This window comes from Amphibalanus amphitrite, unplaced genomic scaffold, assembly GCF_019059575.1.
Source record: "Amphibalanus amphitrite isolate SeventyFive unplaced genomic scaffold, NRLGWU_Aamphi_draft 000834F_arrow, whole genome shotgun sequence".
Lineage (NCBI taxonomy): Eukaryota > Metazoa > Arthropoda > Thecostraca > Balanomorpha > Balanidae > Amphibalanus > Amphibalanus amphitrite.
The window spans coordinates 263,996-322,217 of record NW_024882328.1 but is presented as its reverse complement, the minus strand read 5'-3'; the positions used below and the strand labels follow the sequence as shown (position 1 = coordinate 322,217).

At 51.1% G+C, this 58,222-nt stretch overlaps 2 protein-coding genes across 2 annotated transcripts; one reads left to right on the top strand and one right to left on the bottom strand.

Annotated features, from left to right (window-relative positions):
* Positions 1–9,535: 9,535 nt before the first annotated feature.
* Positions 9,536–35,994, top strand: LOC122366849 (acetylcholine receptor subunit beta-like 1). The gene is made up of 6 exons (XM_043339477.1): positions 9,536–9,688; positions 11,736–11,780; positions 25,639–25,748; positions 27,157–27,247; positions 31,885–32,820; positions 33,328–35,994. The coding sequence occupies exons 1-6, from the start codon at positions 9,536–9,538 to the stop codon at positions 33,490–33,492; spliced, it is 1,500 nt and encodes a 499-aa protein (XP_043195412.1). The 3' UTR covers positions 33,493–35,994.
* A 352-nt stretch (positions 35,995–36,346) lies between these two features.
* Positions 36,347–56,848, bottom strand: LOC122366843 (tight junction protein ZO-1-like). The gene is made up of 18 exons (XM_043339470.1): positions 56,514–56,848; positions 50,950–51,122; positions 49,063–49,250; positions 46,359–46,589; positions 45,868–45,997; positions 45,285–45,421; positions 44,991–45,059; positions 44,700–44,763; positions 43,527–43,677; positions 43,025–43,176; positions 42,649–42,770; positions 42,004–42,345; positions 41,512–41,734; positions 41,139–41,313; positions 39,314–39,535; positions 38,021–38,587; positions 37,637–37,848; positions 36,347–37,204 (listed from the first exon to the last, which is right to left on the bottom strand). Exons 1-18 carry the CDS (start codon positions 56,544–56,546, stop codon positions 36,745–36,747), a joined length of 3,651 nt encoding a protein of 1,216 aa, XP_043195405.1. The 5' UTR covers positions 56,547–56,848; the 3' UTR covers positions 36,347–36,744.
* Between the last annotated feature and the right edge of the window lie 1,374 nt (positions 56,849–58,222).

The window sequence follows — 58,222 nt, the reverse complement described above, 5'->3', positions numbered from 1 at the left end:
GTGCGGCACCTGGGCGCGCCACCGAGCGGTGCGCCTAATGGCAATCGAGCGGCTGTCGAGCCCACCATCAGCGGCTGTCGGTCCCACCATCAGCGAGATGGCGCCGCTGAAACCGCACGTCACCGACTCTCCGCAGCTGGTCGGCTATCGACGGCGCGGCGGCCGTCCACCCGCGCCGCGCGCGGACACCGGCCCGCCGCGCCGCCGGGCAGCCGTGTCCGACACGGACATCGTGTCCGCTACAGGACATCGTACCCTGGCACCGGACAGCCGACAAGACGGTGTCCGCTACAAGACAACTGTGTCCGATACAGGATGGTCCGTCCGACGCGGACATCGGCCCGCCGCCGGACAGCCGTGCTCGACACGGACAGTCCAAGTCCGTCACAGGACGCCGTGTTCGACACAGAAAAGTCCGGTCCGACACAGACACCGGCCTGCCGCCGGACAGCCGCTGCGCATTATGCAAAACCTATGTCCGCCACAGGACAGTCCGTGTCGCCGTTGACAGTCCGTATCCACCACAGGGATAGTTTGTGTCCTGGACAGTCTGTGCCCGCCACAGAACAGCCTGTGTCCTGGACAGTCTGTGTCCTCCAGAGGGACAGTCCATGTCATCCGGTTCGAGGACAGCCCGAGTCAATCATGGGTCAATGTGTGCTCGCCACAGGACAGTGCGTGTCCGCCACAGGACTGCCGTGTCCGCTGGGAGAAGCCCATTCCTCTATAGACGGGATTGTCCACCATGCATGGCGCGGCCAATCCTCTGTGTATTTGCGGGGATTCACTTACCACGACGTAGACAAGGTGAGTGTTGTGAGTCTATTTTAGGCTGCATGGTCTAATGAAAGGCAATTCCTAATCGTTATTTACAGACTTCCTCTATTTCAGCGACCTGAAGCTTGAAACTCCGACTGAATTTACATACGGCTTAACCGTTAAGGTTAGGCGAGCCTTGAGTTAAACGCTTAAACGCTAATTCTAACAAATTACCAATGATTCGTCGTTTAGCAACTGAAGCTCTTTGGTTCTAACTAGAAGCTATTTTATTCCCGCCTGCACCCTGAATGCAATACAAACCTTAGCCCATTGCTGTGACACTGACTGGTGTAACCACACTGCACATCTTAACACGCTGTGTTTTCTCCGAGAGCCCATCTGAAGACCACATTAGGCCTTCGAGCTACCTTGAGTCCTATCAAAATAGAATAGGTTACTCGCCGCACAAAGGAAAGGGCACCATATTCTTACGATATATGAGATGTCGTATTATTTAAACGTTAGGCTAAAGAGCGACCAAATCCAACATATGCTACGCTGCAATTAGGGCTCTAACCTGACTGCATTGAACATTTTAGGGAAGCTGTTCGCCATATTTATTTTAGATATGCGTTGACCTTAAAGATAGCCTAAAATAGCCCAGTCTTGCTGTATTTTGAATATCTTATCTTTTTTTATTTTGAGTTCTGTCTCTGAACGCCGAAGAGTTTTGACTCACACGGACGATGTTTTTAGCTCGGAGCGCTGTCGCTATCACCAGGACCTGACACCTGTGTCGGTGCCCGGGGGTGTGTGCCCCACTGATGTGGCCGCTCCTGCACTCCCAGCTCACTGGCACTGGGCGACGCTCCCGTCGCGGGGAGAAGTCGCTGGCTGGCCAGCGAGCTGATCACCAGCTGGACCGGGCTGCCGAGGACAGGCAATTTGTGTCAGTCAATTGGCCCACTGAAAACGGTCGCTACCCGCTCCGGGTCTAGCTGCAGTTGTTCAGTCCTAGTCCCAGTCTGCAGTCCCAGTACCAGTCCTAGTGCTCCAACCGTGTTCGACCCAAGCTCAGGCCCAGCTTCCAATCCAAAGCCTGCGGTCGGCGGCCGCACTATTTCGCTCGGCCGCAGGGTGTATGGTCTCAAGGCGAGTCTCCCATCGAGCCGGCGCTGAGGGCTCAATCAGAGAGGGGTGCAGCCCACTCCGTCAGCAATTTTAACTCGCCGCCGAGACGGACCGACTGGGAACGGGTGGCAGCGCAGCGCCGCGCCGCGTCACGTGTGAGGCTGCGAGTGACCCTTTTGAGGCCCTACGGCTACATACGAGAATATTATTAGCTTATAAAGTCATTCGCTGCGTCGAATTATATGACATGGAACATAAAGTTATGATGGTAGCTAGCCATATATGCATACGGCATCACAAAACTCATAAATCACGCATAGTTCCTATACGTTAGTTATTTAAATAATATGAAGATAAGCTAAAGACGGTACAGTTTCGCATTTACGAAACGTTTGAAATTAGCATCGCAATAAACAATGAGATCGAAGTCAGTCATTGAGACACCCATCCTATTCAGCCGTACCACGTATTTCGCCGCTCAGTCTTTAGTCTTCCCATTCAATCCAAAAAGCCACATTTTTTCTCTTGCCCTCCTCTACCCGGACTCTGCGTCTATACTCTGTACCGCTCCAATCCAACCACGCACGCTCTCCACACTCCTCGGATGCCCGCAAGTGGTTTTTCACTGGCACTTGGCAGTGCTACTCTACCGTGGGATGTTGATCAGGGTGGATAATCATCCGGAGCGACACGAAGGACGAGAACATGCGAATTGGGAATCGGTTTTATGTAATTGTGCTGTACTCTGTAGGAAGTTGTGACTGGTGCGCTTAGGTTAACTGAGGCGTAAGAAGTAAACAGGATTACCTATAATGCAGGGTTGTGCTTGACTCAGAGTCGAGTCAGAAATTTGACTCAACTCTGACTCAAATGAGTCAGATTTGAGTCGAGTCGGATAAAATGTTGAGCTGTTGAGTTGAGTCAGAGTTGAGTCGGACAAAAATATTAAGGCGTGTTGAATTGAGTCAGAGTTGAGTCAGTAAAATAACTTTTGACATTGAGTTGAGTCAAACATTTAGGAATATGAGTCAGCTGACTCAACTTTCTAGAAACAAGCTTTTCATCCCTCCCCCGCTTATTAACAACTTCGCCCTGGCTCTGCTGCCGGATTTTTTTTTTTCCACCCCCGCCCCCGCTCAACAACTTTTTTATCTGAGTCAATTTTGAGTCAACTCACTTGACTCAACAAAAATTTGAGTCAAGTTTGAGTCGACTCATATTTTCAATGAGCCGCTTGAGTCATGAGTCGAGTCAAGGGGAAAAATCAGCTCCTTGTTTGAGTCAGAGTCAGGGCTTTCTGAAGTTGAATGATGAGTCGAGTCGGCAAATTTTTTTGAGTCGAGCACAACCCTACTATAATGACAGTTGTTCGGTTAATTAACGGTTATATCATCCGCTTGATGAAGCCAGCCGCATATTAGCAAAATGCATTTCTGCTTCTTATTTTAGCTTAAAAGTCTATTACTGATCTTCTTATAGCTCTTTCATCAGCAACAGTCCCTTTACGTGTCCTCCATTGTCGCTTCCCTTGTCCCTCCTGTACATATATGTAATGTTCGACTATTGTATAGTGCGTCTGCAGCTACAGTCTACTCTCTGGTCCGTCTTCGGGTGCCGGGTCGTCTGGCCAGCGGGTCGGTCTGACAGGCGAAAACAGACCAACTTCAGACCGAATGTAGGCAGTAAATTCAGCCGGATGACTGCCCGGATTTCAGCCCGCTCCGAGTCTGGCAGCGCTGTGGCTAGACAAATGAGGGTTTGGGGTCAGAATATTCGAACAGCCGCCCAGCACGGAACCAGCTCCCCACTCGTATATACAGCCACACGATGATATTGCTATTTTATCATTCGAAATTTCTTATCAGGTGTTCTTGTGTTGCATTTGCTATATATTGTGCGCGTTGTGCACTGTGCAGTAATTGACTAGTCAATTATCGTTTTTTTTTTTCGCCATGAGGATCTGTCGGATAGTTACAAGGTAGGCTTTGCTTTTCAACTCTACCTAAATGGTGCCTCAGGTCAAGGATCAAGGCAGCTTGGGTATTTATGGCACATTCGCACGGCAGTGGTGGATTCAGGGGGGGGAGGCAAAATGGGCATTTGCCCCTCCCAAACGGCATAATTTTAACATTACGCCTATGGACGAGGCATGGAAAGAATCGATAAATTGTTATGGTTTGCTCCCCCCCCCCCCCCAAACTCTGAGCTGGATCCGCCACTGTTCGCACATACATTTTAGACCACTAACTATTAAGCTTTTGGTGAGGTATAATTGGCATTCTAAGCTTGTGTTGCATGAGTTCACATAAGTCAACCAAATTATTACGTTACTGTCTGTTAAATGATAACGATATTTTGTTCGCCCCCTGCAGCACGCACCGCACACGACCGCGTCTCCGGCTCGACTGTATTTGCCTGGTCAGCACACGGGGATTCCAACTGAAGGGAAACTTTCACGTTGAAGGGAAACCCTTACGACACACCTCCCCCAGTCCCCGTGTCATAAGTACACGTGCCCCACCGAACCCGCAGTCGGTTCGGCACACGGCGAGCTCATTCACTACGGCGCGGTCCTGGTGCCGGTCCGGCGCAGCTAGAAGGCGGCGCCGGCTCGTCCGTCTGCTCGGCAGGTCGCTGGTCGGCTGAGCGGCAGGCGGCACGCGTCGGCGGCGACGGATCTCGGTCACCGGCAGACGGCGCAGCGACGATCAGCGGATGGTGGCGCCTCAGGTAGCGCCGGTTGCGCCACCAGATTCTCCCGCTCGGGACTTTGATGAGGTAGTCGCGGCGTTTTCCAATTCCCACGACGATGCCGGTCCGGTCCCACTGTCCGGTCTGCGGGTCCCGAACGTCCACGTGGTCGCCCATTGCGAGCGGCGCTAGTGGCCTGGCGGAGATGTCGTAGTCCCGCTTCGCTTTCTTTCGAAGGTCGGCTGCTCGGGCGTCGCACACGTCTGCCGCCTCTTGCCACTCCTTGGCAAACGTCCTGTGGTGGACGGGCAGAGCCGTGCGGATTGGGTGCCCGAACAGAGTCTGCGCTGGTGAGCGGCCGTCAGCGCGGGGCGTGTTTCGCAGCTCCAGTAAGGCGCGTGCGAATTCATCCGAGTCCAGGTTTCCTTCGTCGGTCGCTTTCCGGACGAGATTCTTCAGCTTCTTTACTGCAGCTTCTGCGTGGCCGTTAGCCTGGTGATGATGAGGTGATGATATACGGTGGTCCACCCCCCACCGCGTCAGGAACCGGCGGAGGATGCCTGAGGTGAACTGCGGGCCTCCGTCAGACCGGAGGAGCGCCGGCACGCCGGTGGCTGCGAACAGCGCCCGCAGTTCGGTCACGAGGTGAGCGGCGGAAGCCGATCGGGGGCATGACGTCACGTATGGCCAGCCAGATAGACGGTCGACGTAGACGAGGAAAGTTCGTCCTCCGTAGTGAAAATAGTCGGCCGATACAGACTCGAACACCCGTGTGGGCGGCGAATCGTCCTGCCACAGGGGCTCCTTAGGCTGGGCAGACCGGTAGATGCTGCAGCGTGCGCATGATATTACGCACTGCTTGATATCGGAGTCGCATCTCGGCCAGTAGACCGTCTGGCGGGCTCTCCGGCAGGTGGCGTTGATGCCCTGATGTCCATCGTGAAGTCGTTGCAGTGTTTCTCTCCGGAGCTCTTGTGGGATCAGGAGCCGAGGTCCATATACGATGAGTCCGTCATCGATGGCCAGTTTGTCTCGAACGTTCCAGTACGGACGGACGGACGGGTCGAGACGGTGCTTCTCATCGGGGAACCCGTGAATGATGAGGTCTCGGAGCGCGGTGTACTCAGGATCTCGTGACGCTGCGGCTCGTACCATCTCCAGCGTCTTGTCTTGCAGGGGCGCAAGAAGTGTCCCTTCTGCATCGACGGCAGTAAGGGCCGTGACCACGGACAGATGCAGCGGGTCGGGTTCGGTGACTTCAGCCACCTCGTCCTCCATCGAGGGGTCGTTGACCGGTGCACGGGAGAGCGCATCAGGAATCTGATGGCATGATCCTTTCCGCCAGCTGGCGGTGAAGGTGTACGCCGTGAGCTTTTCTCTCATCCGCTGTAGGCGGCAGTTCTCAATCTCAGATAGCAGCTTGCTGTTGAGCACTGGAACGAGAGGGCGATGATCGACGATGACGTCAAAGTGAGGCATGCCGACCAGGTAGAGATGGCATTTCTTGATTGCCCACACGACACCGGCCATCTCCATCTCGATACAGGCGTACCGAGACTCTACATCGCTGAGGAACCGTGATCCGCACTGGATCAGTCTCCAGTCCTTGAGGCCGTGACACTGGAGGAGAGCGTAGCCCAGTCCTCCGGTCTTGGCTGCATCAGTGCATAGCACTGTGGGGAGGCTGGGGTCGAAGAAACCCAGAATCGGCGGAGAACTGAGCGCCGACTTGACCCTGCTGAAGGCGTTCTCGTGTACTGGGGTCCACAGCCACGTATTCCGAGGCTTCAGAAGATCTCGGAGGGGGGCCGCCTCCTGAGCCACCTCGGTAGAGAAGGAGCTGAGCTCAGAGCTGGTTAGCGAGTCCAAGGAAGGATCTCAGGTCCGTTATGTTCTGTGGTCGCGGGAACTCCGAGATGGCGGACGTCTTCCTGCGATCCACTGTGTAGCCGTCCCGAGAGATCTGGTAGCCACAAAATTCGACACTTGTGCGGCCGAATCGGAACTTCTGGGCGTTGAGCGTGATGCCCTGTGCTTCACATTTCTGCAGAATGCGGACGACATGAGCGAGATGCTCCGAATACGTCTCGTCGTGAGCCAGGATGTCGTCAACAACTTTGACGGTGCGTGGCACGTCGCCCAGGGCCTGATCGCCTCGCCGGTTGTACTCATCTCCGGCCGAGACGAGTCCCATCACTGCACGGTTGAAGCGGTACCTGCCCCATGGAGTAATGAAGCAGGTCAAGTCCTTAGAGGAGTCATCCAGGCTGATTTGATAGTAGCCCATTGCTGCGTCCATGGTGGTCAACCACTGCGCGTCTGGCGTGATCGACGAGACCGCCTCATGCGGTGGACGTACAGGGTACGTGGGGCGTTTCACGTACTTGTTCAATCTTGTTAGATCGATGCAGATGCGCACTCCTCCCTGCTTTTTCGGCACACATACCAATGGATGGCACCAGTCGGTGGCGTGATCGACCTTGTCGATGGTGCCCCTCGCGAGAAGGTCGTCCAGCTGTTGCTTCACGCCGTCGCGCCAGCAGAACGGAATGCTCCTGGCGGCGGTGATGGCGAACGGTCGCGCGCCGTCAGCCAGGTCGATGTGCATCGGTCCGCCGGCCATCTCTCTCAGAGTGCTTTTGTTGTCGAAGACGCTCGCGAATGCACTGATCAGTTGCTCTTCGTGACGAGCTCGCTGTTGTGGTGTCGGCGGCTGGGCACTGGTCCAGGTCGGAATCGACCGGCTGTCGGCCGCGGACGAAACTGAGGTTCCCACGTTCTCCGCTAGAGGCGCTGGTGGGCTCGTTGGATCCAGAGTATCCGGTATAGATGTCGCCAGCGAGCGATGATCGCGCTCATGGGAGCTAGCGGGCCGGGCAGGAGTTCCTGGTCGCTCCTGGACCGGTGGCGTCTGACTGGCAGTGCAGGTCGATGGCGGCCGGACGGCCGTGCCCGACACTGCTGGTTGTGCCGGCCGGCGAGTAGTCGTCGGCCGATCACTGGATGGGCTGGGGACGGTGGCGGCGTCACGTGCCTGAGCACGTGGTGGCTGGCCGCCGGCATCAGTGCGGCGCGTCGGTGTCGACCGCGCGGCCGCGGCGCGCCGCACGGGCGGAGCGGCCGCCGCACCTCGCGCTGGCCCACCTTCAGGTACGGCGCTCTGCGCCGGCGGAGCGGCCGCGGCGCCCCGCGCCGTCTCGCCGGCGGGCGCGGCGTTCCGCGCTGTTGTTGTTCTGCTGCAGTCTGGAAGACTCATCTGGTGTAACTGCAGCGGGTAGTCGGCCGGGAAAATCCCGAGCTGCACGGAGTCCCACCAGGAGAGCAGTGCTCCTCGCAGCTCGCCGATGACTGCGATCTCCGTGGTTATGCGCCGGGAGCCGAGCTGGATGGTGGCCTGAAATGAGCCGACAGACGTCAGCGGATAGCCTCCTGCAGCTGAGAAGGTCTGGGGTGGCACACCGTTGTCATAGTCCGACACACCCAGAGCGGCGGCCTCATTTGGGCCGACAACAGTGGCTTCGGCACCAGAGTCGGGGATGCAAAGCAGAGACCCGCTGCCAGAGTTGTGTGTGACGAGCACTTTCACACGGGGAGCCGGGTGGGTCACACGACTGGTAGTGTGCACATCAGCTATGAGGTGATGAACATGACGGTGTTGAACGTGCTGCTCCTGAGACTGGATTTTTCCCAAGCACATGTTTTCAAAGTGGTTCAGTTTGGCACATTTTGAACATTTGTGTCCACGAGCAGGACAGTCCTGCAACCTGCCATGCCACTTGTTGCCACAGAATTTACACATGTTTGAAGCTGAGCGCGACTTGGACTGTGACCTTGCACGGCTTGTGGACTTGTCCCTCTGATATTGTGATTTTCGTCCCACTCTCTGAACAGCATGGTGAGTCAAGGTGGCACAGTTTTTGGACGCAACTTCATGGCTCCTGGCCATGTCAAGAGCCTCCTGTAGTTTGAGGTCCTTGACATTTAGCAGGCTGCGCAACAAACTTTCATCCCTGACACCCATGACAATCTGGTCACGCAGGCGCTCATCAGAACATTCTGGGCAGAAGTCACAAAATTTGCTGATTTCCTTGAGAGAGATCAGAACTTCGTCGAAAGACTCTCCGACAGCTTGGCGTCTGGAGAAAAACTCCCTTCTGTCCAGCAGAACTGACCTCTGGTCTCGAAGATACTTTTGCATTGCATCAAGAAGCGCTGGGAGCTCTGTGACTGTGTTGGCAGCACAAATGGAATGCTGGATTATCCTGCACCAGTCATCATCAACCAACCCCTCTAGCACCATTTGCTGTTGTCTGAATGGCAGAGTGTCAATCCCGGTGAGTGAGCAATATCCTTCAAATTTACTCCTCAGATGGCAAATTCTCTGAGGTTCGCTTGACCAGCTAGATGTGGAGCGGGTGTTGCACTTACTGGAAGTTTCGGAGGGCTTACGTTCATGTTGAGGGCGGAGGCGGCTGGCAAAGCCTGCGGCTGCGTCTGACCTTGACCCTGACCGCGCAGCAGATCCTCCATCATGGAGACTAATCTCTGTTCGCGTTCTTGGGCGGCGGCGGCTTGCTCTCGTAGCATGGTGGTGAGGTCTTGCACTAGCTCAGCACCTGTCGGCTGCGCCATGTTACGTTACTGTCTGTTAAATGATAACGATAATTTGTTCGCCCCTGCAGCACGCACCGCACACGACCGCGTCTCCGGCTCGACTGTATTTGCCTGGTCAGCACACGGGGATTCCAACTGAAGGGAAACTTTCACGTTGAAGGGAAACCCTTACGACACAAAAAGAAAGGAGTTTTGGTGCGGATATTTTCATTATGGGAGAATGCAGACTACAATGCCACACGGTGTTTAATTTGCGCCTCAATGAAGCTTCACCTCAGCGACCATATAGGAGGTACTTATACCTATACGGCACAATAAGGGGGAGTCGCTGACACTGCCGATGTTGTCCGTTTCAGCTCTTGGCTCGGAGGACGAGGAAAGGCTGGTGGCCGACCTCTTCTTCGGCTACAACAAGCTGATTCGGCCAGTTGAGAACATGACCAAAACAGTCAACGTCGAGTTTGGCCTGGCCTTCATCCAGCTGATCAGCGTGGTGAGTAGTAGATACGGTTTAGCCCGTTGCAACGGCATGACGTGTGCAACGTAACGCGAATGGCTCCGTTCATGATGACTAGCATAGAGGAGATGGTATGCCTAAATTATGAAATAGGTACCGAGCTTTGTTGTAGTTGGCGACTGAGTGAGCAGGTAGCGGTTGCATTAGGTATACATAGGTGTTACGCAGACGAATGAAGCGGTAGCACCGTGGCAGAGGTCATGGAAATTCAGTCATTTTACTGTATGTCAAGCAGAGACGGCGTCACAAGGGGGGAGGACAGAGAGCCAGTTGCCCAAAAATATCAGACATGTCATTTTCCTGAATTATACTCCAATCAATGTTGTTATGATCATCTAAAACATATGTGAGTTGTACGGACGCTTAAATAAATAAACGTACCTTTCATATGTTACGTACGTGGTGAGGTAATGGCTTTTCTTTTCAGAATAACTTGAGCAAACATAGCTTTTTTTATTAATTTATAGCTGAACTTCACTGTAAATTTCAATAATGCGTGTCTTCCATAGTTGGAAATGTTTGTGATTGAATCAGCTTCACATCAAGAAGCGTCGTTTTCTTCCCTCGCCCCGGTGGAGGGGGGGGGGGGGGCAATGTGGCCCACTGTGTTTTTCCTGAATAGCAAGAAAACGGCGGCGCACAGCGCCGCCAAATTTTCAGTACCTTCCCGGGCATCAATTGGACACCTTCACACACAATTTCAAGTCATAGGTTACCGTAGGCTAGGAATTATTGAGGTCAAACTGAGGTCATGTTCGAGCAAAAATGAGCAAAAAACATGACATCTTGAAACGCTCACAAAATCTACAGTTCACAAGCAATTTCAAAGTTCTTTATGTGGTCGTGTAGAGAAAAGACGGCGCTACAAAACTGCTATCTCGGGTTGTCAAAATTTTGGGATTTTGTCCCTCAAAAAAAGATTTGAAAAATATAAAAAATCCCGATTTTTTTTCGAAGTTCGAAAAAATCGGAATATATATGATAGCTCCTCTATCTACATACCATATTTGAGATCGATATCTCCTTTTTTTGGCCAAGTTATAACGAGAAAACTGTTCAAAATTGATGACGTCAAATTTTTAACTCATTGTTTAGCTATTCTAGACCACGTAGCGCAAAACAATGACCACCATTAGACTCCCCGTGACGAGCTACATCGAATCGATACCCATTTTATACAAAAATATCAAATTTGAATTTTGACCTAAGTTTACCGGACTGACCTTCGGCTTCATCAGAACTTAAACTGGCCCCAAAGCAGCCTGACCCACATAATCGCATTTGCCATGTAAAATGGACCATAAAACATGCATCACATGATATTTTCATCTTGTGACCCTCAGTGACCTGACCTCTGTGACCTGACCTGGTATCAGTGACCTTAAATAGCAAAATATGTGTTTGATGAATAATACCCCATCGATGATTTTCAATGACATGCATTTTACTCGAATTTTTTTACAACATATTTCTTGAAATGCCTGTAAATGGTAAAAATTCGACATTTGGCCTGACCTGTGACGTCATCGGTTTGATGACTCCGGACTCGGCTGCTTCTCGCTATGTTGCGTGGTTACCGAGATCTTAGGGGGGGGGGGGTCAAAATACCCTCCCCCACCCCCACCCAGCGTTGCTTGGCAGACCCCAACGGGGCGCGGGTTAAGTTTGCTGGATAATTTGGTTTAAGTTGTGATATTTTTCGTTGGGTGTGCATGCATGTGTAGTTTGTCCAAAGATGGTACATAAATCGCATAAATCGACCTGGATTTATGGGATTAAAGAAATCAGGAACAGACTAAATTGGCCCACCCGGTCCCGCGGGAAGAAAGGAAGGGGAGGGGGCACGATGGAATGTCGGTAGTCGTTGAGTCCTAAAAAAATCTTTGAATATATGGTGAGGTTCGCAGGAGATCCCGTGTCCTGATAGTCCTGCTTTGAACATGATGCGAGCGGGGGATTGTATGGCCAGTTTTGTGTTTACATTTGCCAGAGACTTACCTGGTATGTATTCCTCTTTTTTCAGAATGAAAAGAACCAGATTATGAAGTCCAACGTCTGGCTACGTTTGGTGAGTAACAAGTTTTTGAACGGCTACAGCAATGGCACATACCTACTTTACCCACTGATGGAATGTGTATTTTAGAAGAAAAAAAAACAATAAAACGTCTCTGCATAAAAATGATAACAGTTGATTTCTTTTTCTTTCTTTCTTTTTTGCTTTGATTTTTTTTTTTTTTGGCGGTGATGTTCCTTATTTCGACAATGCCATTTTTTTATCTGATGTCGGTCGTACAAATCGCATACATTGGGCAAAACAGGCTAATATGTGGATACAACGTATGCCTTAGTGATCAACTGCGCTGTGAAGCGCCTATGTGGAAGCATTTCCATTACTTATACCAGGCGTTGCCGCAGCCAAGCGCAAAGATACAGGTTGCATGTATTGTATTTTGTAATAAAGGGGTCTCATTTCGACACCTTTTTTTTAACCCCACATCTGCCCTCCCGTGAATTTCCGGGAGGCACGAAATATCTCCTTTTAAAAGTGTCCAATCGTCCGATCCTGATCAAATATGTGTGTTCGTAGGCCTGTTCTGGTATTGCTTTATCTGCCAAGACAGACAAACTTGAGAAAAATCGAGTGATTGTACCTTTTTTGAAGGTGTCTAACCAACTTGTCTAAAATTCACCGGAGAACAAATGTGGGGTTTAAAAAAAGGTGTCGATTTAACCTATGTACCTACATTGATAACTTTACACGTCATTACAGTGATAACTGAATAACAGGTGCCGGAGCTTTATTTCATAAAGTCAGCATGAAGCTGTGGCTAATGAAAAGGTGTGAATTGAATTTTAAATGCGTTGAGTAGGTTTTTGCCTTTTACATTATAATACATTTTGTTACTGCAGGAGCCAAACTATGTTGCCTCTCTTTCCGAGTCGTAGAATCGAGTGGACCTGCAGGAACGTTGTCGTTGATTAAATGCATGGCAATAATAATTTATTCCCGGAGTGCTGCTTACTCGATGTCTCATGTCAGATGTCATACACAGCACGTAACATGAAGCCAGATCAGGCGATCGCTGCATCAGAAAATTGTCATTAGCTAATGGGCTAATTTGTATGACGGGTTGCACGCTGTCGTAACGTAACTTTTTATTATCGATTTTTTAGTCAACAGAACAAAGTCACATTACTGCAAATTGTGAGAAATGCTGCAAGTGTGTGAAATGTAGGTTGTATGTGCTGCTAACATTTGCAACCTTTTTTGTTGCAATGTGGCCGTTTTCACGACGGAACTTTCGCAGAGGAACTTATTTGATACCTAAAAAGTACCTACCCTTAGAGGCCTTAACATCCCTCAAACTGAAATATTTTATGTTCAAAATAATTTTAGAAGTTTAAATCCGGGCATTTTTTGCCCTCAAATCACTTATTTATTTACAAACACAGCAATTTTTGGTTCTAGTAGCCCACCTTTCGACTATGAGGTATTAAATCAGCGTGGCAACTTGCTCCCTCTTTGCTCCCTCGGGTATCTAATTCCGGAATTCTTAAAAACAAGGAAAGTATATATCGAGTTCTCTTTTATACCTATTCAGTTATGTTTTAATGGTGATTAAAATATGACAAATTTTTTAATTACATTTCATATAAGAAAACACGCAAAACAATGAAACAAAAATAACTACGGCAGATAATTACCTTCAGGTATCTAATTCCGACCAATCAGCACCTCAGTAGGATATGACGTCATACAAGAATGGTGGTGAAGGCCGTTTGCAGTCCCGGCCGGTAGGTCACGTGACCGCCGGGAGCCTCGGGTCACGCGGCGGTCGGGAGTCGGACGCGGGGCGTGGTCGCGGGCGGACGCGCGGGGCATCATGCTTTGCTTTGCTTGCTTTGTCAACTTCATATAACTTACTATCGCATTCGTGTGAAAGCCAAACACTGCTCAGTGCCCTTAGAAATTGAGTTTTGGAAAGCTCAAGTCCCTATAGCTCCTCAGGTCGGCAACAGTTGAAGCCTCATCTGAACCCATGTGAAAAAACGAGGGTAAGGAACCTTGTGTTGCTTTTTCTTTTACCGTCATAATTATCTCAAACCATCACAATTTTGAGTTGCCACATTGTCTGCTTCACTACATTCGTGTAAAACTTGGGTGAAGGCTGGTGGCTCAAAGAAAGGTGAAGATATTTCTTTAAGTGCCTAATCCGTGAAATTGAAATATCCCGGCTTTACAAATCTACACTTTTCATTTTCTCCACGATACATTTTTTAAAATTGTTTAAATTTTATCTACATTTGTTAAAATCGGGGCTTTGGTTTTGTGTAAACTAGATCATAAAGTTTACTATAGTTTTGTGTAACCTGATGGCTGAAGAAAATAGTAATTTTGCTAAAATGATGTGCGGAAATTTGTTGCTTTCCAAATCAAATTACTCATACCTATATTTCATTCAAAATTAGGAGGCATTATTACTGTTTTTTCTTGTAACATGAACTGAGTTTGGGTACGGTGCTCCGGAAACGTTGTGGAACTTTAAGCTAGCTAGAGCAGTTTCCATAAAAATTGTTTAGATAGTTGACATGGCTTGTTGACAACTCTTTTGCTGTTTCTAAAAAAGTGAAAAAAATATTTTCCTGCATTAAGCACACAAGGCATGTTATTCTCATAAGCTATCGAATGTGGGTGTTTTTTAAGCTGTTTTTTTTTTAAAGCTTTTAAGCTGTAACTTCAGTTACTTCACTTTAGAACATATTGCCCAGAATGCGTCACTGATCATGAGCTGGTATATCATATCATATGTAGCAAATACATAAATGAGAATAGTGTGTCATGAATTTTTGTGCATGCTTCTGGATCATCTGTAATTACATCAAAGGCTCGGCTCAAGAGTGTCCTGCCGACCAGCTTATGCCCAACCCTTTCTGTCCGCAGAACGTCGCCTGCGACTCCCGCACGCCGTTTGCCCCGGCCGTCCGTACTGGTCTTCGCGCTGCGAGCCGCGCTGGAGTTCGCGGCGGCGTCGTGGAGCTCCCATCGGGACGGCGTGTGATGCCCGCGTCGAGCTTATAAGCCGTGAGCTTCGATTGGCGGCTCACGCGGTCACCAGCTGTATGTACAGCCTCGGCCCCGACGACCCCGCTAATGGCCGAGACCGGCATACCCCCGGCATGGGTCCGCTGTCCGGCGCAGCGCTGGCCGCCCGCATGCTATGCTACTTTTGGCTGTATCGCTGCCCAGCGGGAGCGCGCTCCACGCTGCGGAAGAGGTACACGTTGCGACCCGACTGAGGACTGCAACCGGATGGTGACACGTCGGCCTCTGCGCCCTGGCCGGGGTAGGCGTGACCGACGTCACAGTGGAGGAACGCCCAAACAAGACCAGCCCACCGTCGGAGCAGCATGGAAATATCATGTTCTGCCTGGACGTCGGACCCGGCGGCCGCAGTGCACCTGCACACGTGCGGAGAGGGGCGCTGGAGGCTACTCTGGAGCTTCTGCCATTCCGCGGCGCGACTGCTGGCAAAACGGCGGCGATTGAGGCGGTTGGGAACAGCTGCAGCAATGGTGATGGCGGTGATGGCGACATGGCGGTTTGGGACTTCATCTCAGCGCGGCCGCCGCCCAGGCGCCGCTGCGCCCGGCTGCTCAGCCACCTACCGGATGGCGGGGTGGCCCTTACGGCCCTCACGCCCGTTCGGTCTGCGGCCACGTTGTGGGGTGGCGGTTGCGGGGTTAGCGGCGTTGGACTTCGTCCTTTATCCAGACTGCACCGTACCATCTGAACGGATGGATCTGCCAAGAAAGATGACATCCAAGGCGGCTATGAGGCGATCACAAAGCTTCACCAAGAGCTTCTCCTTCATGGGGCCGGCCGGCCGTTAAGTCGCAACACCGGCTGCCGAGTGCCAACAGCTGCGTGCGCTGGCGCCGACGCGCTGTGGGCCGCGCTGCTGACGCCCAAGCTGCGATATCAACCATCTATGAATAAGTGGCAGCGGTGGCGGCTTGTCAGTTGTTAACGTGCCTTAACAGACGTTGCGAATAGCCCGCGTTGGAATCGCATGGTTGGGAACACAACGCAAGTAAAAATGGGCTTCCTTGATGAACCTACTTTTTAAGCATTGTAGCCTTTGTAATTTTGGATGTTTTGCTGTAGATATTATTTTCTACATATATACTATATAGGCACTCACGTGCTTTAAATCGCGCAATGCAATTGAACCATGGTAAAGACACTATGATAAATGAACTGAGAGCTGACATGCCCCATGCTTTGTGTGTGTGTATGTGTGTGTGTGTGTGTGTGTGTGTGTGTGTGTGTGTGTGTGTGTGTGTGTGTGTGTGGTTTTTTTTGGCGAGTCGATAAAAGTGGTTTTGGACACTGGATGAGTTTTTAGGGGTGTGGTAAGGGGGGATGTAATTCCACAGACCTTCTGTCAGATTCACTAATGCAGTAGGTCTGTGCGGTGTTTAGTTATCGGAGCATTCTTTGAAAGTCGTGAATAGGGCCACCGAGTACCTAAAGCCGTGATATTCCCCCACAAAAACTTCTTTTAAATAACCGGGGATAGGTACATGAGCAGAGTAAATGCTATTACGAACGCCTTTTTTTCAAGTGTTTTTTCACTTTATTTACACATGCGAAGCACAGCACATCACTAAAACATATCTTGATATTACATGTGTCGCCTGCCTGCAACACATTACACAACCCATAATCATATGTTGATCGAACCAGTCGACCGTAAGCGTTATATCGCTATACCATTTTCAACATAAATACATCGCCATTTGGCAGCAAAATGTTTCATTCGATTTTCTCTCAAAGCGATTATTCTCTCTGCCTCATAAAACTGTTCTACCTGTGATTTCAACTGCGCCATCACGAGTGTCCTACCATCCCTACGCTGGACATGTATGTAACGCTTCGTTAACAGAATGATGACATTAATGACACATGGCACCTGCGTTGCACCGAACAACACGGAACGAGCATCGCACGGAACATGTGCAGGTCGTATTCTCGAGTTCATATTACGAAATAGCCTAATCCAAAGGGCGTGCACAGGTGGACAATTGTATAAATGATGTACGAGAGTATCGGATTCTCCACAATAGTCACAACTCTGCGTGTCTATGACTCGTCTGACGTGCAAAAAGCGTTTAGTTGGCAAATATCTGTGCAACACCTGAAACTGAAAGGACTGAAGTTGGGTGGAAGCGCAACACGTGTATGGAATCTTAAGGTATGTGGCCCAAGCTTCTGGGGCTAGATGCTCGGCTTCCCACTTTATTAGAGACTTTGGTTTTTGACTTGTCAAACCTAAAAGATATAACTCTTTTGTCCTTAAATTTACGATCCGCTTTACTTTTGATCCTATCCGGCAGCAAATAGCAGCCCCTCTCATCTGTCCTACATCAAGAAAGTCTCCAGATCGCCGTAAATATAACTTCCAATCAGAAATTCCAATCTCTTATTAATCCTTGATACAGAAGGCTGTTCACTCTAAAGTTGTATTTCTCGCAAAATTCCGCGTATGTCATTAACTGTCCCTGGGTTGTAAGCAAGTCGTTAATGAATATTATTCCTTTCTGATACATTCGAGGGAAGAACACAGGACTGTTATCTATCAATATTTTTTCATTATACCACAAAATCTCTTCTCGAACTGTTTCGTTAGAACCGGGGCGTTTGTTTCGTTGTTTCGTTAGAACGAACGCCTATCACAATGCTGAGCGAATAGGAAAATCCATAGATGGAGAATTGTGCCGCGTTACGGGTGCTCGGGCGCAGCCAAGCCACCGTTACCCCAGCGGTGACCTTGACCCGCATCGTCTGTCTCGGCTCCAAAGCCAAACCGGCGTGGAATTGGGAGCGTTCGAGCACTCATGGTCCAGCGCAATTCTCCACCTAAATCCATTCCTGATACACATTTGCTTGCTCATAGTCATGTAACCCCGGTAAATTCACCCAACTTTCATATTGGTCGCTCCATAGACAGATGGTCACAGAGATCAACTTAAAAGGCCATTGTTGCATTCATTTAGTGGAGATCATTAAAGAGCCGTGACAGGCCACAAGTCGCGTGACATCATACGTGTAACGACCAATGACGTCGGCCTGCAAAACCCAATGGAAGCGGCTAGCAGCGTGCAATAAAACAGGGCGCTGCTTTCTAAATGTCTGTCGTGCGCCATAAATGAATATATTCTTTGTAGCCTGGCAACTCAGTATCTTTTTTTAACTATTGTACTAGTATTTAATAATTTCATAATTTTATAATTGTGCTTACGCTTTATGTTGATATTAGTGATAAATCCTTAGATAAAGTAAATCGATGTGATATTTAATAGAAAAATAGCAAACTAACGCACCATTCATTCGAAAGCTGGGGAACCTACTAAAAAGAACTACTAAAATTCCTGAGGAACCAAAGGATCAAATGGGGATTAAATAGATGCCTGCTATTCCGTCGTGAAAACTGCCTGTAGGTACCTATTAGGCAGCCTAAGTGATTGTCCTTAAATAAGCGCAGAAATGCAAAATTTGACTGTGACTAAATTGTAATGTTGTGAATTATATGATATTGTGGAAACATTACATAACTCATTTTCATCCGGAGGGGTCGAATGTCGGGATTTTGCACAGTCGTGTATTTGCTCCAGGCAGCCGCCGAAGTGCAGGGATGAAGGAGGAAGGTAACTGATGGTCGGTTGTCCATTTCTTTTAGTCACCGTCATAGGCGTTAAAATCAAATGTTTAGGGGAAACGTGACCCCCTCCGGACTCTCCACGTGACCGCAACTGCGTGGGAACTTAGAACTGTTACCGACCCTTCTGTGATGGTCCCTGTTCCATGATAGCAACCACTGGTCCTTCTAAGAAGACCCGTGGCTCCGGACGCTTTTAAAGGGACCCTCCCACCTTCAAAAACGTTAACTAGCGCCGGGCCGGGGGGGGGGGGGGTTGAACACCCCCGTGCGGTTTTTCGCAGATATCTCAAAAACGGCGCACATGTTGTGAAAATTTCAGACCCAGGGCTCTCAAGGTCAGGTCACCAGGTCAGGTCAAGTGACCTCACCTCAGAAAAAGTTTAGTTTCAATCTTCGTCATAGCTACACCGACTGAACGATCGCCTTGAGACTTTCAGCGATTGATAAGAGTAACAGTATGTAGAAAATGTTTATCTCGGAATTTTGATATCGGTGACCTAAGGTCAGGTCAATTTTGCGACCTCTCCATTATAAGTCAATGGGAGAAAATTGAAATCCGCCTCTTTTGGACGAATCAGATGTTCAAAACCCTCTCAAACATCGGGTCATAGGTAAACATGACACACTGAATCGGAAAAATGCACCTGTGGGCTGTGACCCCACTGTGTGCCCCTGAGGTCATCTCAGGTCATGAACGATCACCAGCAGTTTTTTGGCTATAACTTTTGATAAAGACGTGCTAGAGCGATGAAAACACGTCAAATGTACTCAGCTCGACGATACGGATCGACTGATATGGCAGCATGACCCTTTCCGGTCAGGTCATGACCTTGACTTGAGGTCAAATTTTCAAAATGACCTTTCAAGGTCAACAAATAGTTCCTTCGACGCGTCTCGACGAGAGGAACACGATGCTGTCAAAAGTAAGGTCGTGGCGCTCTTGAGTCAAAAGTTATTGACGAAAAACCATTTTCGGGAAAACTGCTATTTTTACAGTTTTTGCCCTCTGGAGGCTAAACCGTTGACCTGGGGTCAAATCTGAGGACAACGCTCAGAAGTGTCTGTAAAAGGGCTATCGAATGCGCTTTTTCGCGGCGCTGTAGCTCTATTGGTTCCGGAGTTAAAGCCGTTGGCAGTTTCCAAAATTGTTGAAATGGACTACATTTGACCTTTGATGACCTCTGGCGACCTGACCTTGACCTGACCCAAAAAAAATGACTGAAGAGCTTCCGTCATTATTTTTGACGCTCTTTCGAATGCCGCTTACCGCGTGTCGCTACGTGGCCCAGAAGCCGAGTTAGACGGGGGGGGGGGGTTGTGTGTTCAGACGGCCCCGGCCCGGCGCGAAAGTCGCGGAGCACCGGCCCGGCGCGGGTTAAAGGTAGTGTGCCACCTTTGAAAGATTTCCCATTTTATTTTTCCTAGGATAAGAAGCTTCTGTTTTTACCTAATATCGCAAAAAAAAATCCAAAATGGGCCTGGAATAGTGCCTTTTTCGCCTAAAAGTTTTTCGGTTTTTAGATATGTATAACAACTGTAGTGGGCTCACCTGCAAACAGGCGTCGGGCAACAATCGCGAATGCGGCGCACTTGTGACAATAAGCAAAGGTCATTATAGTGTTACGACCATACGACGTACGGGAATGAGTTATCAGCTGTCTAATCGTAGACAACACAATGTCGAGCCTTAAACTGTAAGCCCGTATTGTATTGTTTCTTTTATTTGGCTGTCGAACATTATTTATGGTTTGAAATATGATTTTATGTAAAATAATTGATATGAAAAAGCCGTCTTATAAGTTATGACCCCATTTCACCACACGCAAGTGGCAGAAATGACAATGATCAGCTGACGCATTTTTCTTGGCCGAAGTCAGAGCGCGCGGCCCGACGCACCACGCGTATTTGGAAATTCCGACCTCGACGAGCATCAGAAGCCACCTAACAGGCGTGTTCGAAACCGCAGGAGATGATGATGAACGGGTTTATCGAAACTTGATTGGATGAGCATATCGGTAATAGCGATTTCAGTGTGTGCATTTATTGTTCATAGTGGTGTGAAATGTGGTTGGGGTACGACCGACAACCCGTCGGGGCGAATTTCGCACTGGGGTACTCAAAATTTGAAGAATTTAAGACGTTTCCATGAGTTTTGAAGGTATGGATAAGTTCTAAAAATCCGGTTCTCCTTATCTGGGCCATTAACTCCATACGGTCCAAGAAAGCTGGCACACTACCTTTAATGAATAGGCATAAAAGTAGTGTAACATGTTTCACAAAGAGCAAAAATGAAAATTTTCCAAATTTCACAAAAAAAATCATTTTTATATCAGACTTTTACTTTTGTTTATTTTTGGAGCCTACACTATTCCAATGACGTCATTTGGAAGCAAGAATTTGGTAGGTATCTTAACCCGGCAGGCGGTGGGCCTACCAGCCACCTTCCGCGCGGTGGGGGGGGGGGCATTTTTTTGCCCCCCCCCCCGTATCTCCGAAACTACTGGACGGATCCGGAAAAATTCAAACGGCGTTCGATAGCCCTGTCAAATTTGTCGAAGGAAACCAAATTTTATTGACCTCGGGGTCACCAATGACGTAACAGGTCAGGTCAAAGATAAAATGTTTCACCGTTCACGGGGCTTCTAGGGAAAGCGCTATAACACCGAGTAAAACGCATTTTGTCGAAAATCAGCGATAAGGCGTCAGTTGTCTAGTACATATGCTGCTATTAGAGGTCACTGGTCATACCAGGTCAGGTCACAGGTCAGGTCACCAAAGGTCACCAAGGGTCACCACATGAGCCCAACTTTACTAAGGCTATGTGATGCATGTTTTATGGCCAGTTTTTCATTTCCAACTCAATGGTGTTGGTTATAAGACCATCAGGTACGGTTTAGGTCACTTTCTGGTGGAGGTCAGGTCAAGGTCAGGTCAAAAAAGGTCAAATTTCACAGTTGATATTTTTGCATAAAATGGGTATCGATTCGATGCAGCTCGTTACGGGGAGTCTAATGGTGGTCTTTGTTTTGCGCTACGAGGTCTAAAATTGCTAAAAATTGAGTTTGAAAAATTTGACGTCATCAATTTTGAACAGTTTTTTCGCTATAACTTGGCCAAAAAAGAGGTATCGATCTCAAATTTAGTATGTAGATAGAAGGCGGTAGGGACTATCACATATATTCCGGTTTTTTCGAAATTCAAAAAACTTTTTGGATTTTTTGGCTATTATATTCAAAAAATCTATTTTTTGATTTTTGGGTGTCAAAATCCAAAAAAAATCGAAAAACCGAAATAGCAGTTTTGTAGCCCTTTTGATTCTACACCTTTTATGTTTAAAATATTTTTCTGTATCTCTAAAGCTGTAGGCCTGACAGCTCTTCCCGCGAAACCTTTTTTTGGGTCGAAAATGGCAAAAATGACGTCACTTTGACGTCATTAGCGGCCAACCTATCATAGCCTTTGGAAAAATTTTTGGTCACCATGTGCGCTAGCTGCTCCCGGGAGGGTACTGAAAGTTTGGTGACGATCGGCGCAGCGGTTCTCGAGATAAATAGAAAAAAACTAAAGGGGGGCAAAAAAATGCCCCCCACCGCCTGGAAGGTTAACCCGCGTCCCGTAGGGGGGGGGGCGAAACGCCCCCCCCCCCTGTCCTTTTCCGTCAATATATCCTAAAAGGCTGGAGATATCGCCACCAAACTTTCAGGACCCGTCCGGGCATCAATTTTACACATTGTGACTAATTTTTTTTTTTCCAGAGGCTATGATAGGCTGGCCACAAATGACGTCAGAATGACGTCATGTTCTGCCCTTTTCGACCGAAAAAAGACCTTCGCGAGAAGAGCTGTCAGGCCTACAGCTTTGAAGATACAGAAAAATGGTCAGACATAAAAGGTGTAGAATTGACAGGGCTACAAAAATGTTATCTTAGATTTTTGAAATTTTTGAGTTTTGACCCCCAAAAATCAAAAATGCAATTTTTTGGATATATTAGCCAAAAAATGCATTAGGTTTTTTTAGTTTCGAAAACATCGGAATATATGTGATAGTACCTACCGTCTTCTATCCGCATACCAAATTTCAGATCGCTATCTCCTTTTTTGGCGAAGTTATAGCGAAAAAAAAACTGTTCAAAAATGATGACGTCAAATTTTTAAACTCCATGTTTGGCAATTCGAGACCACGTAGGGCAAAACAAAGACCACCATTGGACTCCCCGTGACGAGCTGCATCGAATCGATACCCATTTTATGCAAAAGTATCAACTTTGAAATTTGACCTAATTTGACCTGACCTTGACCTGACCTTGACCTGACCTTGACCTGACCTTAACCGGAACATAATCTAAACTGACCACAAAGGCTGCCTGACCCGCATAATCGTATTTGTCATGTAAAATGGACCATAAAACATGTATCACACGACAGTTTCATATTGTGACCCCCAGTGACCTGACCTCTGTGACCTGACCTGGTATCAGTGACCTCAGATAGCGAAGTATGTGCTTGACGAACAATGTACCATCGATGGTTTTCAATAACTTACCAATTTACTCGATTTCACAACACATTTCTTGAAATGCCTGTGAACGGTGAAAATCTGACCTTTGACCTGACCTGTGACGTCATCGGTTTGACCTGGGTCAATGAAATTTGGTCACAAGGTAGTTCCCCGGTGGGGCTATCGAACACCGTTTGAATTTTGAAAATCGGCCGGTAAATTTCCGAGATTTTAGGGGGGGCCGAAACGCCCCCCCCCCCCCTACGGGTGATAGGATCCGCCAGTAGCCCTACGGGGCGCGGGTTAAAAGTGCGGCGGATGCTGCGCGCAAAGCAGCATATACCACCACAGTCCACAGCCTTACAAAGGTTTTAGCATAATATTTTTAATTCGGTAGATCTGCACTGACGTCACAAATTCAGAAAGGGCATTCAAATGCATCAGCCCGTATGAATCCAAATGCTGCAACTTTGAAATAAAATATTTTCGATTTAAGGCATTTCACGACGTTGCGATTGCCAAAACCAGTGATTGTGAGCCACGGACCCCAGTTTGGCTATCTAAACTCAAATATGTATAATGTTAAGGACGGTGGGATGGTCACTTTAACGTCAGTCCCTCTAAGAAGGTCTTTGGTCAGTGGCGACTAGCACTGGTCCTCCTAAAAAAGACCTTTGTCCGTGGTGCCTGACATTAGTTCTTCTAAGAAGGTCTTTGGTACTTGATAGAGGTGGCAAAATATGGCCCATAGACCCGGTGTGGACCCATATGGGTCCAGATCGGGTCCTGGAAATCTTCGGACGGGTCCAAGCGGGTCCTGCCATATACCTACCACACTTCTCACATACTAAACCTGATTGCAAAATATTAAGTGAATAGAAGGAAAACATTTGTTCATGCATAGACCTTTACGTACCGGTATGTAGATGTCCATGGCTCATGGCATGTTTTTGCACACAGTTAAGCTCATAAGTCATAAGTAGGTAGGTATACCCAGTTGGGAAAAAAACTGTTTTAGTTGATGCGCCTAATGATGCAAATACCTTGCAATTATTGACTTTTAGGGAACGAGTCCAACTGGTTCCGATTCTAACTTAGAGCGGGTCTGACTGGTTCTAAAAATGACCAGTCGGGTCTGGTTCGAGTTTGGTTCCAAACCCTTTCACCTTTGCCACCTCTAGTCCTTGACGACTACCTATCACCGGTCCTTTTAACCCTCGCCTTAGCAGGGCATTTTTCATAACACGACCTGGCAGAGGGGTCGATGCGACCCCCCTCGCGATTGGCTCCTATGGCACCTAGAAACACCGAATTTGGTAGGTAGGTGGGCCCACTCTAGTTACTTCTCTCCCCTGTGCAAATTTTGTTGCTTTAGGTCAATATTTAGGGTTTTTGTGGGGTATGAATGTAAAAATTTCGCTAAAACGGGTCAAAAGTTTTTCGCTTCTAACTTTTGATCTAATTAAGATAGAGCAAAAACAAAATACCAGTGAACTCAGCACGTCAAGGCGCGTCGAATGATACACTTTTTGCTTGCTTAAGTGGTACTTAAAAAGTTAAGCACATCTTAAGTACAACTTAAGTCTTAAGAATGGTCGAAATGCTTACTATTGCATATCATTCGACTTGGCTGTTCAAGAGGAACAGAATGATACCATTTTGAAAGCTTTATCTTTGACGTCATTCTGACGTCATTTGTGGCCAACCTATCATAGCCTCTATAAGAAAATTGTCACAATATGTAAAATTGATGTCCGGAGGGGTCCTGAAAGTTTGGTGGCGATATCTCTAGCCGCTTAGGAGATATCGACGGAAAAGGACAGGGGGGCCGGTTCGCCCCCCCCCCCTACCGGGCGCGGGTTAAGAAGGTCCATGGTCCGTTAAAACTCCCACCGGTCCTTCTAAGATGGTCGGCAGTCCGTGGCGACCAGCACCGACCATTCGGAGAAGCGTAGCTGCTTGGTGGGCCATTACCGCTAGTGAAGACCGGCTTTGTCCGATGACAGCCGGCTGAATCGGCGGTGCCGGCGGCATACAGGCCGTCACTGGCCTCTGCCGGCCGCTGCCGACCGGCCCGCGGTCGGCCGCCGCCCTCGGTGATCCTACCCTGACCCCGGGGGCGGGTCGATCGGTCCCGTGGGCCGGCTGTTCTGACCCGACAGTCGACCTCCTGCATCCTGAGGACCGGTCCTCAGACTCCAGGGGCTGGTCCATGGACTTTCCGAGTATCAGTCCTTTGGTCTCTCTGTCGTCGTGTTCCATAGCAAACTGACTCGATAAGGCGTTTGTAAGGCACAGTAGCCAAAGCTAATATCCGTTTCACTGAGAACTACTGTCGGGTAAAGGGCACGAATGCACATCGATCCGGGAGTCGAAAGATAGGGGATGGGGAGGGGAGTTGGACTCCCAAAGCAGTAATTTTTATGTCGATGTGTTTAAAGTCAGGTCTTATGTAAGGGGGAACATGATGCCGACTGCCGCCCGAGGTCGTCCCTTCGCGATAGTCAGCTGACACCTTATAGTGAAAGTTACAAAACTTTGGGATTTGGGCCACCTAAACCTAAAAATTTGATACTCATGTACTAATAAATACCTCTGTGTTGTGTTGCGTGACACATGTGCGCGGTTGACGCCCCTGGTGTGCTCACTGCCCAGTGTCCTGTGTGTGTACGCCGGTGACTGACCCTCTGCGTCTGTTGGGTACAGAAATGGACCGACTATCAGCTGCGGTGGGACGAGTCGGACTACCACGGTATTCAGGTGCTGCGCCTGCCGCCCGACAAGGTCTGGAAACCCGACATCGTGCTCTTCAACAAGTAAGTCGGGTTCACTTCACTGCCGCGTAGTCGCGGGCAAGGAGGTCTATAAATCGTCACAGGAAAATAATACATCGCTTTGTAGATACGTAAGTGCTGATAGGCTGATTAGAATTTATTTTAAACATAGTCCGCGCATTATAGTTTAACATTAAAAAGACATTAAATTGAATATTATCTACAAAATTGGCTTTCGCAGCACATGCTAACTACTAGCCACTGGTAAATTCACCACAGGAAATTAGATTTAGTCTTATCGCAGCCCACAACTGCTTTTGCTGAAATCAACGCAGTACAGCCAATTTCCACCGACTAGCCGACACCATCCAACTGTGCAATCGTCCAACTGATACTCAGGTATCTGGAGGGAGAGGGTTAGCTGGAGTATATAGGTACTAATTGCCCTCAGCTTTCAAAATGGAAAACTTTTGTTTTCCACGTAAAAGAAAACATTCCTTGGGAAAGAAAATGTTCCTTGGGAAATGGTTCTTTGAATTGCACGGCAGTGCGTATCTGACATTGCGAAATCCGAAGAGTTTTTGGAACAAAAAGTTTTTTAAGAGCATGTCCTTCCGTATAGCGTCCAGCATTGCAATCCTTGCTCTGCCAATGCCAACTGACACGGATTAACTGACACTGTCTAGCTGACACCGTCCTACTGACACCGTCTAACTGATTCGCTCTACTGACACTGTCTGATATACTTAACCGTCTAACTGATACCTACCGTCCAAATGATACCGTCTAACTGATACCGTCCAAATGACACCGGCAAGCTGATACTTATTGTCTAACTGACACCGTTTAACTTGTATCGTCCAACTGACACAGTCTAAGCGATATCGCCCTGAAGATTTAAGATACCGTCTAACTGATACTGTCTAACTGATACTTACCGTCTAACTGATACCGTCCTAAAGACACCTTTTAACCGATGCCGTCCTACTGACACTGTCTAACTGAAAGCGTCCTACTGACACTATCTAACCGGCACAACTAAACCGATCCACTATCTAAAACTATACTGTAGGCGAGCACCTCGATGTGTCACAGTATGACACCATATGACACTATATCACTATATGACACTAGCGCTCATATCCACGTTGCCACTACCTTGCTGTAAGGGCTACCGCCTTGTTCTAGTTCAGTCACGGATGTTCCGTAAAGGTCATACATGTATGTGAAGTGTATGTATGTATAAGGAGTGTTTTTCGTTTACTGTATGTTCGCCGTAGTCGCCACTGCCAGTGTCATGTGAGACGGTGTTTTGTAAATTGCTACGTCTCTCGTCCGCCGCCGGCCCTGCTAAAGCACGACTGTCTCGGAGTTGATGAATCAAGTGCTGACGCCGGATGATCCCAACTCGTGCTCCTACGACAGTAACCGTTCTGTGTCCCCTTCTCAGCGCTGATGGTAACTACGAGGTGCGCTACAAGTCCAACGTGCTGGTGCATCCCAACGGAGAGGTACTCTGGATTCCACCGGCCATTTACCAGGTGAATGATACGCCAGAGGGATGACGCTCACATGGGTGACGCTCACATAGAGCTGAGCCGTGACAGGAAGATGAACTGAGTGGAAACTTGTCATTAGATACAACACTCGAACTTGGACGCTAGTCGTCCTGAATGTACGTACCTATGCTTCTATCTATTCGCCTGGGATCTTTTCACTTACTTGGACCTAGGAAAATAAATGCCTATTAAGCTTATTATACCACATGCTTGCCTATTTATCCTTGATAATGCCTATTATTCATGCTATCTATAATTGCTGCCATTTCCGCTCAGTTACGTCATCGAGGTCATCCTACAACATTTCTACTATAATTTCCTACGCTATAGGTCTGTTCCCTTTCAACCACAGTGGCTGGGACTGCACAAGATTTCTTCTTTAACCGCAGGTTCCCGCACTTCCTGAAATCTTCCTCAGTTCCGGAACGGATGCGTTTATCGCGGCGAGTCTCGGAGCGTTTTTCTCGTTTCCTGTTATGTGTGGGAGAGCCTGTTATACAAGGGGTCTCTAAAGCGTTCCTTACGGGCCTGCGGCGGCGCTCCGGCCTTTGTGTTCGACCTCCGTCATGTCGATGGCGACGATTGGCGCTGTGCCGATAGCGACACTTCATTCAGCATGAGACGCCGATGCTGCGGCACCCGGGTTGCCATGGAGACCGACCAACGGCTCGCCGCTTTCAAGAGCAGAGCCTATTGATCTGCTAACGTCTGGCAGACGTGCTATATTGACACAAGCGTAGATCCGATGCTCGTGACCCCTATTTGAGCTCCTTTTCCCGTAAACGACGGCCGATTGTCGGCACGGCAATCCTCAAATGGCCTGTCGGCAGTCGGTGGTTCCCAGCGGCGAGGGAGGCACGTCTCTCGGTCACAGGAGCTCACAGGGCGTCACTGCAGCCTCAGCGTCACATGAGGTGTTACGCAGCAGCTCTGGCGGGGCATGTGACGCGGCCTCAGACGTGGCGGGTGGCGCCCGCCAATATCGGGCCATGGGTGCCGGCCGGCGCGGCGCAGCTGCTCCCGGCGCCGCCAGATTGGGTAATCGGCGCCGGGCGGCCGCCGGCGCCCTTCCCGACCCGGACGGACGGACGGACGGACGGACGGACGGACGGTGGTGGGTGGTCCGTCGGCGGCCTCTGAGCCACCCCCGCAGCGCACCGACCGCTCATCACCGGCCGCTCCTCCACTCATCTCTCTTTCTCCTCTCTCTTTCTCCTCCTCATCTATCCCTCCTCATCTATCCCTCCTTCTCGTTTCTTCCTCTAGTTCTCGCTTGGTTATTGTGCTTACCTATTCGTAAACGGTTATTGAATAGGTGTGGAAATAAGAGGCAATTGTGACCTCATTATAGCGATTGTCTTGCTTCTAAAAGCAGCAAACGCATTTGGAAGTTGGGTGCATCACGCACGCGGCGCGGCTCGTGATAAGGTCCTATGGCATTGGACGTTCTTTGTGGGCCGTTTGGTGACCGACACACCGCCTAGTCCGACACTGGTTCGCGACGTCAGTCAGTCACTGCTTCTGGTATTACTCGGAGCTGCGTGTAAACAACGCTGAGCGGGGCAGGGCAGCTGTGTCGGCGACAGCTGCCCGAAGATCCCATTTATCCCCAGCTCGGTTACTAATGAGAAACTAATGAGCCCAGCAGTTGCAGGCATCGTATTTCGACGCGTAAACAAAATATGGGGCGTAATAGCCGCTGACTGGGGTTCTCCAGAAACCTTTTTTGGTCTTTTTGGGCAGAAAAAGGCATTCTTAAATTATCAAACGCTTTTCATGTGGTCGTGATGTTTCGAGTAACCGCATGAACGCTTCAAAGGTTTCCCATGCTCAACATTTTGAATGCAATTGATGTTGCACGAATGCCGTCCAATTGCACCAGTTGGCTTCTGGGGAGGGACAAATTATCGGATGCCGATGGTCTTAACCCTCGCATGTGTAGGGGGGGGGGTCGGATGGACCCCCCCATGGTTTTTCGCGAATAACTCGCGTAAAAAGCGACCGATCGCGATGAAACATTCAGTACCCTCGCATTGATCAATTTTACACCTACCCTGAAAATTTCATGACCCTGACCCAAATGACCTTTGACCTGTGACCTCTTTTCCGTGACCATGTTTGGCCGGAATCGAGATTTTGCGTATGTCGGCTCACATTAGCCGCGCGTTTGCAAGCTTTTCGTGGTTTCAAACGTTCAAACATGTGATTTGATGTTGCTCCCATACATTAGGGTGGGTGTCAAGGTCACCTGAAGGTCAGGTCAGGTCATTGACCTTTGGTGACCTCGGGTGACCTCGTTTCACTTTTTCGAGTTTTACATGTTTCTAGGCTAGTTTTTGGAGCTGAATTCGAATTTAGCAACCATTTGAACATTTGCGAAGTAGTTTTGGCGACTTCGTAACATGTTACGAAGCTGTAAGAGGCGGTTGACACGTACTACGAATACCCGTCACGACGCGTACTGGTTGACCTGACCTGACCTGACCCGACCTGGTCTAAATGCTTAAAGACATCATCTGTGATCAAAACTAACACAATATTCGTGATCAGCAACCCGAAAAACCCCTTAGCAGCCACACTTTACGACTTTCTAACGGGTCCCGATTTTCCCGACTTTGGGTCATTGACCTGACCTGGAAGGTCAACCAATGACCTAGGACCTTAAAATTGGGTATCATCGGCTTCCTCTCGTCACGGGCAACACGCTCGTTTTTTTCCGCGAAGCTCTAGCCCTCGCCCGCACATGGGGGGGGGGGTGGTTGCCACCCCCCCCCCCCAGGCAGTCTTTCTGCTCTGCACTCAACATTTTTAGAGCTAGAAGGCTGATTTTTCGTATAGCTGCTTGTCTATCCTCTCTTGATGTCCACTGAAAATTTCAAGTTTCTGTGATTTTTGGTTTCGGAGATATGACCTTGTTTTTCAGGTCATGTCATGACCCAAATGGCCAATTCTCAACATCTTGCGTTTGCCATGGGCCTTGTGAGCTTTTGACACCCTGATTTCGGCCTTTTTTGCCAGTCTTACCTCCCACCTATCATGGAACATATTGTTCGACGATGTACAGGGGTCAAGGTCAGGGTCAAGGTCAACCTAGGTCATCTAAGATAATTGCGTTTTAGGCAAGCTGAATTTACTTTTTGTGAAGTTTTTTGACTGCATTTTTGGTAAAAGCTTCTCAGATCATGATTTCATGTGATATGGACCCAAAAACAATCGGTGCACACATCAGTATACACACAGACACACACAGACATACAAACACATATAATTGACCTTGACCTAACTTGACCTGAAATGACCTCAGCAGCAAAATTCTGGTCGGATAGTGTGACAAAGAGGTTCTAGCTGGCTTAGCACCAGAAAACAGCATCGTCATCGGTATTTGATAAGCAGCGCACTTGATATCCAACGGTGACCCAAAACAGCAACATTTTTTAGTTTGACCTGACCTGGAAGGTCAATGACTGACCTGAGAAGGTAAAACTGGGTATCATTGGATTCGTCTCTTCCCAAAGAATCTTTTTGGTCTTTACTGCTAAGCTCTATCTCCAACAGGAACGAAATGGCGCGGGGGGGGGGGTGGCAACCCCCCCCCCCATGTGCGTTCTAGGATGGGAAAATGGCATGTGCGGGCGAGGGCTAGCTCGATCAGGGGCCAAACGGCAAGGGGGGTCCAACCGACCCCCCCCCCCCTACACATTAGAAGCTGGCAAACGCCGCACACATGCGAGGGTTAAAGTATTCCGGACTAATATAAATACTTAATCGTTGTGTTCCAAAGTTAAAGGAAATAGTTCACTTTTAACATTGGATTTTGAACTGGAATAGCAGTTTCGTAGCTTGAGCTGGGACTAGCACAAATCAGGAGCTTTTACGGCTCAACGATCACCCTAGACGAAGATATTCCATTTCTCGTTCCGAAAAGAGTGCCTTGCAGAGGAATGTGTGCCTTGCACAGGAATGCAGCCACGTCATCGTCAGCCAATCAGCATGCTGCTTACAGCTAATGCAGCATGCGTAGGTTTGAACTACGCAATATGATTGGTCAACGCGTAATAAGCTTCCGCGTCAAACATTATTTTACATAGAATATAGTTCGTCCTATATTAGAATATAGAAAATAATTGTTTTTACAAAAAGGTTTTATTTTATTTTCTGATCAGTTTGAGCATAAAAAATCGTAAATCCATAGCAAAATACTAATTTCAGGAAAGTGAACTGTTTCCTTTAACCACTTTAATACCTCTATAGACGATCCACCCAGTTGTGATTGTCAGCCGATACACCGCTTTAACTTCCATAGCATACGCTTTTGTTACGTTTCTTTGTAGCTTGTGGTTCGCAACATTGTCAATAATAGAGGTACTATCTAGTATAGTGGTACTGTGTTCGTCTCGAAAGGATGTGTTCTCAATGTCTCTGTTAAAAGGTTTCTGTAACATGTCCGTAAGTCCAATCTTGATCATCTGCAGCAATGTGCAAGTGCACACAGGCACAATACTTGGGGAACTTATGTCGCTCGTACCTACTGACCCGAATGTTAGCGTTATCTCTGTATTTTGACATGTGTTCACGAGGCCGGCACGCAGATACTGACCCATCCGTTTCTGTTTCCGCAGAGCTCGTGCACGATCGACGTCACGTACTTCCCGTTCGACCAGCAGACGTGTGTGATGAAGTTCGGCAGCTGGACTTTCAACGGCGACCAGGTCTCGCTCAAGCTGTTCAACAACAAGGAGTTCGTCGATCTCTCCGACTACTGGAAGTCGGGCACCTGGGACATCGTCGAGGTGCCCGCCTACCTCAACCACAAGAACCAGACGACGCCCAAAGAGACGGACATCACCTTCTGGATCACGATCCGGCGCAAGACGCTGTTCTACACGGTGAACTTGATTCTGCCGACAGTGCTCATTTCGTTCCTGTGCGTGCTGGTGTTCTACCTGCCGGCTGAGGCCGGAGAGAAGGTGACGCTGGGAATCAGCATCCTGCTCTCGCTGGTGGTGTTCCTGCTGCTCGTCTCCAAGATCCTGCCGCCGACGTCGCTGGTGCTGCCGCTGATCGCCAAGTACCTGCTCTTCACCTTCGTCATGAACACGTTATCCATCCTGGTGACGGTGGTCATCATCAACTGGAACTTCCGCGGGCCGCGCACCCACCACATGCCCAACTGGATACGGGTCGTCTTCCTCAAGTACATGCCTATTTTCCTATTCATGAAGCGGCCGCGGAAGACCCGTTTGCGGTGGATGATGGAGGGACCGGGCGGGGGCGGGCACACGCCCGGAGGCGGTCACGCGCCGCCGCCGTTCGCCAGTCCCGACCTCTCCACCAACTACTCCAAGCCCAAGATGGAGACCATGGAGCTCTCCGACATGCACCACCCCAACTGCAAGATCAGCCGCGGCGGGGTCGGCCTCGACCCGCACGGCACGGACGTGCGCCGGGACAGTGATGTCTCCGACTCCGTGTTCCTAACCGCCGAGGCCTATAAGGCCACAGAGGCCGTCGAGTTTATCGCCGAACACCTGAGGAACGAGAACGAGTACATACAGGTGAGCTGAGCGGCGCCCCGGCCCAGCTGCGGGCACAGGTGGTCGCCGCCCGACCGCCGCCGCCCGACAGAATGGCGAGTGGGCAGCGCACGGCAGCAGGGTCGGCAACGAATGCATGTATGCGCATACATACAACGCTTCCGACCACATAAATGGTTCCGTGGAAGTTGAACTGGGGCCAATGGTTCAGCATATCTGGCATTCACAAATGTGTTATGTCTGTCATATTTGCATCTGTGTGAAGGTATATTGTTAATTATCTTTAGGATCTTTGAATGTCTCACGTGTCTTTATGTTGTGTGTTTCATTCCAATATTGGAATGAAGGTAGATCAGCTATGTAATGTGAACGAATTTTTACAGCAGATTTACCATCCCCATTTACTTTTTAAACGCATACTTCACATTTCGCTGCTAAAGAGGAAAGGGAGTGCGAATTTACGTTTAGAGGCGTGATTACTTAGGGTCCTCTGGAGCTTCTGCTGACGCTTTATGGTCGTGTTCTCAGATCCGCGAGGACTGGAAGTACGTTGCCATGGTGATCGACCGACTGCAGCTGTACCTCTTCTTTGCCGTCACCACGGCCGGCACGATCGGCATCTTGATGGACGCGCCGCATATCTTCGAGTACGTCGACCAAGACAAGATTATCGACATCTACCAGGGTCGGTAGAGTGCGACACACAGCAGACCCTCGGACGCCGGGTCCACAGATGAGCTGCCAGGGCCCGGGACTAACGGTCCACCAGGTACTCCAAAAGTTGATCCAGCAGACCCTCCAGACCAACTGATCTGACAGGGTCGAGAGATGGGTGATTTACCAGACATACCGACGATTCTCTCAGCCGACCGAAGGCGTGTCGTCTGCAGGCCACCGCCGCAGGTCCCGTTTTGAGCGCCACCTGCTGACGAAAGGCGCGGCGCGGGCGTTCGGTAGCGATGGCTGGCGCCCCTGTGGTTCCCCCAACAGGGACCGGCGCCTCTGTTAAACGAATGACGGCCGCCTCGACCCGGTGTGCGCCGGCTGGCGGTGGCGACGAATGGTGCTGCACGTCAGAGGTCTGTTTCGCAGAGCCCGGCAGGGCTGGCGCCGGGCTCAGGAGCACGACAGCCTATTGTGCTATTGGTAGCCGCCGCGTCGGGCGGAAGGGGACGCCGCCGCTCCCGACTTCCCACACCATCAGAAATTAGACAGGCAGTGGTAACAAGTAGATGCTGCGATATCGGTAGATTTACCATCCCCCACACAAGGTAGCGTTTTTGGCCAGCTGATGTAGACAGTTTAGAACAGAGAATACCCGACAATGCGCTCTGCAGTGGACTCTAGACCGTGACTAACCCTTTTCCCGGTAAACTCGGGCACCAGTCGACGTTGCCAACTGATCGGTGTTGCCAGATAGAGTGGCTAATTGCCAGTCGCGCAGTGGACCGCTGGAAGTTAGTTAACCCATGTATCGTAGCGTTTAGCACGTGCGCTGTGTGGGACACCGCCGCTCTGGTGTTCTGTCGTTGAAATGCTCAATACGGCCGGTGGCTGGCGCCGCGCGCCGAGGCGCCCCGCCGAGAGGTCTGCTCTGCCGTGTCCCCCTTTTCTACAGAATACGGGTGAGCTGTCGGTGGCGCCCGGCGTTTGATTGGTGCAGCGCACGCTGACGTCACCCGGAAGTTGTCTGGCGGCAGCTGGGCTGGAGTTCGACGCTGTTCCGTCGTGTGGCACTCGCGCCCGTCGTGCGCTGGACAGCCCGTGAGGTTCGCACGTGTCACGATGAGTCTCTTGGAGCAGCCACCACCGGCAGAGAAGCTGCCGAGTACTCAGATTGTACCACTCGCCGGCTGACAGAGACGGGACGGCGCTGCCCAGGGCACCCGACAGCTCCTCTGTGACGGTCAGGCTGGACACGACTGCAAGCCCCTGTGACTTACACCAAGCAACTCACTCCCGTCAGCAGCTCCTCACACTCACACTCCAGTCAGTTGCTCCCCACATACTCCCTCTCTCCCGCCAGCTCCCACTCCCACACTCCCATCCCTCCACACTCGCGTCAGCTGGTCCCCACACTCCAGCCAACTGCTCCCCACACTCCTATCAGCTGCTCCCACACTACCAACTCCCCACACTCCCGTCAGCTGCTCCCCACACCCCTGGCAGCTGCTCTCCAATCCCACCAGCTGCTTTCCCACTTTCCGGTCGCTCTCAATCCTTCTCACTCCCCACACTCCGATCCTTCCACATTTCCGTCAGCTGCCCCCACACTCCCATCAGCTGCGCCTCACTTTCCCACTCCGGTCATCCGTTCCACACACTCCTGTCAGCTGTTTCCCGGGCTGCTGGCAGCTGTTCTCCGGGCTGCTGGCAGCTGTTTCCGAGCTGCTGTCAGCTGCGCCCCGAGCTGCTGTGATACGCTGGCGCAGAATTGCAAGAATTGCAACTCGGGCAAAACCATCCTCTTCCCGACGCTATCACTGCAAGGAATAGGTTAGATTAGATGGAATCGAACTGAACAATTTCGGGCCTAAAGGAAAAACATGCTGTCACCGATGATATCTTCACCAGCAATAAGCTATCATGAAAGGAGGACGTACTGAAATCTGTCATTGTTGCGGCCCGTGTCGCTCTCACTGTCCTGTGGTAGTCACTGCAGGCGTTAGGGGATGGCAGTGGGGACAGAGGTGCCATCTGCGTGCGGCGCTCAGCGGCTGCCGCAGAGAAACGGCGTCGGCCGGTGAGGATGGGCCGCGCCCTACCAGCATTGCTCAAACAAGGTTCGATCCATAGTCGATAACGGCGGGCCGACGGCGCCGACGCGGTGCGACGGGCGCCGCCGAGGCGCGGCCATCTTCCGCTGCTGGTGCTGCGCCGTGTGTGCGTGTGTGTATGTCTGTGTGTCGGGGTGTGTGCGGATGAAGTCATCCCTCGCGGTCCCCGGCGCCGGTCGTTTTCCCTGAGTGCGAGGCGGTGCGCTCGCCGCGAACTCGGCTGTCGGTACTCGGTGTGGACAAATGGGGAAGGGCGAGTGCGTGCGTTGTTAACGGAGGAGACTCGGAGAGCAGGACGTGTTGCACGGGCTTCTGCTGTGTGTGGCGTTACTAGTAGTGTGCAGTGGCCAGCGCGATTTGTACCATAGTGTAAGTAAACTCGGTTGTTTTAAGTAATAAAGATGAAACAAAGCCGCGACAGAGGTATGTTCCGACCGTGAAGCTATTCCTACACATGTTCCGACCGTGAAGCTATTCCTACACATCGCATCAACTCGTCTCTAAAGACATGAGTAGCGAGTAGTAGCTGCATAGTGCAGTTGCGATAGTCACTGCTGCTGGGCCTTAGGCGCTATCCACCACCGCTGACGTGCGTAGGTATAGCCGAGAACCACACCGAATGACAGCCTGGCTAATGGAAAACCTAGGAACTTCACACAGCTAGATGGCAACTTACTGCTTGCAGCGTCCAGTCCATGGGAGGGACGTGAAGACCCCCGTTTCACCACCACCTGGCAGGCTGTGCTGCTCGACAAGGAATAGGCGGCAAGTCATGGCAATGGTTTATTCCAACATTGAAACGCGCATTAATAGTTCCAATAATAAAACGATATTTGCTCATTTGAAAGGCACCATGACGATGATGATATCTAGCTAATGACTGCAATGAACAGCAACTATAGTATAGTAAACCATTTGATTTGTGACAAAATACACATGATCAAAGGCACTGACGATAACATTTTACGCACAACACAAGGCAAACGTCACCGACCGGACGGCTGGCTCCCCCAGCTGCCGCTCTGCCGCTGCAGAACACCCTCCTGTGGTGTTGGTGCTCTGTCACCATCCCGTGAGCCCGGCTCCGTCCACCCGGTGCCCAGCACGGTCCTGTAGCCCCGGTCCCTCGCAGGACCTATCCTCGATCCCCGCCCAGACGCCCTCCCGCCTACCGGGCGCCGTCCGAGCTCAGGTAGCGCGCGTTGTCCGGTTTCCGGTAGAGCTCGAACGCGCTGCCGCGCTGGTCCCGGTTGCAGAGGTCGAGGCCGGCGGTGGGCGGCGGCTCGCGCGGCGCGCCCGGCACGTTCAGGTAGTAGCCGGCGCCGCCGCTGGCCGGCTTCATGTTGATGTACGTGCGCCCGGCCGGGTCGTAGTTACGGTCCAGACTGGAGCCGTGCCCAGAGTCGAAGCCGCCGCCCGGCTCCTCGCCGTTAGTGTAGCTGAAGTCCTCGCGGCTGGCAGCGCGCGAGTCGGCCGGCGGCCGTGGCGCCGACTCGGGCCCGCCGCGCCAGTACGGGTCGCCGGCGGATGGCGGCGGGCCCCGGCCGCCCTTCGGCTTCGGCGGCGGGATCGGCTTGTAGTTGGAGCCGCTCTTGGGAGGCGGCATCGGCCTGTAGTCGCCACGGCCGCTGGAGAGAGACGGGCAGGTCAGACGCAGCGGTGGCAATGCGGTCATTGCCGTTAGCTCCCTCCTTATTAGACAGGGTTGCGAAAGAATGTTGCAAAAATGAATGAATGAATGAATGGATGAATAAATGAATGAATGAATGAATGAATGAATTAACGAATGAATGAATGCATGAATGAATGAATGAATGAATGAATGAATGAATGGATGAATGACCGCATGGATGAACATTTTAGTGAACACCTATATGAACATCTTAGCAAAATCGTCCTTATAAATCTCTGACAACACTGTAAAATAACGACTTTGTAAACGTCTTGCATAAGACGTCAACATCAATATAGGTCATGTATAGGTCATATACTAATGTCAGCGGTTCGACCTCGACGATTGCATCTTTGCGGAGGTGAGAATGAGAGGCGGTGCGACTCACCCGTGGCCAGTGTGCGGCAGCTCGCGCTCGGCCGAGTAGGACGGCTGTGTATGTCCGCGCGGCGCCAGCCGGTACGGGTCGGACGGTCTGCCCCCATAGCCGCCCGGGGAGCCGTGGTCGCCCGCGCCCGCCGAGCGCGACGCCTTCAGGTCGTCGTGCATGTTGGCGAACCGCTGGTACGAGTCGTAGGGCGAGCCGCTGTCGTAATTCGCCTGGGGGCAGCCGGAGAGAGTTGGGTCAGCTGGTGAGCCCGTAACGGATCTGGGAGCCAGGCCAGTTGACAAACCAATGCCTATTACAAGAGTGACAAGTCCATGACTACATGAAGATAGATGTTGACACATTTTAAGGAAGAAACAATGTGTGGAAAATTGAAATACTTACGGATTTTAACCTATCCAACGTGTAGTTCTTTCCGGAGTTCATGTAGTTCCCATCGTCCCGCTGAAGGTAGTTCCTCATCTGGCCGCCAGAGGCGCGGCCGTAGCTGCGGGTGCCGACCACACCAGCCGAGGGTTTGCTGCTGCGGTCCACCTTGGGCGGCGAGTCGGGCAGCAGGGCGCGCGCTACCTGGTGCTCCTGGAGCGAGGTGCGCTGGTGCGACTGGTGCGCCAGACCGTCGGCCGGCGGCGCGCGGCCGGCCGCCTGTTCCGGCAGCGAGCCGCGCTGTCCCGAGCCGTGCCGCCGGGACGGGGTGTGCTGCGCCGAGGGAGGCTCTCGGTCGACGCCGCGCGCCGGTGATGGCTGTCCGCCGGCTCGGAACTCGTGTGGGAGCGTCTGGTAGGGCGAGTGTCGCCCGGAGCCGGGACTGGCGGCCGGCAGGCGGCGCGGTATGCCCGGAGAAGGGCCGTCGCCGCCGCCGGGCCGCTCCGACACGTAGCGGCCCGCTGAGAAGCCGTACCGACTGTCCCCGCCGTGAGAGTGGCGGTGACCGGGCGCGCGGGGCGGCTCCTGTCAACGGCGGGGACGGGGGAGGTCAGACACCATCGCATTGAGAAGCCAGGCCACATCACAGCATATTGTGGTAGTGAGACAACCAGCATTGTACCGGTAACACATAAGTACGCGAGGTCACTAGAGTCATAACGTCGCCACCCTGGTACTGAAACTCTTCACTAACCTCAAGTAGAACAGTGACACTGACTGACCTGGTGCGCGGTGTAGGGCACTACCACTGACCTAGTGTGAGGTGTAGGGCAGACACTGAACACTGTTGTCGGATGTAGGGTACTACCACTGACCTGGTGCAGGGGTTAGGGCAGTAACACTGGTGTAAGGTGTAGTGTATTGTGTAGGGCGCTCACACTGACCTGGTGCGGAGTGTACTGGTTTAGGGTGTAACACACTACCACTGACCTGGTGCAGGGGGTAGGGCAGTAACACTGGTGTAAGGTGTAGTGTATTGTGTAGGGCGCTCACACTGACCTGGTGCGGAGTGTACTGGTTTAGGGTGTAACACACTACCACTGACCTGGTGCAGGGGGTAGGGCAGTAACACTGGTGTAAGGTGTAGTGTATTGTGTAGGGCGCTCACACTGACCTGGTGCGGAGTGTACTGGTTTAGGGTGTAACACACTACCACTGACCTGGTGCAGGGGGTAGGGCAGTAACACTGGTGTAAGGTGTGGTGCGGAGTGTACTGGTTTAGGGTGTAACACACTAGTCACTACCACTGACCTGATGTGGAGTGTAGGGCGGCGGCCCGCCCAGCGCTGCCAGCGGCGGCGGCAGGTCGTCGGCCGCCAGGCTCGGGTCGGACGAGCTGCGCAGCAGGTGCGGGTCGGAGCCCGTCTCCCGACGCACCGGGTCACCGCCCTCCGGCTCAGACTCCGGAGACGAGGCGTACGACAGACGAGACGTCATCGGGAACAGGAAGTCGTCCGAGAAGGCCTCCCCGGGCTGCGGGGCGGGGCGGGGCGGAGGGACGGCGGGGTGGGGGTCAGCAGGGCGGGGTGCGGCCACCGGCGCCGCCCCGGTGCAGAGGTCACGTCACACAGTATACACAGGCCGGTTGACGGCTGAGCGTGCAGGTGACGCGCACACAGCGTGGTACCTGAGCGGGACACTCGCGACAGCAGTGAGAAACGTACAAGCGTCATAACATCCAAACGCAGACACTTATTGGAATGTATATCTTACGTATGCGTACCAAATAACGTTCACTGGCTTACTAAACGTTGAATTTTGACATACGTAAAGCAATAAAGCAAAAAAGCAAAGCATAAAGCAAATCATGAAGCAAGAGTTTCATTTACAGATAATAAGGGCACAGTTCGTGACCCATACATCGTAAATAAGTGCCAAATAACTCCATGTTAATATTGTCCTGAGCAAAGCGTTGAATGAGAAAGCAAATCTCACATGCGCACGAATATATGCACTTACATTTAAAAAAGCAAGAGCCAAAGAAAGCAGATGGAAATTTATAAGTAGGTTCAAATAACGACTTAACAAAAGCTAATTGTAATGACAATTACAAGAGCCTCGCCATACCAACGGCACCCAAACCTTAAACGAAACTGGCACTGCAATCCAACAAAACGCCAAGGCAATTGTGCAAGGATGCCCACTGGTCATTGGCCCAACCAATAAATCACCATGGTCGGGCACTAATGACTAGTTATACACTGACTTGGCGCTAAATACTGAGCGTGCTGTGCACACGGACAGAGTTAACCACTAAATATACACTGATTCAGAGTCGAACGTGCGGTCGTGCAGTCGCGGAGGCAGGTCATGCGGCACGTGCGAGACAGCAGGCGGGGGCGGGGGCGGCGGTGGGGGAGGAGGCGGGGGCGGGGGCGGCAGCGGCTGGGCGCGGTACACGGGTAGCGGTCGGAGGCTGGCGTCCAGCTCCTCTAGCACCGAGTCATAGTGCGCCGGCGGCGGAGGAACCGGCGGGGCAGAGTCACCCAGTGCCGGGGGACGTTCAGGACCGGCGGGGACGCTCTCCGACTGGTGGGGGTGGGAGGACGACTGTTGGGGGTGGGACGGCGGCGGCTGATGGGGGTGGGACGGGGCCGGCTGGTGGGAATGGGAAGGAGCTGGCGCGCCCTGTAGGAACGGGTCCCCCGAGCAGGGCAGCAGGAAGATGTCCGAGCACAGTTCGATCGGCTGTGAACACACGGCACGGTGGCACGGCTGTCAGCGCTCGGCGGCACCAGAGAGAGCTTACAGACGCACAGATACCGCCACCAGACATGCCAGCTCGTTAGGGCGGCGGAGCCGAGTAGCCTGCTGAACTTGTCAAATGAAGAAACCTTCCACCAACAAACGGACAGGAGCCTGAGTAAGCTAAAGACAAACGGGCTAGTGCTACACCGCTCGGCCCGGGAAACTAGTTGACAGCGCGTTGATAGTCGTTGGGCTTTGGCGAAAGGCGCATCAAACGGTAGAGTGAAGAAGTGTAAATGGAGTGTGTATGCCTTCAAATCTTCTACGTCACCTAAGCCTTTAACATGGAGCGACTACTGAGCCAAAGTCTGCTGCTTCGGCCTCTCACCTTCGTCTCGGACATCCAGATGGGCGCGCTCTGCTGCTTCTCGATGAGGTCCTTGACCTTGCGGTACCACGAGTCGGCGTCCGTCAGAGTAATGGTGGCCGTGAACAGGTGCGACCACAGCTTCTCCAGCTTCACACACTGCTCGTAGATCTTCTTACTCGACTTGTGCTGGGGCCTGCCGAGGACATCGCACGGGAGGGTTGATTATGACACTTCAACATCGGAAAATTCATAGGTACAATAGCCGTGGGGAGTGAGAGTGACCTTAAGAGTAACTGAAGAATGTTGAAGTCTAGCTACGACAAGCCTCGTCGTCGCATCAAATATGTATAGCGGTGCCCAGGGGCCGGGGGAAGCAGAGAAGGCTTCTCACTTGTCTGTGGCGCGGGCGGCGGCGCGCACTTCTTTGATGACGTGCTTGCTCTCGGCTCGTAGGAACACCACGATCGGATACAGCTGGGCGTAGTTGAGTCGGTCCACAGCGTTGGGCGTCACATCCAGTAGAGCGTGCCGGCCGCGTTCCACCAGGCCGCGGATAGCGCTCAGACGGATGATGCCCGAGCTCTTGGCCTTGGACTCGGCGCCCGGGTCCAGCTCTGGAGCAAACGGGTGGCTGGGTCAGTCACTGGCGGCGCGACAGGGCGGGATGTCGACACATCCACAGACACGTCACTCAGATACTAGCGCACACAACTCGGACAAAGTAATACGCGGACATGCAACCATGCACACAAGCAATATGATGTTAGTACAGTACATGATGCCCCGAAAACGACCGTATGCCTACATTTCGGGCGCACCTTGCGACACGCCAGCCTTGCCTCCCACCCCAGCCCTCTCCCTGGGCGGCGGGACGGGCACTCACGCGGCGCGGCCAGTCGATCGGGCAGGTCTCTGAGTAGCTGCTGTCGAGCCAGGTCAGCCACCGCTCCGAACAGCACCACCGGCCGCACGAAGCCGGCCTGGCGGAGCACGACGCGCTCATAGGCGGGAAACTTGGAGACGGAGTCGTCAAACACGAGGTCCTCCCAGTGATCCTTGCCGAGAGACTTGGAGCGCCGCTGGCGCCGCTTTCGGCTGAACAGCCGGCTGCGCGTCTCACTGAACGTGTGCTCCTTCTTGGCGGCGTTGAACTGGGCCGTGGCCAGCTCCTCTGCACGCGCCTTGTTCGGGATCACGCCCTTCTGCGTGGCCTCGTTGTTTCGACCTAAGGGTGCACCAGAAACCTCAGCTTGGTAAGGATGCATCTAGACAGCGAGCAAAACGGTCACGCGGATCACTGACGCCTGATGTTAGAATGTCTCATATAAGTCGTACTTTCTTAGATGCTACTCACAGAAGAAATATACGGAGGAGCGCAGGGTAGGACGTAGGTATATTGGTCCCGCTAAGAAAACTCGCGCGGCACTACCCGTTGCCTACCGCACGACGGGCTCCCTGACAACACAAGCAACTGGCAGCGGTCGTCACCATCATGACATCATCAGAAGGCCACGGCGATGTCACTCACCGATTCTGTTCACCTGCCAGCCGCCGACCACGCCGTTATTCAGAGTATCCACAACATGAAATATATCACCCTTACGGAAGCTCAGCTCATTCTTGTCCGCCTGCTCATAATTGAAATGTGTTCTGTAAATAAGAATAGTAAGTTAGCCATAAATGCATTGTACAACATAGTTAAGCAGCATTGAACTGACATGGAGGGATATGTAAAGCAATGGGGCGATACATGCAGTGTTCATTACATTGTATAACATCAGATGCTATTTTATTTCCGTCAGGTGGCGCGATACCGGTTGGCATTGCACGTTCGCCGTGTTTCGTTATAGCTATTTCGCCGTTCCCGGATATTAGGTAGGTATTTAGTTCATGTCGCCGGTTACCTAATGTAGAACGAGTCTCCCTGTTGGGCGGCCACTAGCTGGTCGAACTCGGCCTTTTTGTACTGGACGATCAGGTCGATCTGGTCCTGTAGACTGAGCAGGTACAGCACGGCCTCCTCGCGGGTGACGCACTTCATCTCCATACCGTTCACCTGAGGGGGCGGATATACCGATTGAGTATGAACCAGACGCCACACACACGACGACACAGTCAGGCAACACACATACGCTACTCGGGGCCGTCTAAAAGCTTCCATATTAACAATAATGGCAATGCTAAAATAAGGATAGTCGTTTCATTTTCAGAACTTTTTGACATTGGAGTGAGACTTTTTCACATCCCTGAAATGCTTATATTGGCTCAAATCGACCTATAATCAGTGGCATGTGCACCTAATTGGCAGCCTAATAATATTACCAAAGTACTCAGAGATAAATGGCGACCAGACTGCCAAACTCCGTTGGCCCCAGATGAAGTAGCTGTGCTCGTTCACCAACCCACCTTCAGTATTTTGTCGCCGGGCTGGAGGCCCTGGACGGCGGCCGGCGAGTCGGCCTGCACCGCTATGACGTAGATGCCCGTCTTGTTGCCGCCCGTCAGTCGGATACCGACCGAGCCCTCCTTCTGGAAACTGATGAACCGAGGGTCGGGCCTGGCGAGAAAAAGAAAGGTATGGTCAGTACACAGCAGCAGTGTTACCCAGCCCTGCACATATCCAGCACACATCGAATCGACTGCCAGTCAAGTCAAGCTACAAAATGAAACGCACTTGGGATCCACTATATCACATAAATAGAATCGAAAGAAGGAGATGAGCAAACATGCAAACGAGTACATACTCGCATATATCAAATCGTTAAAAATGCAGCAGACGGTTTAAAGCTACGAACGAAGCCCTGACAGGCTCTCGCTAAGTCTGCAGCTCAGTCCTGGCTTAGGTTCGAGAAGAGGATTCGAGATCCTAAAAATACCAGTATAACGCCTTTTGGGGCGACTAACGGAGCGAGCGAGAGGGTGGGCCTTGCACGTGCGAAATTGCGAGGGGGTACCTCCAAGTGACTTGTGCACGGCACCCTACTAACTGGTCTCTAGCGATGTGCCAAATTTGGGCACAATCGGCCCAGCCGTTCTCGAGATCTGGAAGCGGCACCCTGCACGTGCGCACGTGCAAGATGGGTCCCAACTGACTTGTGCACGGCACCCTACTAACCGGTCCCTAACCGTGTACCAAATTTGAGCGCAATCGGTCCAGCCGTTCCCGAGATCTGGAAACGACCCCTGCACGTGCGCACGTGCAGCAGCACCCCAACTCTGGCACATGTATATGCAGTGCCTAGTGGGTGCCTACCTCCATGCCAACTTTCAGCGCAATCGGCCAAGTAGTTACCGAGATATTGCAACAATTACAAAATTGACGCCTCTTCGTTTTGCACGTGGCACGTGCATAAGGGGTCACCCACATGCATCGGGAATAGTCCAATACTTGGTAGAAGGAATGAAGCTACCCTACAAAAATTACCGCGTGTAAATCGGTCAAGTGGTTGCTGAGATATAAGCCTCGCAAAAGCGTGACCACGGCCGGCCGGCCGCTCATACTCAGAAATTTCCGTTAATCTAAGGAAAGACTACGCTCGCTTCGCTCGCTCCGTAATTAGCTCAGTGAGAATCACTTACTCTGGTCCCTTGGATTTGGGCGACTGCTGGTCGTAGCTGGACTGTCGCCGGGAGCCATACATATCTGCATAAAAAATATAGTCAGTTTCATCATCTTGCAGAGCGCGTATATTATAATCACTTTTCATTGGAAAAGTATTATAATAAACTTGTGTTTCGATTAGTTAGTTTCGTTGTAATTTAACATCAAACTATGTTGAATGTGCAGAGAGTAAAATGCAACATTCGAGAACACCCGATGACATTAAGGAAGTTGCGTTTCCTTTTTATCTAAACAGCAACATTGCGTACCGTGCCAGGTGTCGCCGGGTCCCGGTGACCGCTGAGGACCGCCCAGACCGTTGGTCATCAGACCATCCACTGCAAAATGGCAAACAAAAACGGCGTTAGTCCATCAGGCACACCTCCCAACCAAACACTTTTATCTGCAACTTCTCGGCTGTTACATTCCACTTTTCTTTTGATGCAGTTTTCAGAGTTAATACCGTGTCTTAGCATGTCAAAGACGGGCCTGCGATCTGAGTTTGTGCGTGTATGTGCCTGTGACCGTACCTGAACCCCCGATCCGTGTGTGTGTCACTGTACCTGAGTCCCTCGGTGGCGGCGGTCGCGGTGGAGGCGGATCGCCCTGACCCGGGTGGCCGTGCAGTAGCGGAGTAGCCGGCTGGTCCAGTTGGCTCAGTGATATGTCCATCAGAGGACCCCGTGAGCGACCGTTCTGCCTGCAAACGAACAACACACCGGTCTGGTCACTGGTGTCCAGGTACCATCACAATAACAGGCACCACAAGCACCGGCGTTCGACACCGCGACTGGCGCCACTCTGAACGCAACGGGCACAGCCGCCACCTTAACACGGTGACCAAACTGAGTGTCATCTCACCAAACATTTCCCAGTAATGGTTCACCTGATCAGATGTCTCTCTTTGTCACTTGACTACACGTCTCCCAATGACGGCTCACCTAAGCAAGCCTAATGTCAGCTCTGACCTCACCTTACCAAATATCTCTCGGATCCCGATGCCAGCTCCTGAGGTGTATCCCGGTGTTAATTCACCTAACCACGTGTCTCTCGGACCCCTGTGTCAGCGCAGCTCGTGCACGTGTCTTAACTCTTTCCTACCCCGCTGCCATCTAGCTCCCATCACCACTTGTCACCTCGTCTCACCTGAGCAGATTGTTTTTGTCGGCACCGTGCCGGCCCGCCGGTCGGTGGTCTCGCTCGTTACGGGTCGGCGGCTGGACGTATAGGTTCGGACTGGCACCGTAGCTGGGGCGGTTTGGCGCATGTGAGCTCTCTGTGAGCGACAGGAACACATCGTCAGAAAAAAAAAACTTTCAAGAGGGAGCAGCACAAACGGTTGTTCAAATACCACAAAACACTAGGTTCGATTCCAGACGATACACTAAACCAAGCATCTCGATTATTGAAACATATAATTTCGCTACTGGCTGCCAATACTCAGTAGCCATATCAGCAAGGTTTGGTAGAAATCTGTCCTGTGACGTTAGGCACCATTCACCGCATCCAGCTCGGTGACAGGTCCTCTTGCTAACTCAGAGAGCATAGGAAAACACACACATTTTGCTTAGCAAGACGGTCATAATGCATAATTGCTTAGGATCCCGAGTACGGCCACTGGCTACGGCGTCACCCACCCTTGCTGTGGTGTCCGGCCGCGCTCGGCTCACGGCGCACCGTCAGGCTGAGCCGCTCGCGGGCCGCATCCACCAGCTTCTTGACCTCCTTGGGCGTCATGCTGTCCGTGGGCTGGTCGTTGATGCGCACCAGCACGTCTCCCTCGTGCAGCGTGACGTCGCGCTCGACGATCGACGGCCGGCGGACAATCTCCTTGACGAACGGCTGCCACCCGAGCAGGAAACCGAAATCTGCGCGCATATAAAACACAATCGCATGTGTCAATGTGGTGAGACCTGTCGTGTCCTTTTTTAGAAATGGTCCCTCGAGCTGAGCTGGGCCGACAGCTAATCGTACTAGTCCTGGCATTAACCTTAGGTAATTAGCCGATGTTGAGATAGGAATGCGCTTCAGAGGTTCGGTAAAGCCTTTTACGTCGGCAGCACATTGTGTATCGGGAACTCATCGGCTGCTCACATACAAGGTCGAGTGCTCGGGCTTACGTGCTGGTTGGAGAGGAAGCACTTAAGTAGGCCAGGGGATTAAAATGCTCCGGCCCGGCCTGTACATATAGAAGGGCAATTTTCTTAGAATAAATTTAACCTGGATAAGCCGATGTACCCTCACGGACGGGATTCATTCATTTTCAGCATCAGACGAGTCATTTTGCAAAGGTAGGCACATGGACGGTGAAAAATAACAAATAGTCCACGCAAAAGTACGGAATTTATGACTTTTTTTCGCAAAGCAGCTTCATCGACATCGGTAAATTGATGTTAGAAATAATAAAAACCGGCAATGAACCGAGGAGAAAGACGAATTTATAAAAAAAAAATCATCAAGCTTCTGCATGCTCATAACTGCAAATAAATAAATTTGCTAAAAACGAGTCACCCCGTCCGGTCAGACGGTCGGTATTCCAGACGCGAGCTCCGCTATCCTCGCCACAAGCCCCTATTCACACCATCCCAGCCCTACCGTTCACACCATCAGTTTTATCACCGTCCGAGCGAGTCGCGGACGGGGCCGTCGGCCGTCGCGCTGGCTGGCTCTGCCGAGAGCCACCACATGCAGAGGGGGGGGGGGCAGACATGCATGCCTCTGAATCTACGGCGTAGAAAGGAGGCTCGCGGCCCGGTCGGGGGGCGGTACGCAGCGCACTACTCTGTGAGCTCATGCCGGGCGCGCGCGGTGCCTCTGGGTCGGCCGGGCCGGCCCGGGTGGAACCGGTCCCTGTTCCGGCGGCACTCGCAGCGGGCCAGGGTCACCGGCGTGGCGGCCGACCCCGGCCCAGATGGACCGTGCCGCCGCCGGCCAGCGTCGGTGGCACGCTGCCGCGAGACTCGTATGGCCGCGACCGGTTGGAGTCATTCAATATACCCTGGCTTGGAACAGCTCGAGGGGACGGAGACGGTATTGGTAATGGCAAGACAATGCGAGGTCTGATGTAACTGCGATCGCTATCGCAGTCCTAACGTTCAGCCATACATCACCGTAAACCTTCGTAGACGTCGGAGCTACAAAATACTACATTTACTTCCTAAAAGGTGACACTGCAACGCCTACAGTTTTTCAAGTTCACTGCTACAAACCTTTCACCACCGATTTATAACTTGACATTTACTGACTTCTCTATTTAGTATTGGCCCGCTGGTAGCTTAGTAGCTGGTCCGAGATCGACTGCCTGGCCAGCATTCAACTCTCACCACTCCAAGCCACTTGACTCTCGCTGCTACAGACCACTCGGCTTTCACTACAGTTACGGAGCGGCTACCGTGATCTCTCGGCGGCGGCAGGGCGCTCATCAGGCGCTGTATCGCCTGCAGGAATGTTTACAGGGCCGGCGCGGAATGTTAATCCGTCCAGCTGCGATACAAGAGAAACAGACTGGCACGTCCGACAGGAAAACTGCCCACCGCATGCCGCAAATCCAGGAAACATATCCGAGCGTGATGGTCAGTCGGGACAGCGGCGTCTGACAGGAATAGATCACCGAGCGAGGGCGTCGAAGACGGAAAGGTAGGATTAGACGTATTAAATCGTAATCTTGGTTAGAACTTCACCAAGTGCATGGGTTCAACATTGGATTGTATGTTATGTCGAAATAGTTAAAATATGATGGGACATAGACCTCTGTACACCGTACAGAGGTCTATGGATGGGATCTAATGCCGCCCGTTGCAAGCAGCCGTCACAGCTCTACACACAAAAAGCTGCAGTTTAAGGATTTTACATGGAATAACAACATTTATCCCTAATTCGTATTTCGTACAAGTGACATTTTCTGCTAATTAATTGCATTTAAGAGATAAAATTTAATGTAGAATACTAATTCATACTTGTTACTTTCGTAGATGCAAGTGAGAATCAGACAAACAACCAAATAATACCTACTCTTGTTTCTTTGAATTAAGTTATCACCGGAACACTGGGAGGGGTCGAAATTCGCTTTAGATGTTGCTAATGACATTTCATTACAAAGCAGTTTTAAATTTACCAGCGTAATCATTCAAGCAGTCAACGAAGTCAAATATGACAACATAAACTGCAGTGGTAAAAAAACTCCGAAGGGTGTGCTAGCCACGCTTTCATACCACTTGTTATTCGCCTCAGTAAATATGGAACAGCCAACTCACTTCAGTTGAGATTAACATTAAAACAGGAGACGCAGACTGGCCCTCTCCGTCCGAAGGACGGTGGCCTGACGGCGGTGTACGTACGTACCCTCCTTGCGGCTGCCCTTGGTCAGCGTCATGCGGAGGATCTGCGGCTCCAGCGAGGCGGGCAGCACCACCCTGCGCTTCACGTGCAGCTGTACCATGGCACCCGAGTCCTTGAGCACCTGCACGGCTGTGGCGTAGTCGACGTTCTCCAGCGACAGACCGTTGGCGCTCAGCACACGGTCGTTGACGCTGGCGGCACGCGGAACATTCATCTTAGTAGGGAGATATGCATTGTGGATCATCATTAAAAGTGGGTAAGTAGGAACCACTGGTGCCCTTGGGCCGCTCCTCGTCGACCAACAAATTAAATTGCGAAATATTAAGGACTTAAGTAGAAGAAGTAAAAGGCAAACGTAAAACGTAAGTAGCATAACCATATTTCATGGAGACTTCAGTGAGACGTGCTAAAACGTCGACGCGTGGGCATCCTTGTTGCGTTATTGACGAAAGCCAATCAGATGCGCATTCTATTTCTTTCTAAGCTATTTCCTATTAATACATCGATGGATACTACAAAAAAGACATTGTTACGAGGCATCCAGTTGCAGCTTTGTTCATAGCTCCAACCGATAGTATTTCTTTCAACTAAGTCATTACGAGTAGAAGCTGAGAACAAAACAGCAAATTGAAGCATCTCGCATTATCTTTGGCCAAGCTGAACAACTAGTGCTGGAAGGTGTTTACTCATCAATCATCAAACGGCTCATTAATTGACGGGTGATGTAAAAGGGTGAGCAGTGAGCAATGCGCCCAGTTGCACTAAAATAGGAATGACCACACCGGGCAAAAAGGACATCCGCTCAGAGCCACTCCCGTGAATATAGCGTCGAATCTGGTGTGATTTGTGGTTTGGTTTGGTCTGGTCTGGTCTAGTCTGGTCTGGTCTGGTCTGGTTTTGTCTGGTCTGGTCTGGTTTGGTTTGGTCTGGTTGGGTCAAGTAAGATAAGTTTACAACCAGGTCACAATCGGGTTGATCAGGTCAATCGGGTTGAATAAGGCAGGATCCGTTTAAGTCGGGTAAGTTGATTCTGGTCGGATGGGTCAGGTCAGGTGGGTCAGGTCAGGTCAGGGCAGGTCAAGGGGGCAGGGTATGACTGGGTCGGGTCGAATCCATCTGACCTGGTCTGGTCTGGACTGATATGGTCTGGTCTGGTCTGATGTGAAAGGCTCATGTCTGGCTGAGCCTGATATGATTTTTTTTTTAAATTTAGCTCGAATGTTTGAATGGGCGGATTGACAGAGACGGAGCCCACGCTAAGCAGAGCTTGTTGCGTAGACCCCAACTCCCGTCCGTCCGATTGCGCAATCCCGGGTGACAGGAGAATTATAAGATGTCAAAGTTAAAAATGTCCATCAAAGCCGGACACGACCTGTCCCATCCTACTGACTCCGTCTGGCTGCGGCTGTTTTGTTTTGTTGGGTTAGGCCCTTTCGGTCCAATGAGTCATGAGACCATTTCAGAGCCGGGAGGATGATAGGATATACGAGGGGGGAGACAATGGTCTGGGCAGGCACCCTAGTGAGTCACCGGGGCTGAGCCCGTACTGTGGCTGCTCACATCCCACCCTATATACCCTGGCGCCTCTTACCAACTGCAGACCATCCCCATCAGGAGTCTCAATCAAATATCGAGCGCCGGAGCGACCCGAACCTTCACCGGGAGTCCAACGCTCTGCCAGCAGAGCTACGGGACAGGCTCAGTTGATCGGTTCGCTTTTGGTCAGGCCGTGTAAGGACGTCAGGTCGTGATGGTTGTGTCGGTCGTGTTGGGTGGGTCGGGTTGGGTCGAATCGAGCCAAGTTAGGTAAGCTTAGCTTAGGTCACGTCAAGTCAGATCGTGCCGTCGTGTCAGGTCATGTGGAACAGATCGAGCTGTTGAGCTGCTTACTGCAGTTTTCCTTCGGCTGGCCCGGCTTTGAGCACGTCAGAGATGGCGATGCTGGGGTCGCCGGTGGTGAAGTGCGGGTTGTCGCGGCCGCCGCTGACGGCGATACCGAACCCATAGCCGGGCACGCGGTTCAGCGAGACGTGGTGGTACTCCCAGACGACCCGCTCGCCGCCCTAAAAACAGAGGGAGGAGACGGTCAGAGAGACGTGGTGGTACTCCCAGACGACTCGCTCGCCGCCCTGAGAACACACAGAGAGACGGGAGACGGTCAGAGAGACACAGCGGTATTCCCAGACGACTCGCTCGCCGCCCTAAGAAGACACAGAAAAGGACAGGGGTCAGCGAGATAAGACGTTACTCCCAGGTCATCCGTTTACCGACCTACGACATCAATGAAGCGACATAAAAAACATTTAAAAGCGAAAACGTGCCACTTTATTCAACATAAGAGTGCTAGCATGAAAATGATGGTATACTCGTAGTTTTATGATTTGGCATACCGATGCACAAAGAAGTGACACAAACCTGGCACGTGGCAAGTTTCGGCTCTTAATTTTCATTAGAATTCGGGCTTCTACATAATTTGGGAAACGATTTTTGCTTGGGGGAGGGACACCCGGTATGGGGATGCATATGAAACGTATTGTGGAGGAACTGTCATGTTTCAAATTTGATACATTTGAAACACAGAAATACCCAAAGAGTCACGGAAACCTATGGAATTTCAGTAACCTCGAGATAAATAAAAGGATACTGAAATTTGGATGTCAGCATACGGTCTGGTAAGTATGTAGATTTAATGCTCCTGTCTGGCTTCAAAAACGGGGCACGACCCCGGAGTACCCGCTGAATTTAGATCGTGGATCACAACGGAAGATGATTTCAGCAACAGCAGACAGAGCACTACCGCCAAGTGTTGACGAAATGTTGACCCGTTTTCCAGACAACTCATTCATATTCACGTCTCATGTCAAATGCCGTCATCGAGATGGCGTCGCCACCCGCTGTACGGTGCAATAAGGACAACGAGTGTCCGAACTGCTGTAACCTTCCCAAAACAGAAAGCCAACATGTTATCATCCGGCCTGGGTCAGCCGCCGATGTTCCTACTTACCCGATACCTACCTACTTACAAGGATATACCAAAGAGCAGCATACCCAGTCAAAATAATTCATTTTTGTGGTTCCAGGTCACTGGTGTTACTATTGCCTTTATACGAGCCTTCAGCCTTTAGCCTCGTATTTGTAAGTACAGCCCAATTAACTGTAATTATAGGCATGATACATTTGATGTCTATTACAATAACTGTAATGCTTCTGATATCTAAACAAAGTTTTGAGATAGTAGAGGAAATATTAGCCCTCGCTGTACTCACTTACAAACCTATCGGTTTTCTACACATGCCCTGGCCGAAGGGGGAAGGGTTGAACCCCTCCCGTTTCGCTTCTTACGAAGCTCTCGGGAAAAAAAAACGAGCGTGTTCGCCGTTACAAGCCGACTGCCTAAGCGACTGGTAAGCACCCAATTTTAATGTCCCAGGTCAGTCGGTGACCTTTGAGGTCAGGTCAAGTTCTCCAAGGTATGGGTTCGTTTTTTTTTTTGGCGAGTAACTTCGCGAAAAATGTCCGCAGGGCCACAGACACCATCGTGTTTGTCATGTTCAGGCGCAGCGGTCATGTTGGAATAGGTCAACTTGGAATATACCAGATCAGGTCAAAGTCACTCGGGTAACAAAGTTGGTCAACAGACGCCATGTTACATAACATTCGATTCAGCAAGTCTTTCAAAACCCATTGGTGGCTTTCCAGACTCGCTAGCTCAGTTTGATCGGGAGTCATTGACGGGAAACTCCGATGACCTTAGTGATGTCATACATGACGTCACACTAGGTTAAGAATGGAAAAGCTAAGCATAAGGTCTTGCGTGGAGTGTATGAAATCACGACTACATGAGCCTAATAGTCTTAGGCCATTTCTGGCGCCAAAACAATATCCATATCTACCCCCCCCCCCCCATTTACTGTTAACGGTGAGGTCATGTAAACTCGGGTAACCTGTAGGCATGAACAAATCCGATATACCGGATGCGTATGTATAGGTATACAGGATGCGAGGCTTTGTAAAGCTATTAAATCTTGTAAGCTTCATCTCCCCTCGTAAGACTGCCTGACACTGAGGGCTTTGAGGAGCTGTGACATTTTAGGGCGATGCGGAGTTTCACATATGACGCATAGGTCAGTGACCTGACCTGAACTGACCTGAGAAAAATGCAGTTGGTGCCATAGGATCCGGCTTGAATCACAGGCTAGTGTACCAGCTTTCAGCTGTCTATGGACGGCTCGTTTCAGAGTCGCGAAAATACCGTCTGGGGAGGGGCACTGCCTTCCCCACGGCAGGCCACCCCTCCCCCTCCCTCCCTCCCTCCCTCAGCCGGTGAGGGTTAACCCGCGCCCGTTTGGGCCTTTCGGCCAACATTGCCATGGTGGGGGGTGGGAGGGGGCTATTTTTTTAGAGCCTCGTCAAAAATGCTATGTAAATGCGCTAATGCCTAATGTGGTATGTTCCTCACTGTTTTTCTAAATGATATCGTGTGCTCATGTGCTGAACACCCGAGCTCTTCAGAATATTTACTGGCGTTGTGGATTTATAACGGAAAACAATGCTAGAAAGTTCCGATGCACCTGAAGGATATTTCTGCCAGAGCTCCTAGAGCATGTTGTGCCGCATAGCAGAGAAGGTTCAATTCAGCCAAATACAGATGGCTGTATAGGTACTTACAGCCAGCCAATGCAGATGATCCAGATCCAGATGGCCTTACGGTAGAGCGCCTGTAGCATGCTGTGCCGCATGACACACAAGGTTACTATTCAGCCGATAGATGGCTCTGCGGTAGAGCGCCTGTAGCATGCTGTGCCGCATGACACAATAGGTTAAAATTCGGCCAATAGGTGGCTCTGCGGTAGAGCGCCTGTAGCATGCTGTGCCGCATGTCACAGTAGGTTATTATTCAGCCGATAGATGGCTCTGCGGTAGAGCGCCTGTGGCATGCTGTGCCGCATGACACAATAGGTTAAAATTCGGCCGATAGGTGGCTCTGCGGAAGAGCGCCTGTAGCATGCTATGCCGCATGTCACAGTAGGTTACTATTCAGCCGATAGATGGCTCTGCGGTAGAGCGCCTGTGGCATGCTGTGCCGCATGACACAATAGGTTACAATTCGGCCGATAGGTGGCTCTGCGGTCGAGCACCTGTAGCATTTTTCCAGGTTATTCAGAAAGAATGTAGGTACTAGGTAAGCAAGCTGGAAAGACGTGGGAAAAAAAAAACAATGGATAGCTCGCTATAAGATCTTTCAGAATCAATTCGGTCATTTTTCGATCAGGTCATGGCTGAGGTCAGTGGAGCCTGGAGGCCACCAAATGTTAAAATATCACGAATTTGTGTTCCCGATTTTGACAACTGTTTACAAAACGACGCATAAGTCGGGATCCAATAGAGCTACACGCTGCAAAAGAGCGCATGCGATAACTCTTTCAGAGGTCTTTCTGCATATTGCTTTCAGATTTGACCTGAGGTCAAAGGTTTAGCCTCCATAGGGCAGAAACTATCAAAATTTGACGTTTTTGCGGAAAAGGTTTTTGTACTTTTGATTCCAGGCTTATATTACGCTGATTTTACCGGCATCCCGTTTCTCTTGTCCGGGACGCATCGAATGAGCTATAGGTCAACCGGAAAAGGTCAACTTAAAATTTCGACTTCAGATGAAGGTCACAAAAGGTCACGCTCCATATCGTTCGATTCATATTGAGCTGAACGCATTAATGGTGCATTCAGCTCTCTAGCATGTTTCTACCTCAAGTTCTTGTCAAAACAAATATTTAAGGCGTTTCATGACCTGAGATGACCTCTCAGTGGTATAAAAGGGGTCAAAGGTGAAATTTTTCGATTCAGCAAGGCGTGCTCACCTGTGTAACGATGTTTGAGTGTTTTCGTCCAAAGGAAGAGCACTGCAATTTTCTCCCATCGACTTATGGAGAGGTCACAAAATTAAACCGACCTTAGGTCACCGATATCCAAATTCCGAGATAAAGGATATTATTGGTACTGATTCCAGTGAATTCCTACGCAATACTCAGTAGCCTGAGTTTTCAAACTTCTAGGATGTTCACTGTAAAAATGACTGAATCGCAAAGTTTTTTAGACGCATGGTCACTTAACTTCACCTTGTGACCTGACCTTATGTGACCTGGGACCAAAAATTTTACACACGATGCAATCTTGATGTATCATAAAGTATACCAAGTTTCTACACACAAGCAAAAAACTGGCAGGTGTGGCCAGGTCCCCCCCCCCCCCCCGGAGAAGGTTGAAAGTTGAAACGACACGAGATAAGAGCACAGTATCCCACCATCTTCAACGTAAAAGTTAAAAGTGAGGGAAGCGTCATAAACCGGTCCCAAAAAGATGATTCAATACAACATTTCTGGACAAAAATGATTCATGATAACTAGAAACCGATTTGCCTGAGCTGGAAAATGAATCTCGACTCCTGCTGTACCTTTGAGAGCCCTTCCGGCGCATTCCCCAAGTCGATTGCGGTACGATGAAGTTTATCGGTGTGTTGAAACCTCAAATGACGCTCTTAACCCTCTCCGTGACTATGTATCATGGGGTAGGTATAGCCACTTGATGCATTGCCGCCTAGCATCGCCATAACATCTTTCAAACTTTATGTTTTCTTACATTCCACTTTCAACCACTCTGAAAATGACCACTCATTATTTTCAACCGTGCAGGTCGGTGGCTTGGTCGCCAAAAGGCTACAACAGTGCATTCCGGTCTTGAGTTTACCTAGCTATTGTAAACCAGGGATGAGTAATACATGGCTGGGAAAGAGAGGTCTGTGAACCGCTACCTAGACCCGGCCGTTGGACACGGACCGTGGCGCCGCCGACTACAGTACCGTCCCGCAGCGGTATTGCCGGCTCAGATACTGGCTCATGTAGTTTGAGTTGGGTCCCTCAGAGACGGACGCCGGTACCAACAGATACCTGATGGTCCATGCCGCCCAACGCCTGTATCACGAAGAAACATCCTGGCCCGACGTGGGATTCTGCATCAGAATCATGGCCAGACGCCTGTCCTGTAATCAGAATCCTTGCCAACCGCCTGTATCAGTATCAGAATCCTAGCCTGAGTACGACATGTGCATTGGAGTTCTGAGCATGTATCTGGGTCCTGGCCCGCCTCCCGCCGTCTGTATTCGAGTCGGCTGGCCCGGTGCCCGCTCCTCTCCGCGTGGTGAATGGAGCTCCGGTGGTCAACAGGTGCTCGTGCCGCGGGGCAGGTGCCTCGTTTGCACCTGCTATCCGCCGTCCGTCGCATCGGCACACGAGAACCAGTCGACATGAGGACGGGTCGATCCATGGACGCTTGGAACAGTGGGTTCGACTAGTTTTCGGCCATCCAGCAGCGCCGAACTCGCATACCAGTGCGGTGACGCATCACCACCGCACTGGCTCGTAATAAACGGCAGGTCTCGGCGCTCGGCGTTTGCAACTCACCTGGGCTCCGGCCGAGTCGGCCTCCATCCTCATGTCAGCCGCCACGCATCCTCGCACGCAGTCCACGATTGTCGACGGCACCGCCACACCGTCGGTCACCACAGCTCGGTCGCCACGCACAGGCCCTCTCGGTGCTACCCCCACCGCCGCGACACTCGTGCTCGGCGGTCGGCGGCCAGCCGTCGCTCGCCAACATGGCGCTCCCAGACGCCGCGCGGCCACGGAGCGCCTTCAGTTGGACGGATCTTATGTTGGCGCGTCAAGGTCGGCCCCGGAGGGCGGCGCCGGTACGCCGGCCGTCCCGGATGGCCCGCCACCGGTGTATCTCAGGTGGGGCCGGTCGGTGGGCGCGCCCGCAGGTGACTGGCGTCGCCCGCGGCGCCCCCGCTGACCGTCAAGGGGGTGACCTGTGTGGCCCACCTGGTCCGCAGGTATGCACCGCCCGGCGCCGCCGGACTGATGGTGCTCACTCGGCCACGGAGTCGGCCGACCGGGCGAGTCGACGGAGCGCTCGGACCAGTCGGCGGTACGGGGGACCTTGGAGTGCCTGGTGCTCAATTAGACCGACCGGACGGCGACCATTACCCCAGCCGCACAGTCGCCGACCGAGGGCCGCGTGCCGACACGGCGGTGACTAGTTTGATAGGCCATTCATGTCCCGACAGCGTGGGAGAAAAAAAAACTGCAGCCACCGACAGGGAGACTAACGCGCGGCGGGGGAGACTGCGCCGCCCGCACAGGACGGGAGCCGGCGACTGCACTTCGGCACAAGACACTAGCACGGCCGTACCGCGCCGCTCGTATCGGATCCGTTAGCGGCCGGCGGTAACTAACTGCCGACGGCGACGCTCTCTGCTCTCATGGCCACTGAAACTAGTTAATAGTTATGTAGAACGAAGCCTGCAGGCTAACGCAGCTGGCAGTCGCTTATTTCATTTCAGAATTAGAAAGAGCGGTTTTGCCTATTAACCCTCACGCTTAGGTAGGGGGGATCGAACGGACCCCTCGGTTTATCGCAAATAACTAGCACAACAAACGGCCGATCACGACGTCACTTTTAGTACCCTCGAATCAATATATTTTACACATACCTGGGAAATTTCATGACCCTGACTCAAAGAATCTTTGACCTGTGACCGATTTTTCGAGGCCATGGTTGGCCGGCATCGCGATTCGGCGCAGATTCGGCGTATGTCATCTCGAATTATCCGTGCGTTTACTCAGTCTTTTTGTGGTTTTAAACTTTCAAGCACGTGAAATAATACCGCTGTGCCCATGCATTATGGTGGCCGTCAAGGACGGTCAGGTGAAGGTCAGGGCAAGGTCATTGACCTTTGATGACCATGTCTTTCCGATGACTTTCCGATTTTGACATGTTTCTACCGTAGTTCTTGGAGCTGATTTCGAATTTAGCAACTATTTGAACATTTGCAAAGTAGTTTGGTGCCTTCGTAGCATGTTACGACGCTGTCAGTGGTGGTTGAGACCTACTATGAATACCCGACAAGGACGCCTACCGGTTGGCCTGACTTGACCTGACCCGACCCGACCTGACCTAAATGTATTAACCCTCGCCCATGTAGGGGGGGGGTTGGTGCAACCCCCCCCCCCCCTGAGGTTTTTCTTAGCTACACGCCGAACCGTTTCAGATAGCCTGCTCAAATTTTCAGTACCCTATGGGGCATCCTTTGCGCAACTTTTGTTTTTTT

Coding starts and splice junctions, on each gene's coding strand:
- LOC122366849 (XM_043339477.1), top strand. CDS start 9,536: ATGTTGTCCGTTTCAGCTCTTGGCTCGGAGGACGAGGAAAGGCTGGTG. Junction 9,689..11,735: donor TCATCCAGCTGATCAGCGTG/GTGAGTAGTAGA, acceptor CTCTTTTTTCAG/AATGAAAAGAACCAGATTAT. Junction 32,821..33,327: donor ACGAGAACGAGTACATACAG/GTGAGCTGAGCG, acceptor TCGTGTTCTCAG/ATCCGCGAGGACTGGAAGTA.
- LOC122366843 (XM_043339470.1), bottom strand. CDS start 56,546: ATGAGGATGGAGGCCGACTCGGCCGGAGCCCAG. Junction 43,678..44,699: donor CCCAAATCCAAGGGACCAGA/GTAAGTGATTCT, acceptor TTTTCTCGCCAG/GCCCGACCCTCGGTTCATCA. Junction 38,588..39,313: donor CGCCCTACACTCCACATCAG/GTCAGTGGTAGT, acceptor CGCCGTTGACAG/GAGCCGCCCCGCGCGCCCGG.